The following is a 69,044-nucleotide window of genomic DNA, read 5'->3' on the forward strand; positions in this document are numbered from 1 at the left end:
AAATATACTGTGGGGAGCAATTATGCAACGTCCAGACTGATGGATTGCATAACCTCATAGACCTTTTCCATCTGTAACTTCTCTCATTCTGTGATCTTGTCCTCTTGGTCTTTCACTTCAAATCAAATATGTGATCTGTTTAATATCCTGAACGCTGTCTCCTGGGAGATCTCTTCTCTGGGTGTGTGGGGCTATGAATCAAGTGAGGAAGCAGATCCTTCTTCCCGTTTTTGCTACAGGAATTGGCTGCTCCTCACACCAGGAGCAGTGAGCAGGAAGCCAGCAGATTTTGGTGTGAAAAGGGATGGTCCCTCCTTTATGTGTTTTCTGTGGTAAAGAAGGGAAAGAGAATTAATTTTTAAAATGGAATGGGGGAAGGAGAAGAGGCTACAAAGTCCCTCAGATTTATGGCACCTTGGAATCAGGCATGGACAGCCACACCTTGAGTGACAAATCCTGCAAGTGGCTTCTGCTCATGCAGAAATACTTGATTATATTTTATACCTGCTCTGGGACCAACTTTAGGAGAACACACACTGAGCCTATTTAAAGACTGGAAGCCCCATTTATGAGAAATGAAACTCGGGAATTATTTTAATATGCCCAATTTTCAGTTCCCCTCGTAGGAAACTGGCGTTTGGAGCAAAGCTGCTCTGGGAACCAAACAATTCTTCTGTGAGCCTCTCCCACTGTGGGAGATGGGAAACCTTGCTGGGTTGGGAGAGGTCATTCCTCTGCAGAGGAAGGGGAAGGCATCTCCATCGCCCACACAGGCAGTGTGCTGTTTATTCTGCATCCCGGGCTATTTTCTCCACTTCTCCCCAGTATTCCAGACTGATGTTTATAGCCAGCCCTGAGAGGCTGGGAAAACCAGGAGAAGGAGGAAGATTCCAGGGATGAGTGAAGTGCTGGGTGGCAGTTCTGTGCCTGGCAGCCGCATTTTTGGCTTGTGAAGCAGGTGTGAAACCATTGGCACCGATTCCTTGCAGCTTGTCAGGTCCTTGATGTTTCCGTGGCACCAAAACTCACGCGGATGTGGAGAGGATTGAAGGATGCTCAGCCCCATCCAAAAGCCAGGAATTGGTGTGTTGACTGCACACTCGTTGCTCTGCTGTTGTTTTCACTGTGTGTTTTTATTTTATGCTTTTACTGTATGTTTTTATTATATGTTTTTATTGTACCATGACTTCTCCCCTCTCTATAAACAGATGACGTGCAAAAGCCGTGTGTGGTTACTCATCCAGCCTGCTGGCAATAAGACCCTTTTTCTTGGTATTCATCCCCTGTTACAGCACTGGCCTGATCCCAATTAATTCCAAATTGCCCCTCAGAACTGCTCACCGGGTTCTGAGCTCATTGGAGTTAGTGTCACTTTTGTGCAAAGCATGTTAAGTTTACTAATTTCACTCCCTCAAGCGAAACCAAAATCAAGCTCAATGCGGCTTTTAAACGCTGCAGCTGTACTTGGTCTCACTCCACTCCACCAAAACAGAAATAAGATCAAATGTCAAAGCAAAACTTCGCAAAGAAACAAATTCCCGTTGCATAGAAAAAGCTGGGTTTCCAAAAAAAAGTGTCTGTGATAAAAATATACGTTGTGTATTAAACTAAAACTCACTGGTTTTTTGACCACTAAAAAACTGCTCTTGTGCAGAAAGGGCTTGGACATGGAGAGGTTCTGCATGTGTGAGTAGGAAAGCAATAAAAGCTCTGTTTGCAGGTCCTAAAAGGTGTTTTGGGGGCTGGAAAAGGAGCTGAGAGGTGACAAAACTGGGGGTCACAGCTGGGAGTCCAAGTTAGGAGAAAGGGAAACAGAGGAGCTGAAGACACAGGTTCAATGTGATGAGTGAGAGCATAAATATCTAATTTTGGGGGATAAAACCTTTCCATGGGCCGGGCTGTGGGGACACTGGGGATGCAGGATCCCTCCCTGGGGGAAGGGCTTGGGGGAGATCCATCAAACAAATCCTGGGAGGCAGCACCAACCTCCCACCTCGCCCTGAGCCCAAATCTGCACACCGGGGGTGGAGAGAGGAGCTGAGCTCTCTGCTGGGCTCATTTTCCTCCCCCTGCAGCTTCCTGTGGGTGATGTCACCTCCCAGACCCCAAACAGGGCGGTGATGTCAGTGCCCAGCCTGCAATGGAACCTCCTGGCTCCTGCTGTAGCTGTCCCTAATGCCACACAGGAGTGGCACTGCAGGGCCAGGGAGATTTAACCCTCTCAGCACTCACCCAGCCCTGGGAATTACGGTAGGGACTGAGCAGTGACACCTTCACAACCTTTTACAAGTGTTTCTTCGTTTTCTAACTCAGTGCCAGAACTTTAATTTATGGACTCAATAGATATTCAAACGGCAGCTGTCAGAAATAGGAAGCAAATAAGGGATTTTATTAAATAAAGTCTATTTTGCAAATCTGTTTTTCAAAAATAAAATCTCTTTTTTTATTATTCTTTCTTTTCACATTGGGAAGATCCAGCTCAGCCTATGCAGGGATCTGCCTAAGAGCATCCTTTTATGAGGGGGAAGCTAAATAACAATTCTCACCTTTTGGTGATTTTCTGTCCTTCCCCATGTGAGAACTCTTTGCCTTGAGCTGGAATGAGCAACCCTGGTCCAAATATCAAGGAATTGATGCCAACCTTCCTCTGCAAAAACGGAATCAAAACTCACCTGAAAACCCCACATTTCAATATCCAGGTGCTCATTTAAGAGCAAGCTTTGCTTTTGGGATGGGATGGGATGAAAGAAGGGGAAGAGAAGGAGGAACAATAATTTTGGGAAAGATTTCATCACTTTCAAGGAACAGGTAATTTCCCAGAAGCCTATTTGTAGCCTCTCCCATCTTTTTGTGGCCCATCATGTCAGCACCAGGATATTTGCAGGCCCCATTCCTCCATCCTCCAGCACAAGCCAAGGGGTGTTTCACATCACACCAGCCACACTCCTGAACAAAAATACCTTTATTGGATATAGGTTTGGTTTCATAATGAAAATTGAGAATATAATTTTTTTTTCCAAAAGGGCATTTATCTACTAATATACAAAAAGCCTCTATTTACGGCAAACAAAAATACAAAATATTCCTGATTTCTTGCAATGTGTCAGGATTCTTTCTTCTTTACAAAAAAAAAAAGAAACAAAAACCAAAAACTTTAGAAACATAGCTGATGTCTCTCTTTTTTTTTTTTTCCTGGTATTTGTCCCGGGCTCCACAATCCTGCTTCAGACTTTTTTTTGATCAGAAGATCCCAGTAAGACATGGAAAGCAGACAAATTTCGGTGTTTGCTCATCCATCCCCCTCTTTTTGGCCACATCCGTGAGCAGAAATTTTGTGGGGATACTCCAAAGTACCAGTGCTGGGCAGGAAACCATTTCCACACCATGCTGGATCAAAGCAAGCAGGGAATATTCAGGATGAGCCTGGATTGCTCGGTCTGCCACGAGTCCAGCTCCAGTTACCCACTGGGAGGACTGGGCCAGTGGGGAATATCAGGAATTATTATGTGCCTGTGGCTATTCATGGAGAAATTATGGGCATTATTAATACCTGTGGGTATTGATGGCAAAACAAAACTCAGCCACCTCCCCCCGGGATGGGGCTCGGTTTTCAAAGGACAAATAAAAGAAGAAAACAGAAACCTGAAGGGCTCGAGAGAAACCTGGTCTGAGGAACCTGAGGGTTCAAAGACTAAAGGTGCAGAGCAAACCCCACGGGGCTTGGGGGCCAGCGTGGGCATTCCCCCGGTGCTGCCTGAACCTCCACCGCCCACGGGAAAACAAAACTTTACCTTCCAAAGTCGCTCTGGCAGGGGGCGGGAGGCACCCGCTAAAGAGAGTCCGCAGCAAGACGCGCCTTGAAAATGCCCTGAAATCCTGAGTCACCTTTAAAACATCGCTTTGGGGGTTGTTTTTTTGGGGGGGTTTTTTTAGGTCTTTCCCCGCGTGGTGAGGTCTGAGTCCGATCTCTCCCTCCCCATCGCGCCCCCCGGAGCAGCGCGTTAATTGTGGGGCAACTACTGGAAATTAAACACCGCCTCGGAGAAGTGCAGAGGGAAGCAGGAGAGGAAGGGGATGCCGATGTGGTAAAGCCTCCCGTGCACCTGGGAGTCGAGCATAAGGGACGCGTTGAGGGCCGGCCCGAAGCCGCCGCTGGCTACCAGGGAGCCGCCGAGGCAAGCGGCGGGGCTGTCCCGGGCTACCTTGGGGGCTGCCCCGGGGGGCGGCGGCCGCAGCCCCTGCGCCAGGATGCTCTCGATGCTGAAGCTGCGGCCCCGGGAGCCGCTCTTGAGCGGCGGGGCTGCGGCAGGGGGTGGCCCCCCGGGACAAGCCGCTGTCCCCCCGCCCGGCCGCGCCACCCCCGCGTCCCCCGGCGCTGTGGCCGCGCTGCCCTTGGCTCGCTTGGGCTCGACGGGGCGAGCGGGCGGCCCCGGCTGCTCGCCACCTTTGGCGTCCGGGGGGCCCGCGGCTTTGGGCTTCCTCTTCCTGCGGCGGTAGTTGCCGTTCTCGAACATGTCCAGGCACCGCGGGTCCAGGGTCCAGTAGCTGCCCTTGCCGGGCCGCCCCTTCTCGCGGGGCACTTTGACGAAGCAGTCGTTGAGCGAGAGGTTGTGGCGGATGCTGTTCTGCCAGCCCTGCTTGTTGTCGTGGTAGAAGGGGAAGCGGTCCATGATGAACTGGTAGATGCCACTGAGGGTCACCTTCTGCTCCGGAGCTTCCTTGATGGCCATGGCGATGAGGGCGATGTAGCTGTAGGGGGGTTTCTGCGGGGGGTCCTGCCTGGACATCGCCCCCCCGGGGGCGAAGCCGAGCGCGGCCGGCAGGTAAACCATGGACGGGCTAGCCAGGGGGGAGAGGTGGCTACCGTAGATGTGGCTCATCGCCGGCGGGCTCGCAGCTCCGCGTCTTCCCCCTCGGAGCCGAGCGAAGGGACGGGGCAGGGCAGCAACGTGGGACGAGTCCACCGGGGAGCTGTTTGTGCGAGCTCAGCTCCCAGCCCTGCCTGAAGGAGCTCGCTCTGCCTCTGTCCCCGCTTCATAGCTCTTTAAAAAAAAAAAAAAAAAAAAAAAAAAAGGAAAAAAAAAAGGAGGAAAAAAAAAAGTTAAATAATTGTTGTAAGTTTGCTATTATATGTTGACTTAGCGCTGGAAAATAAATTGTCTCTGATAAACAGTCGTTTGTGTTCTCAGCCCACCCACATTAATTAAAATTTCATTGCTACAAAACTCCGAGCTCTCTCCACGTGTCTCGCTGGTACCAGCCAATGGTCTCCGGGTTATTCCTTCATTTGTTTATAGAATTAGTCTGTTGATAAGTCTGCCCACCCAAGTCGAATCAAGCTGTGTTTATTTGGAAAAATTTCCGGGCACCCAATATATAAACGCACTGATCTGATGTTTGAAATATCACGTCCACCCTTTGACGCTGTAAGCACACACAGCAGAGCAGGATGTACACTGCTGGAGCTGGGGAGCAGCGGGCAGGGATCCCCGCAGCAAAACTGGGGCATTAAATAACACCAAAATTAAAAAAAAAAATAAAAATTGAAGAAAGCAAGAGAAAGGGGTGGGTGAGGGGAGGAGGCAGAGCTGCGATGGCGAGGAAGGAAAAGGGAAGGGGGGCTCAGGTGTGGAGGCGTCCTTTGCACCTCCCGGTGCAGGGACCCGGTTTTCCATCCCGAGGACACCCTTGGGAACGGGGGAAGGGGGACCCCCGGCCCGGCCCCGCTCCCAGCCCGAGCAGGCAGAGCTGCGCCGGGGGAGACTGCAGCAAAAGGGGAATTTGGCAGGCCCGGGGAGGAGGGTCAGTATTTGTGAATGCGGGCCTGTTGCTTTATATTATGTACTTTCCTGTTTATAACAAGGAGGGGGATTATAACAACTTTACAAGTGCACACAGCTGGCCGGTGCTTACATTAGGAATTTGTGATGCTCTTTTTCTGTATAAACGTCCAGGTTTGGGGCTATGTTTTCTGTTGTCGGATTTATTTTGTTTTTTTAATTTACTGACGTAACAGCTTTAATCCGAGGCCCCGAGGGATTCCGAGGCAGTTGGAGGTGTCGCCTGTGTCCCCAGTCCCCCGGCGGGTTTAGACCTGCGGCACCCCCTGTTCTGTGGAGCATCTTTTCTCCGAGGGAGGGAAGAAGAGGCCCGAGGGGGATCCTTTCTCCTTCAAGGAGAACTATTCCAACAGCGCAGCTCCCACGAGCCTGTCGGGATATTTACCTGGCAGGGGAAGAGGTAAAAGCCGAGCTCCGGGGTGTCCCCCAGCACCACTCGGCCCTGGCGATGCCTCCACCTCCCCATCCCCGAATTTCCCTGCAAGTTCCCCTTCACCCCTGGGGTTTTTCGCTTAGTGTGGCTCCCCTGTCGGGAGAAGGATTTTCATCCCCGGGGTAAAACCCAGCGCGATGCTGTGGAGCTCCGGCTGGGTCCTGAAAGCTGCGAACCGCCAGGAGAGCCTGGGAAACGCAGCCGGGGTGCGCAGGGAGGCGGCTTCTCGGGCGGGGGTGTGGGGGTCTCCCCTCTCACTGGCTGGTCCCACGCGTGGGAGGGGATCTCACCCCTCTAACACCGCCCTCGCCCGTAATTCCGCATCCCTCCCGCACCCTGCGCACCCCCGGGAGCTGCAGCACCCGCCCTCCGTGCCATAAGCGCAATAAAACCCCAAATAAATAAAAAGAGAGGTGAAAGGAGGGATTTGGGGGCTTCCCACCTCTCGACACTGGGGAGCAGCGCGCCCAGGCAGCCTCCCCGCCTCTGGAGCATCCTCACCGAGGAGGGATGGAGCAGAGCGCGGCTGCTCTGAGCCGCCCGGCGCATCCTCAGAGCAGCCGGCCGAGGGTCTTCCCCCCCTCACCCTCCTCCTCTCCCCACCTCGGGGAGTCCCCCGCTCCTTGAGACACTCCAGGCACGGATTAGTAAAATAATAAATACTCGCGTGTACGGCAGGAGACGGTCACACGGGCTCCCGCTCTCTCCCTGAGCTCCCTCCCCCAGTAAAATTCTTGCTTCCTCCCTTGTTTTCCCCTCTTGGCGGTGGGAAATCCTTGGAGGCGGGGATGCGGCTTTTCTCTCCGTTCCTTCTCCCCAGCTCATGTGCTGCGTGTTATCCCTGTTATCCCTTTGCTGCCGGCGGCATCGCTGGAGCTCTTTAGCAGCGTTATCCGCACGGGATCAGCCTCCGAGAGGCTCCGACGGCTGCGGGGGGGCCGGGGAAGCGACAGAGGGGGGATTCTTGTTGATGTTCTCGGTACCGTCGCTCTTTCCCTAAACGGGGAAAAAAAACAAAAACAAACAAACAGCGCGGAGCCGGCGATGGAAGCGCTCCTGGATGGGTTTCCCCTCCTCTCCAGCTGACGAGCCCCTTTTAAAGCAGCAGAGAGGAGAGGACCCGCACGGAGACCCCGGCGGGAGCGGGGCGCAAATGAGCTCTCCCCATTCCTCCTGCATCCCGGGGGAAGAAGGGGTGGAAATCTGTGCTCCCCAATCCTGCTGCACCCGAGGATGAAGGGGAGCAGGGTTGTAAATCAGAGATTCCCACTTCTGCTGTATCCCGGGATGGAGGAGAGCGAGACTGTAAATCAGAGCTCCCCATTCCTGCAGCATCCCAGTCTTGGGGGGAAGAAGGGGTGTGAAGCAGAACTCCCCATTCCCGATCCATTCCGGGAAATGGGGAAGGAGGGGTGTAAATCAGTGCTCCCCATTCCTGCTGCATCCCGGGATGGGGAGAGCAGGGCAAAAATCAGAGTTCCCCACTCCTTCTGCATCCCAATCTTGGGAGCAAGAAGGGGTGTGAATCAGAGCTCCCCATTCCTGCTGCATCGAAGGTGTAAATCAGTGATCCCCGCTCCTACCTTAGTCCTGTCCGGGGGAAACAGGGGTGTAAATCAGAGCTCCCCATTCCTGCAGCACCCCGGGATGTGAGGAACGGGGGAAAAACCAGTGCTCCCCATTCCTGCTGCATCCCGGCCTGGTGGGGAGCAGGAATGTGAATCAGAGCTCCCCATTCCTGCAGCACCCCGGGATGTGGGGAACAGGGGAAAAAACAGTGCTCCCCATTCCTGCTGCATCCTGGCCTGGGCTCCCTCAGGAATGATCTCCCGGCCGAGCTGGCCGCCCCTCGCCCCTGGCCGAGCACGGAGCTGCACAGATGCGGTTCCTCGGTACAGCCCCGGGATCAGGGATGTATTTCCTTCTCTCACGGCTTTCCAGAGTCGGGTATGGATTTTCTGCAAAGTTCCTTCCAAAATGACAGAAGAGGTCGTGGCCTTCCCCAAAAATCTCTCGGCTGGCGCCTTCCCACGAGCTCTGAGGAAGGTGGGATTGATCGGGAGGGATGAGACAGCTCGTGATGGGCTGTGCGGAGGCCTGGGGAGATCCTGAAGGGAATCTGTTTCACCCGGAGCACCAGGGAAACGCTCCCTTGACTGGGCTACGAGGACGAGATGGAAAACCGCTGGCTTTTCACCCCAAGACCGAAACTGTCCGGAGTTTTGGACAGGTTTGCAAACCCTGTGATGAATGGCAATGCAAGAAAAAAAAAAAAAAAAAAAAGAAACGCACCCACCATCCTCAACCTCTTCCCTGAGCCCCAGCCCGGGGCCACTGGCCACGCAGCAGCATCAGCCAGTCCCCGGGGCCAAGCCCCGCTGACCTGCGGGGAGAGGGGTTATGGGGGTTTATGCCGCTCCTTCGAGGGGCTGCAGAGCCAAATCTGGTCATGGCTGCCTTCAAAAGTTACCCTGGGCCTTCCTCCTTCCTTCACTTCTTCCTTCCTTCCCCTCTTCTCCGGCTAGACTGGAGTCACCTGTCGCGACAGACTCGGATCGCGGTATCGAGCTCCCTGTCGCAGCTTTTAAAGAGTCCCTAAAGGATCCCCGCGTCCCGCAAGGGGCACTCGCCTCCCCTGCGACACCAGCCCACCCTAAAGGGATCCTCGACGGCACCAGCCCACCCCAAAATGCTCTCCTGCGACACCAGCCCACCCCAAAAAGCTCCCCGTGGGGTGCTGGGGGTGACCGGGGCCAAGGACAGGACGGGACACAGCAGGGGGACGATGCTCGCAGCCCCCGCAGGAGCTCTCCCGAGGGGACGGGAACGGCGCAGAGCGTCCTGCCAGGGCGAGGTGCGGCCAGAAACACCAAAAATGAGTTGGGGGGGGGGGGGGGGGGGGGAAAGGGGATCCCAGGAACTGTCCAGCAGCAGCGAGAGGGGAGGATGCAGAGCCCTGGGGGTGTCCCGAATCCCGGAACCGCATCCCATCCCTGCCTGAGGAAAAGGGTCCCCGGGAGCCCTGCTGGGAAGATGTGGGAGCAGCGGAGATCCCGGGATTTCTCGGCGCGTGTGGGAAAACCCAGAGCAGGCACCTGACTTCAGTCATCTCCCCCCACAGCGGCCCCGGGATCCACGCAGGAACAAAAAATCCCACGGGAAGAAGGCCTGGGCTGGGGAATAATTCTTTCCCAATTCGTATTTCACCCCCCCTCTTTTCCCTCTATTCATTTTCTTTTTCACCATTTTACTCCCTTCATTTCCCTATTTTTTGCTTTTTTAAAACTCTGTATTTTCTCTTATTAAGACTGCACTTTGACTTTTATTTCATGAAAAAAAAAAAACAAGAAAAGAATAAAATATAAAATTAAATTAAAAAGCACCCTCTGAAAGCCAGGAAAAACGGCAGGGAGGTTTTTTGTTTTTTTTTTTCAAGAATGTTCCTTAAAATACAGATCAAGTGAGGCTCAGACATTTTTTTCTCATTTAAATCGAGACTTTCAGTGCTTTTTGCCAGCTTTCAAGCGCAGGCGAAATTTAACCGGTCAAAACCAATTTAGATCATCGATTTCAACAGCCTGACGTGGGTATAACCCCTCCCGAACCCAAAAAAAAAGGGCTTTGAGGAGCACTGGGGGGCTGCGAGAGGTGGGATGGGGGCACGGTTGGGATTTATCCCCTGGAAATGCTGGGTAGATGTGATTTTACAGCTGGGAAAGGAGCCTGGCTCCGGACAGCTGGGTTTGCAAAGTTCCAGAAACCTCCTAAACTCTGCTTTAGGCTTTGCCGGCATTCCCAGGCTTTCAGGATTGTTAAATCCAGCGTCTTGCCCTGGATTAAAGCCGTTTGAACAGGTTAAAAGATGATTTGGGAAAAGCCAGAATATCTGGCAGTGCCCGGCCTTGAGAACAGGAGCTTAAACAGATGAAGGGAAAATTAAAATCAGCCAATTCTTCAAACAAGAGAGGATTCCACAACTGAAATGATTCTCGAGTGAACTTTCCACCTTCCTAAGACTCCGCAGCGAGGCCGGGTTGAAATGATCGCTCTCACTCCCAGGCTATCGGGATCCCTTTCAAGAAAACCAAATAAATAAATAAAATGGATTTTTTTTTTTTGGGGGGGGGGGGGGTTGTTTTTTAGAAAGAGGCGACTCCGGGCGGGGAGACACCGAGCCCCGTGCAAGGGCCGCGCTTGGCCGGGCCGAGAGGAGCAGAAATTCCCCTCCCTGCTCCTCCTGGTATTTTCCCCTCTTTTTCCCCATCAGAGGCCTGGGAAAACTCCTGAAATTTTAGGGATTCGGGATTGAAGGGGCTCAGCCCCGCGGTGTTTTCCTTTCTTCCCCTCCCCAGTTGTACAATTCCAGCTCTTCACGTGAATTTAACTTTTTCTCCAAGAAAGAAACCCTCAGGAAAACCACTTTGTTTTAAAAACAACCTCTGCCACGTTTTGGGCGTGAAGGAAAGGTGAAGGGAGAGAAAAAAAAAAAAAATCTGTAAAAAACCCCCAGATTAGACACAGAGAAGACTTGGAGCAGAAAAAAACCAGCATGGATTTATTTTAAGGTAAGTACAACAATTAGGACCACATAAGACAAACGAACTTTGAAGCAGGTTAAAGCAAATAGTCCTTAGGAATGGTAAAGGTGAAATCTATTATACAAAACATCACACGTCGTAAATAATAATAAAAAAGTATCAGATACTTTGTCTATTTTTTTCCCTTAAAAAAAAAAAAATCCACCAGCAAAAAATAAATTATTTCCTCGTCTTGCGAAAAGAACAGCTCTAAAACGAAAGAAAATCTATTGCATAATTGTACACAGAAGAAGAAGAAATCACTTGTCATTAATTTGGAAGTTAGGAACCGTTGGGCGAGACAAAAATAATCCAGTGAACTCAACTTTAAATATTATATTAATGGCTCTGAAAATCAGCCTGATTAGAAATCCACATATTTTTTACAGCACAACAGAGAACTCAAAAAATACCCAGGACATATATTTATATATATATTTATAAATTTTTTTTTCCTTTTAAAACGTATAAATGGTCGTTGTGATATTGGTCCATAACTTATTTTTCTGAAACCCCCTATACTTTAGCATATAAAATTTGCCACTTTTAGATAGACATATATATATATAATTTTTTTAACCTTTTTATTTTCTTTCTTTTTTTTAAATGCTTTTTTTTTCTTTTTCAAATGAGACATCCCCCTTTTTTCAAGTAAAATATACTTGTCCGGAATTTAAGGAGGCCCATAAAAGGGGTTTTTTAGGCTCTTCAAACTTACGAATTTCGCTTTGAAGTGAAAACTTCCAACTTCAAAATTGTGGCCGCAACGTCCACCACGGGGCAGCTTGGATGTATTTTTATTGGTGTGGGTTTATTTCTCACGATCTTTTTTTTTAATAATTATTACTACTAATAATTTTTTTTTTTTTTTTAACGGGCCTAAACGGGGGGATGGCGGCTACTCAGTACTTAGTGCAGTCGTAGGAGTAGGGGGCGGCGTGGCGATATAGGGAGGGCGCGGATCTGTAGGGGATCTGACAGGCGGAGTTGCTGCTCACCTGGTGCTCGCTCAGCGCCGCGCTCTCCATCCCCAGCCGGTGCGACGTGAACATTTCCCGCACGTTGGGAAAAGTCTGCTGCTGAGAGCCGAAGGTGTGCCCGGGCAGGTGGCTCAGCTCAGCGCCGTGGTTGAGGTACCAAGAAGCCGCCGGCTGTCCCCCCGCCGCCCCTCCGCCACCACCGCCTCCTCCGTGGGGATGCCCGGTGCCCAGCGCTCCGTCCTGCCCGGCGGGCAAGCTCAGCGTGCCCAGGGGCGACGGGGCGCCGGTGGGATGCTCGGCCAGCCCGTCCTCCAGCGGAGCGCACATGTGGGCCGGCCTGTCGCCGCTGTAGAGGCTCATAGCCCGCATGCTGCAGTGGTAGCTCCCACTAGTGTCCAGCGCCTGGCTGCACGCCGCGCTGTAGCCCGACGGCTGCCCCGCGGGGTAGCCCAGCGCTAGCCCGCCGCCCGTCCTGCCCGAGGCGGCGGCACTCACCGGGCTCAGGTCCCCCGCGGGGGAAGTCCGCAGGGTCATGATGCTCTCCACGCTGAAGCCCGGCAGCCCGTTACCGGCGGGGTGATGCTCGGGCAGGGACGCGTCCGGCGAGGCGGCGGCGGGGGGCGAGGCGGCGCTGCGGGGGCTGTCCCGCAGGGCTCCGCCGCTGGCCGGGCTCAGCGTCTCCACCTTGGTGATCACGGGCAGCTCGGGAGACGCCGTCTCGCTCTTGATCACCACCTTCTTCTCGGAGGCCGGCGCCGAGGCGGAGGAAGAGGAAGAGGAGGAGGAGGCTTCCTTGGGGAGGTCGGCGCCGGGCAGCCCGGGGGGCTTGGGCTGCTCCTTCAGCAGCCGTTCCCGGGCCTCCTCTTTCTCCTTGGAGACATCCTTCTTCTTGAAGCGTCTCCGGCGGCGCAGGAAGCTGCCGTTCTCGAACATGTTGTAGGAGTCGGGGTCCAGGGTCCAGTAGCTGCCCTTGCCCGGCTTCTTGTCGTCGCGGGGCACTTTGACGAAGCACTCGTTGAGCGAGAGGTTGTGGCGGATGCTGTTCTGCCAGCCCTGCTTGTTCTCTCGGTAGAAAGGGAAGCGGTCCATGATGAACTGGTAAATCCCATTGAGAGTGATCTTCTTGTCGGGCGCGTTCTGGATGGCCATGGTGATGAGGGCGATGTAGCTGTAAGGTGGCTTCACCAGGTCCTTGGGGGCGGTGGGCTGGTGCGGGTGGTAGGGGCCGTAGGAGCGCCCCATGCCCGCCGCGTACTGCTCGGCGTGGCCCGAATAGACGCTCATGGGGTTGCCCATGCCGCCGTACGTCCCGGCAGCCCGGTAGTAGTTCTGCTCGCTTAAATACGGCACCACTCCCAAAGCGTTGGGGTCCGAGACGGAGTAGCGAGCCTGCATCATGGAGAGGGGCTTCCCGCGGCCGGGGAGGCGAGGAGGAAGAGGAGGACGGTGGAAGGGCCTCACCCCCGTCCGGGACCCCTCCGCGGAGAAGGGAGAGAGGGAGAGAGCGAGAGAGAGAGAGAGAGAGTCTCGGAGCCGAGCTAAATCCCAGCGTGTCCTCTAGCAGCGGCACCGCAGCGGCATCCTCCGGGTCGCCGGGGGCAGGGTGGTCTCTGGCGGCCTCTCCCTCCCTCTGTATGACTGTGATTCTGGTACACACGCCTACGGCCCGCGGCGAACACTGCTGCGGGCAGCCGGGCTGGGATGGGGGGGGCTTTTCTCGCAGGAAAAAGGGAATTAAAAAAAAAAAGGAAAAAAAAAAGCAAACCAAAAACAAAACCGAAGAATTAAAAAAAAAAAAGAAAAAAAAATTAAAAATAAAAAGAAGAAAAAGCAGCCTTGCGGAAAACCCAGTCCTTGTCACAACAACGGCCCGAAACGTTCCGGAGCCCCCGGAGGGGTGCGGGAGCCGCCGAGCTCCCTCCCGGCCGCGCTGCGCAGCTTCAAAACTCGCCCCGCGCCGCCGCCGCGCTTTTACTCCCCGCTGGCCCCGCCCCCCGCCGCGCCCGCCAGCCAATGGCAGCGCTCGGCGCCGCGGCCGCAGCCAATGGGAGCGCGGGACGCGGCGGCGCTGGCGGGCGGTCCCCGCGCGCTCCCGGGCCGGGCCGGGCCGAGCCGAGCCCCGCTCCGGGCACCCCAAGCCCCCTCCGCACGGGATTGGAACCATTCGGCCCCAAAAAGCAGCCCCCAAAAAACAGCCGGGGGGATCTGCCCGCTATCCGCCCCGCGCCTAACAGCCGAGGTTTTGAGCGTATTTTTGCAGGCAGGTTGCTGCCGGGGACGGTGGGAGAGGTGACACCGCGCTGGTGGCGCCGGTGTCAGTGTGCCCGGCAGGTCCTGCGTTGCCGTTTTTAAATATATTTTTAAAATATATTTCAGCGGAATTCCTCGGGAGAGGCCGCTGGGTGCTCGCCCCGCTGGCGGGGATACCGCGCCTCGGCCCCGCTGGCGCCGTCGCTGCGGGTTCAGAGCTCTGCCGCTTTGGGGGAGTTCGGGGATATTTTATTATTATAGAAAAAACCCAGCAGAACCAACAAAAAACAGCGCATTTAAGGGTCTATTTTTTTTTCTTTTCGTTCCGGGCGTTGAGGTGGATTTTCTTGTGCCTGTGAAATCCGCCCCTCTGCCTTCTCCCTAATGAGTTCATTAGAGGCAATCAGAGTGGGACAATTAGAGACGCATGGTGACCAAGTGTAAACTCAAGTGTTGCTGCGAATTGTTCTGTTCCACCCGAGGGAAGCGTGGATGTGCAGGGCGAAGGAGCCGAGGTGGGAAACCAGCGATTTTCCCCGCTCCGCAGGAAAAAAAAAAAAAAAAAAAAGTAAATCAGAATATAATTATAATCAAAAATAGCGCTGCAAAATCGATTCGAGCCCGAAAAGAGCGAGATAAGGTCGAAATGAATTTGCTGTCACTTCGGCCGCGCTCCTTCCCGCCGCCTCCCCCGAGCCTGGCTGCTGCTGCTCCGATTCCTGAGCGGTGATTTTTGGGTTTCTTACACTGTAATTTTGCCTTGCCCTCCTTGCAATTTGTGTGGTTTCGTAAGGCTTTAAACAAAGATATTTTTTTTCCCCCAAAGTCGGGCTGGGATTTTGGCTGGCTGTGGGATCGAGAGTCCCTTTTCCCGCTCGCAGCCGGGGCGGTGAGGACGAGACCGCAGTCGGCTCCGGCCGTGGGAACCCGGCGGGGCTGTTAATTACCGGAGATTTTCTTAATAAGAAAGGAAACGATTTTATGCGATAACTGATGGGAGGGAAAAAAATTAAATTATGAGGCAGCTCCTCTACAAGGAGGGATGGTTAAAATTGATCTGCGATGGAAAAATTCATTTGGAAGTTTCTCCGGGCGCTTCGAAATTGTTATTTGATTTTGACGGAAATAATTTTGAATGTTCGGGGAGGGTTTCGTCCACCAAGTACATGTCCGGGGTTATTTTATTTGGGAAAACAAGTAGTGAATTCAGCTAGATAAGCTGATACTTTTCATGTAAATGTATGACCATAAGAGAAAACTTTTATTTCTTTCTGGAATAATTTGAGAACGACTTTACACTTTTATGTTCGGTTTTCAAATAAATCACATTTCTCGTAACAACTTGGGCAGCGTCTTAGCGTACACAAGCACACGGGATTTCTTTAACGATATAAGTTTATAAAATGCAGAAAAATTTAAATGCAGAGCTTGAGCAAAGCCACTCCTGCGGTGTGCCCGTGCTGTCCCTTCCTAGAAGCCTGGAGAAATATCCATTATGGAATCTTACCTCTCCTCGGCTGAAAACTTTACCGAGCTGAATTTCTACAGAATCCCCAGAAGCAGCAAAAGTTCTTTGCTTGCTGCAGCTGGGCACCGAGCAGAGACTGAACCAGCGGGCTCGGAAAAGCCCAAAATTCGAATGGCTTGAAGAAAAAAAAAGAAAAAAATCAGCATTATGAAAAATACGGGGGGGGGAACTCGGGGATAGGAGCCCCTTCGAGGAGGAGAGCTTGGAAATGCGGGATTCCCCCCGCGGAGCTCCCGTCTCCCGGTTCTCCGGCTAAACCGCCGGCTTTTCTTCTCGCAGCCTTTACCGGAGCGGCAGCGGAGCTTTCGCAGCGCTCGGGGCACCCCGGGGGCCGCTCCCGGGACCGCTCCCGGTGACGCTCCGGGGCCGTTCCCGGTGGCGTTCCCGGGCTGCTCCTGGGGCCGCTCCGTGGCCATTCCCGGGCCGTTCCCGGTGTTATTCCTGGGGCCGTTCCTGAGCCGATCCCTGTGTCGTTATTCCCGGGCCGTTCCCGGTGTCGCTCCCGGGCCATTCCCGGTGTCGCTCCTGGACCGTTCCCGGTGTTATTCCCGGGCTGTTCCCGGTGTCGTTCCCGGTGTTATTCCCGGGCCGTTCCCGGGGCCGCTCCGGTCTCACCTGCCGGCGGGGGCTCCGCGCGGCGTGTGTCGCCCCCCAGGGGACACCGCGGGGACTGCAGCGCTCCCCGGCACCGCCCGGGGACAAGGACACAGGGACAGGGCTGGGGACAGAAGGACAGGGATGGGGATAGAGATGGGGACAACGAGAGACTGAGCAGGAAAAGAGGACAGAGGGAGAAGTGAGGGAGAGAGGATGGAGATGGAAACAAAAGAGAGAGGATGAGTGGAGAAAATAAATGGGCAGAGGGAGAAGGAAGGAAGGAAGGAAGGAAGGAAGGAAGGAAGGAAGGAAGGAAGGAAGGAAGGAAGGAAGGAAGGAAGGAAGGAAGGAAGGAAGGAAGGAAGGAAGGAAGGAAGGAAGGAAGGAAGGAAGGAAGGAAGGAAGGAAGGAAGGAAGGAAGGAAGGAAGGAAGGAAGGAAGGAAGGAAGGAAGGAAGGAAGGAAGGAAGGAAGGAAGGAAGGAAGGAAGGAAGGAAGGAAGGAAGGAAGGAAGGAAGGAAGGAAGGAAGGAAGGAAGGAAGGAAGGAAGGAAGGAAGGAAGGAAGGAAGGAAGGAAGGAAGGAAGAGAAGGAAGGAAGAGAAGGAAGGTCCGTCCAGCCAAGACCCATTGATGCTCATTAATTTCTCCTGGTTTTGCACCTGCACTGGAGAGGAAAGGAACCTCTGGCTGTGGGGAGCTGGTCCATCCCAATTTTCCAGACATTGCTGGGCTCAAACAGGACAGCCCGGGCCAGCCCCACCTGCCTTAAGGTGCCTCCTTCACTGGGTTATTTCATAAACACAAAAATTCACTCACACACTCTTTATTCACACATGGAAATCCACACTCCTTTCATTATTGAAACCATCATTAGAAATGCTTCCCTTTAAAATTTGTAGCCTTTTTAAAGTTTTCACTATTGAACCACAAGCAGAGGATTATGGCTGGATTAAAGCCCCTTTTTGGGTGCATTTTGGTTGATTTTCGTGGCTGCCCAGGCATGTTCAGCCTGCAGTTCCAAGGAATGATTCCTGCAGCACAAGGAGTTGCTTTCTGCATTTTTCCCAGGGTTTGGATTGAACTGATTCATCTGTCCCTCCCTTTATTTAGGTGTTTTCACAAGGGAGAGCTACATTTTGTTTTCTTCAAAATCCCAGATCCTTTTTTAGCCTCTTCCACTGAAATATTTTATTCAGCTTGGTAAAAATGAATTTTAGAGCTAATTCTGGCACATCCAAAGATTGATTTAATTTATAAAGATGTGGTAGCCTTGTCTGCTTCCCAAAGAAAAGAAGTTTTCCTGTGGCATCCCTATGAGCTGCTCCAGGCTGCAGCGACAGAAAAGACCCTGCAAAAGGAATTTGAAGCAGATTTCAGCCCTGTGGAGACAAACCAGAGAATTGAACCATCAGGAAGAGTTGCCACCTATCAGTAAACTCGTAAATTTTTTAAGACAAACTAGCCTGATTTGTAGAAAGCAGCTTGGGCCCTCTTTTCTGGAATCAAATCCTCACAAAGAACAGCTTTGCTGAGTGTGCTTGGAGGGAGATGTAGGTGGTCTAGAAGGATCTCAGCTCTTGATTATTGATGGATTAATTACCAGCACTGCTGTCCCTCCCTCGCTTTCCCTTCCCTGGGGTGGGAGTGAATCCCAGCTGGGGTGGGGACATTGGGTGACAGTGGCCAGGCAGTGCTGGCACTCCCAACCCCAAAAATTGCTCCCTCAAGGCCTGATCCCCAACTCCCTGCAGGGACAGCAGAATCCCCAGGAGTTTTCCAGTTTTCCATGAGTTTTCCATGAGTTTTCCGTGAGTAGGAAGTGCAGGAATGAGCTTCAAACACCTCGGCCCAGCTCCACATGGGTGGTCTGCTGTGCCTGGAAGGATTCCCACTGGTTCCAGCAGCATTCCGAGCCAAGGAAAGGCTCTTCCCAAGCCCCATCGCAGCACCAGAGCTCCAAATTTTATTTTTTTGGATGTCTCCAAGTGAAAAGGTGAAGCCTCATCACAGCATTTATCGTGATTCGATGAGGATATTAATCCAAATTTGGGAATCGCTCAGAGCCGGAGGGGGAACTGAACTCGTCAGAGTCTTGGTCTTTACGGAGAAAAAAACTCCTCAGAAAAAAAGAATTTTCATCTTCCCAGCTCCATCTGCAACTGCTCAGAGAGGAGCATCCCAATTTGTTCTGCTTCTTTAGGTTGGCACAGCCACAGCTCTTGGATCCACAGCATCCAAACCAAGCACAAACTCTGAAGACATTTCCCCCCCTTCCCGCCACACTTTAAAATAAACCTTCGCTGTTTCATTGTTCCCATGACCCCTCCATCCCACTCCGCTCAGGAATGTCGGGATTCTCGATGTCCTCCTTCTTCTTGGGGTGGTTTTAGTAGAATACACTAATTCTATAAATAATAAATCATGCAAAAACAAATCATTTATTATCCAATTAAAGGCGAGCAAGAAGTGAACTTTCGGGAAGCCGGCAGACTGGGGAGCCCACGTAGAGACTGGGTATTGTTTTATTCACCATCAGCCAATTTTTCATGGAAAAGTAATTAATGTGAAGGATTATTTTACAAAAAGCGGGGTGGGTTTTTACCCCAGCCATAAGACGTGATGGAAGGCCCGTGGTATTTGTATAATGCGGGCGGAAATCTCACATTAATGCGCCAGCACCGCTTTTTTTATGCTTAATTCCAGAAGTAAAGCGGGCCCTGAGCGACCATCCCTTACCCCGCTCCCCCCAACTTCGCCTTCGAGGCCTTTTGAGCCCTCAGCGCCGCCGTAGCCGCCGCGCGCGCGCCGGAGGGGGCGCGGCCAACCCTGGGGCACCGCCCCCTCTGTGTGACGTAATAGGGGCGTGGTCTAGTGATTGAGACATCACTACTCGGAGGGGCGGGCATGGGGGGGTGGGCGTGGTGGTGACGTCATGGGCGAGGAGAGAGTGATGGGCGGGGCGGCGGTGACGTCACGGCGCGGCGTAGAGAGAGCGGGAATGCGGGAGGGGATGGCGGTGACGTCACGGCGGGCGGGTTAAGGCGGTGATGGCGGTGACGTCACGGCGGGCGGTGATGGCGGGCCCGGGCCGGCCGCTCCCGTCAGGGGCCTCCTCCAAGTGGGACATCCGGGAGAAGGTGTGGGAGCACCTGGAGGCCTCCGGGCTGGCCGAATTCCCGCGGCCCGTGCGCGGCCGCATCCCCAACTTCAAGGTACGGCGGCTGCCGGCGCTGGGCCGCCTCCTCCTGCTGCTCCTTCCCTCCCCGCCTCGGGCCCGGCCCGGGAGGGACCCCCAGTTGTCCCCAGTTCCCCCCCAGTTATCCCCAGTTTCCCCCCCAGCTCCCTGGGCCAGCGCCTCGCAGCTCTCAAAGGAAAGAAAGCAAAACCACCGTGTCAATTACCCAGACCCAGAATGGTTTGAATTGGAAGGGAACTTAAAGCTCACTAAGCAGGAACACCTTCCATTATCCCAGGTTGATTCAAACGCTGTCCAACCTGGCCATTCCCAGGGATTAACAAAAGATTATCAGCCCCTCAATTAAAAATCTGCGGAAATCAGCCTCTCTGGAGGGTGACAGGTTCTGAATTGCCCATCCGTGCTGTGAGCTCCTGGGTGATCCGCTGATATTTTATGCAAACAGGGCGCCTCCCATGCTGCCACCAGGCTCCTGGGCTTGCAGGCGTTCCAGGCTGCCTGTACAGTAAAAATAAACCCCGATGCTCCCCAGAGGAACGCCCGTTTCCTAACGCTGGAAGTAAGTGCAGATATCTCCTCTTGGCTCCCTCCCTGTGGCAGGGCTCTCTGCAGGCCTGCTGCTCTCTCAGGGGGCTGGATGTGTTCAGCAGAGCGCGGGAGGTGAAGGTGGATCCTGACAAACCTCTGGAAGGTGCCCGGCTGGCGGCTCTGCAGGTAACCTTGGCACCCCCGAGGAGGAGCTGGGAGGGGACGGCAGAGCCTGGCAGCACCTCAGCAACACCTGGCACTGCATCTTCAACAGTTTTTATGTGCAGCTCATTTGGGAGTCAGTAGGTGTCATGGAATGGTTTAGGTTGGAAGGGACTTGATTTTGTCCCATGGGCAGGGACACCTTCCACTGTCCCAGCCTGCTCCAAGCCCCAGTGTCCAGCCTGGCCTTGGGCATTTCCAGGGATCCAGGGGCAGCCACAGCTGCTCTGGGCACCCTGTGCCAGGGCCTGCCCACCCTCACAGGGAGGAATTTCTCACTAATATCCAATCTAACCCTGCTCTCTTTCAGTTTAAAATTATTATCTTTTATAAACCTATCTAGAGACATCATTTTAAAGAAGGGGATGTGCTTAAAGGTATGTCCCCAAATATTTTCAAATGTATGTCTTAGCTTTTCTTTCTTCAATAACCTTTTTTAGGGAATTTTTCTGCAATGGAGGAAATTAATCTTGCAAACACAACACAACAAATTAAATATTTGCCCACGTAGTTTTTACTGTATGACAATAAAAATATTTCTCCAATGTATCATGAACCTTTCTGTGGTTCCCTAGGCAAGGAAGACTTTGCTTGTTCCCACACCACGTCTGAGGACTGGACTGTTCAATAGGATTGTTCCCCCTCCAGGTGCAACCAAGGAGATCCTGAGAAGATGTGCCACGTCTCAGGTGAGAACGAGGGATGAGGGAGGGCTCAGGTAAATTCTGGGACAGTGTGGGGTTAGGATGAACCAGCTAGAAGCTGGAAAACCTGAAATATCTTCCTGTTAGGATGTTATTCCTGGGTTTGTGTACAAAACTGCCATGGATAATATTGAAATCGGGAGAAGATTTAGTCTTAACTGGACAGAATTGATACTTCTGAGTGTTTTTTGGAAAATCATGAGCGACTTGAGGCGAGTTGGATCTTTCTTCACGCTCCTACATTCTGCACTTTTGAGCTGCTGAATCCTCCGGAGAATATTTTAGTGCTCTTAGGTGTTAGCAGATAGAAAAGATGAGGGTTTTTTTTAAATACAACATCCAAAGCACCGTGAATTGTGGCATTTGCGTGCAGTGAGGCCCGGACACGTGGTGAGGTTTGATTTTGCAGCGTGGTCTCTTGCTGCCCTCTCGCGTTACAATCTCACTGTACAGCTGAAAGCTCTGGCCGGAGAACCCTGGCAGGTTTTATATCCCTCTTTATTTGCCTTGAAAACCCAACTGGTACAGCATGAAGAGGTTACTATATGGATTTATTTCCTCCTTTATCTCCTGCTAAAGGCAATAAAGTTGTGCCCAACCCCATAAACAACTGAGGTTGTAAATGGCTGGTAATTAGTAGTGACTTTCTTTGTTGGAAGTTCTATTGGAGTCATTAACTAATTAAGCTGTTCAGGGCTGAAGAGCACTTTTGAAAGAGACCTTTCTCTTGGCCTGCTGTCTGATCTGGGCTCTTACCACCCTGTGTCTGGTTTTTCCCCCAGCCCACTAATGAAGAAATGCTGTTGGCAGTTTGTGTTTACAAAGCACTGTGCAAACAATCCTTACCACACTGCTGGGAAGTGCCTGGTGGGCATTAGTGCTGATAGTCAGCCACAAATTGCTGAATTCTTGGGGTTTGTGCTCCTCACAGAAAATGTTGGGCTCTTTATTGTGATTTTAATATTGTTAATTTATGATTAGCACCGAGTTGAGTTGGTGTTAGGAGCATTTGCAGTGTGCTGTACACATATATTGGCAGTGATTGAATCACAAGATGTATTTTTAATAGTTCTGAGCCTCTGATATTTAAAAACCCAAGTAAACATAATTTCTGCAATCTGGAGAGAATTTTCATTAAGATGAGAACAGATTGAAGAGGAGTGGGTGGGGATGAGCAGGGAGAGAGGGCAAGAAAAAAATAATTGCATCACTTTGTGTAACTTCAGATTTCTTTGTGCTGTAGCAGTCTGTGTCTAAATTAACTTTGTGATTTGTATTTCAGAATTAATTGAAGCATTTGTAGTGCTCTGGTATTCCTCAAGTTTTTAGTAGAGTAGGGAAGTGTAAATAGGAAGTGTCACTTGTCCTCATTTTTGGGACCAGATTTCCAAAAAAGTGTTTCAAAATATCAGGTTTGGATCCTAAATAAATAACCTTGCTTCTAAAAGTGCCCACCTCCCTCAGCTTTCCTTGCAGTGTGCCAAAATTCTTGTCACTGTAGTAGGGAATCTATTCTAGGATTCCCTGGGGGATAACTTCCCAGACATGTACAGCTTGGCTAAACATGGAAGAGACCCTTGGAAACGTGGGGAGTTACTTGGATTTATCAAAATATCCTGGATTTTTGCCTCAGTGCTTGGAAGACTGTGTACTCTGCAAACCTCAAATGCTCCTTTTTTTTTTTTTTTTTTTTTTCCTGCAGGGTGTAAAAGATTACAGCGTGCCTGTGGGGCTGGATGGGAAAGCACAAGTGGATTTGGTTATTGTGGGATCCGTGGCTGTCTCTGAAAAAGGTAAGGAAAAACTTCCAGCAGAAAGGTCCTAATGAATGTCAGGAAGGCCACACCACGTGGCAGAGACAGATTTATCCTTGGAGCTGAGTTGTGGTCTTGGGTTCTGCCTCTGTGTGTGACAAATCCCTGCTCCCTGTCCCAGCAGGAAGCAGCCATGCTCCAGGATGCACTGGGCACACAGCACAGGGCTCAGAGATGGTTTGGCTTTCAGGAAAACTCTTGAGGCAAGCAATTATTTGTGTTTTAAAGGAATCCAAGCAGGCTGCCAGGTCAGAGATCTGCTCTGCTCACACAGGCTGATGTGTTAGACTTGCTGATTCAGTACCTATTTGGGGATCAGATTTTGCATTTTCTAGTGTTTTGGAAATCTGCTGGTGCTGAAAAATTTTCCACTGACTTTATCCCTTGCCTAAAATAACACAGTTTTTGTGTGTGACCCAGACTCCTCTTCACCCACATTAACCTGTGTTGGACATAAATAGAAGGTTCTAAATACAATTGCTAAATAAACTGCTGTGTTGACTGCATTAAATTTGTTTATTCTGAATGGGAAGTTTCTAGGGTCTTTTAGTAGTCATTGAAACTGATGTTTTGTTTCATTTCAGTGCTGATTTCAAGGAAAGTTGCACTCTGTGAGAGATGCTGATCTGATTTTTTCCAGAGTTACAACTTGCAGACTGCTGAGTTAATTACATGATTTTAACAACAACTTTCCACTCTGCTATTTGGTTTTTTTTTTTTCCTGCTTTTCTGTGCTTTAGGCTGGAGAATTGGCAAAGGAGAGGGTTATGCAGACATGGAATATGCAATGATGGTGTCCATGGGTGCAGTGCAGGAGGACACACCTGTGGTTACCATCGTGCACGACTGCCAGGTGAGTTCAGATGTTCAAATATCCCCTCTCCAGCAGAGGGAGAGCTCTGGGACATTTCCTGCTCTGTCTGGAGAGGAGACATGGAATGATGCTGGTTTGGCATCTTTATTCCCATTGTCTTTGATGGATTTTCATGTGACAAGACATCAGGAATGGGGCACAGTTTTAGGAAATTTGTTTTTAGCTATTTAACCAAATCTCTGCCTTGTAGGTGCTGGACATAGCAGAGGAGCTGCTGGATGATCATGATTTAACTGTGGATTTCATCCTCACTCCAACAAGGACTATCCAGACTAATTGCAAACGACCTAAACCTCAGGGAATAATGTGGCACAAGGCAAGTCCCATCTTAATTCAAGTTAAATCTTAAACCTTTGCAGCTGGTGGCTTACTGGTACCAATAACCTGCTGCTAACCCCCCCCCCATTTTTATATATAAACGATTTTTTAAAATTAGAAATACTTGGGAAAAGAGCAGATGTGTTTGTCAGATGAAAAAACAGCAGCATCTGTGTGCAGTGGGGTTTAAGGGGTAATGGTGAGGAGGAGATATTTCCCTACATCTGAGGTGGCTGCCCCATCCCTGGAAGTGTCCAAGGCCAGGCTGGATGGGCTTGGGGCAATCTGGGATAGTGGGAGGTGTCCCAGGGGGTTGGAACTGGTGGGCAGAAGTCTGTGCTGCTCTGGTTGGGAAAGGAAAGCACCAGCTGCTGGTGGAACATTCCTGTTTCTATAGTGGATTCACTTTCCAAGGATAAATTTGCTGCTGGAGCTCGTTTTCAGGTAGAAGAACAGCAACTTCAAACATGAACCTTTATTTATTGGTAGCTCCTCTAATATGGATTTGGCCTTTTCCCCCTGCCCAGTATCTGAAACTTCGTCAGCTTCCCAAATTGTTTCAGAAAAGCCTTGAGTGAATTGTTTTACTGGAGATTCCTGCTGGGAAAACTTTGTCATTGGATTTTCATTTGTAAAATCATCCAGTTAGGGAGCAGACACAATCCTGCATGAGTGAGTCCAGCAGGAATGCTGAAATGAGGAATTGTGCACCCACATCTTGCAGAAACTGAGGAATTTCAAGGGAATACTCCCAGGAAAATCAAAAGTTGTGGTTTAAAATTTGCCAACCAGCAAAAAGAGTTAAATTTCTTTAGGTAATGTATCTACAACAAACAAATTCTAGCCAGGACTATTTTTATTCTAGTGGTGGGGAGAGCATTTTGCCCTGCCTGTGGTTGAGGATTTGAGGTTATAAATAAATAAATAACAGCTCTGTCTGTCCTAGTGCATTTTTTCCATTTAATTATTTTTGAATTGTAATTTTTTTTAGGATATTATTGAATGTAATTGTGTTGAAGGCCTGGCCCTTGTGCTCAATCCATCTTGCCAACATACTTTTGATCAGTTTGTCTGCCTTGGTGTCAGACTTCTCAGTAAGTGGCCTTGCTGACTCTTCTTTATTTCTTTTTCTGTGCCTTTAGCAAAAACTGCATTTTCTGCAGCTTTCACTGAGAATGGAGCGCAGATTGACTCTTTATTTGAATATTTGTGTGCTGATTTAACACCTCAAGAAGTGTGGATTAAATAAGAATATTGGAGAAGACCAGGCAGAGAAGGGAGGATCATCACTTTTCTGTCTTTTATGGAGCAAAACCAAGTGTAGTGTCCATATGAAGAAGAAATTGCCATTATTCCCCGGGGAAATGAGTGACATTTATTTTGTTTGTGCCTGTGGTGGTACCTGGATGTTCAGCTCTTGCAGAGGGGTTTTGGAGGTGGGAGGTCTGGTTAATCACCAGGATGTGAAAATGGCAGCATTTGATAGGGGCTATTTAAGTGTTTGTCCTTTGGATTTTCCTGGCTGCTTCTCCATCATTTTCTCTCCAGCCTTTTCTCCTTCAAATCCTGGCTTTGCTGGTGCATTCCTGTTCCTCAGAGCAAAACTAAATGAACCAAGAGGCAGTGAGTAAATAAATCATCCACTTCTAACCACGGGGTTTTGTCAACAGAGAGTAGCTTAACTTCATTGTGAAGACCTGTGAGGTGGAAAATAGATTGTAAAGAAAAGTTGATCCTTGGGAAGCAGGGCTGGATCAGGCCAGCACAATGTTTAGGAGTTTGAAATCCAGGTGTTTGCAAATATGGGATTACAGCTAAGGATTGCTGGAAGGATGTGCTGCCAGTAATGCCCACTCTGGGTTTGCAGTTGCAGAGGGAAGGAGGTGCTCACAAATCCCTGGCTCCATTTCCATGCTGAAGGAGGTGCTGCGTTTTCCTGGAGTGCTCTTGTGTGTTTTGTGCTGCTTAAAGACTTTCAAAGAAGAGCCACAATATCATCAATACCAAAGAATCATTATCAAGCACTCTAGAAACACTTCTAAATCCACAGTGCTGGGGGGTGTTTGTGGAAGTTTTGTGCCTCTGAGGTCAGAGTTTTGGGACATGAGTTTGAGTTACTGGAGGGCAGCAAGAGCTGCTGAGAGCTGAGCACTCTGGAAAACTTTACTTGGATGTCAGTAGAGAATTATTTGGCTTCATCTGTCTTGAAAATCCAACCCATTGTTTCTGGGAACTCTAAATTCATGAAGCTACTTGCTTTCTTATTTAATATTTTCTATGGGTAACTGTGATCTTTATCTGGAGCACTGGCTATTATATTTGTCCCAATTATCAAGTTATTTGTGCTGTGCTTATTTTGAATTGAAACTGTACAGACAAATTAAAATATTTGGGTTCATGAAGAGGGAAATGAGAGTAGTTGGTGGAAAAATCACTATATTTTAGCAAGCATTTCCTTCTGGTTTTGAAATAATTCTTTTGCTGAGAATTTTGTAGCAGTAGGAAAAGAATTTTCCTGAAATAAATGAGCTGGGGGGGGGGAATCCCAGTGGCAGAGATGGAAACCCTCTGACAACAAACAGCTTTGATTTGGAGCTGTGATACAATATTTGGAAAGCTGAAAAAATGCACCCATCCAAGCTGGCAAACCCTTTAGGAAATTGCAGTGAGTGTAGCCAAGACTTTTTGGGATGTTTTTTGGGCTAGTGGGAACAGGGAATACTTCCACACGTGGTCACACATCTCAACACCTTTGCAAAGTCCCCACTCTGTGCAGAGTCCCCAGACTGCAGCTGGCACGGGTGGATTCCAAGTGTGGCTTCTCCTGAGGGACACCAGCAGGCTCCAGGCACTGCCAGCTCCCAGAAACATGCCCTTGGCTCGTGTGCACATATTTGGACATTTTGTGCAAATGAAAGATAAAATATTCAGCTGTGCTGGCCTTGTCTGTGCCACACATTCCTGTTTGCTCAGAGCTCCTGGACACGAGGACACAGAGTGAAAAGTGGGGTCTGTCCTGGGAATCCTGAACAATCTGGGGTCAGAGCCCTCTGAGGATGGGCAGAGATGAACCTTGCACACATCTTCTGCCCACCTGTTTGGAAGAGCTGGTGGATCAGTCTCCATCTTAAAATCATGGAATGCTTTGGGTTGGAAGGGATTTTAAAGAGAATCTTATTCTGAGCCCCTGCACACCTTCCACTGTCCCAGGTTGCTCCAAGTCTCATCCAGCCTGGCCTTGGGCACTTTCAGGGATCCAGGGGCAGCCACAGCTTCTCTGGGCACCCTGTGCCAGGGCCTCTCCACCCTCACAGGGAAGAATTCCTTCACTATATCTAAACTGAATTTTCCCCTCTTCCATTTTGAGGCCATTTCCCTTGTCCTGTCACCTCTCCAGCTTCCTTGTAGCCCAGTCAGATGCTGGAAGGTGCTGGGATGTCTCCAGGCTGAACAGATCCAGCTTCCTCAGCCTGTCCCCACAGGGGAGGTGTCCCAGTGCTCCTACCAACTTCATGGCCTCCTCTGGATTGATCCAACATTCCATATTTTTTCTGATGCTGGGGACACCAGAGCTGAGTATGGGATTCCAGGTGGGGTGTCACAAGATGCAGGTGTTGCTGTGTCAGTGAGATGAGGAGCTGTGTGAAGCAGAATGAAATAGCAGGATAAGGACAGCTTCCAATCCCATCCCATCCAATCCAATCCCATCTGCCCTTCCCTGTCTCCTCACTCCAGGATTGCTTCCAGGGAATTCTCAGTGCTGTTTGCCTTGGCCTGGGCTGGCTCAGGGGTCAGCATTACTCACTCTGACAGAGGACAAACACATCCTTCATCCTCCCCAGCACAATGTTGAAAGTGGCTCTGCTCAGAGCTGTGTGGGAGCAGGGGCTGAGGAGAGCCCTGGTGTTCCAGCAGGGATGGTGCAGGACTCCATCTGCCACCACATTTCGGGATCAAACCAGGTCTCCTAGCAATGGATGCTGCGGTGAAGTGCTGGGAGATTTGTGTTGGCACTCAGCATCCAGGACTTTTTTCCTCAGGTTTCTGTCAGAAAGGGGCCACGTTTTCCTCCTCAGCTCCTTTCCCAGTAATTGTGTGCCAGAAGAATTTATCCAGCCTGCTGTCCTCTCTCCCCAAGGCTCTCCCAGCCATGGCAGGGAGTAGGCAGGATTATTAAATGATTAATTGCCATTGGTGGAGTTATTTTTAACCCAAATCGCTTCAGAATTTGTGGCAGAGACCCACAAACACTTCTGTTGGCCAACCCCAGAGGGCTGAAGTGTGGAATTGGTCTGGGAATTGGTGCTCAAGGGATAATAGGAAACTTCTTCAGCGTTGGTTTCGCTACCAAAGCTAAATCCCAACACTCAATCCAAAGTTTAAAAACATCAGTAAATGGTTTGGCTTTGGTTTTAGAGCAATGGGGGAAGCTTCCAGTGCTGGGTTTGCTGATGTTCACATAGCTGGGTCAACCAGACTTGGGCTGGAACGTCCCTTAAATTCTGGCTTAGCCTAAAGCAGTCGGTAGGGACAGGGATAAGCAAGGCTGGGGAGGACTGAGCAGCCAGCACAGCACCCAGAAGTGTGCAGCTTGTTTGAAAGAGAGGAGGAATATCTTTGGCCTCTCTCCACATGGAAATAAATCCTTGCAATCCTCCACAGCTCACAGGACAAAAGGAACTTTTTGCATGATTGTAATTAGCAACACATTGTACTACCACAGGGTTCTTTTGTTTGCTCTTTTGCAACAGAGCAGAACAAGCTTTTTCCTCTGCCCTGCCACCCGCTGCCCCCTTTGCCCTTTTAGTTCTCACCCCCAAAAACCCAATGGATTTGTTTGTTGAATTGAAACCCCAAATCAAGTTTCTGCCTTTCTGTGGCATTAAAGTGGGAGAAAATAAGGAAGGGTTTAGGTTTGAGCCAGCTGAAATGTCAACCTAGATCCCAGAAAAAAAAGCCCTTAAGGTGAGTCCTCTGTGCCTCTTGTGACAGGAGAGTGTCAGCTGACAGTGCCAGGACTTGTCTAATGTTTTTTACAAATCTTTGCTAATACAAAAACATACAAGTCCTAAAGCAGCTGTCTTTGTTGCTTTGATACTCTGAAGATTTGTTTCTGTTGTGTCTGCACAGGGCTGGATTTTAAGGGAATTGCAGAATCACTTCATGGTGGTGTTTGATCAGAACTTAAAAGAAAATAGTTCATAGCCCTTACAAAAATCCCAGAATCATTGAGGTTGAAAAAAAACCCCAAATCATCAAGTCTAACCTGTGACTGATCCCAGACCAGGCAACTGAGTGCCATGTCCTGTCTTTCCTTAAACACCTCCGGGGATGAGGATTCCACCACCTCCCTGGGCAGTAATTCCAATGTCTAATCCCCCTTTCTGTGCAGAAATTCCTCCTAAAACATAACTGCTGTTGTCACTGCATCTCCCTGAGCTTACCAGGAGCCTGAAACAGTAGCTCCAAGAGTTGCAGTCTGAGGCCAAAATCTGCTTAGGGAGAGGAGATGCCTGGTGGAAGTCTCTTCAAGATTGTGCTGTTCCCTGGATTATCTGAATCCTGCCCTTGGATCGTCCTTGAAAGCCTGGGAATTCCAGAGTTTATCCTCTCAGTGCCCATCTCTGATTGCCCTAATCTCCAAAACCCTGAGGGTTTGCCCTTGGTAGCATTTCCCTTTCTAACCAAACACCCAAGCCATGCCTTGGCAACTGAGTTTAATTTCAGGATGAAAGGAACTGTTCTTGGGAAGAGGTTGAGGTTGTGCTTTGGGGCCAGGAGTGATTGGTTGCATGAGAGCAGAAAAATGTTTTTCCTGTTTGGTTTAATTAGCATAGAGCTTACATTTCACATCAAAATTTGACAGAGGACAACAAATGTTCTTAATTGTTGGCCAGGACAAACAAAGTGAGATCCTTCAGCCCTTGGTTTGATGTTGTATCTATCACTCGGGGAAGGGGAGTTTGCTGTCAAACACAGCACTTGGAATTCTTGGCTGAGAAAAACAAATCAGCCCCAGAATCCACAGAGTAATAACTTTGTAAAATCTGAAAATGATCTGCACCTTTCTGAGCGTGGAGGCTCCTGGAGCAAGTCCCCAGAGCAAGTCCTTGCTGTTTGATGTTGTGTTAGCAGAACTAGCACAGGCTTTATGGAAGTAGTATTTTTATTTAGTTCTAGCCTGAAATAAAACCTTCTTGCTTGCTCTTCAGAAGATGAGCCCTGGAAGCATTAAGAGAATTCTGTTGAGTGACTTTCCTGTCACCTCATCCTGACATTGCCCCTGCCCTGGCTTGGCTTTTCCTCGAGTCACTTCAGAGCTGGGCTCCTGTCCCCAGAAAGCTGAGCTTGATGTTGTGCAGATCCAGACTGGCTGTGACTGTAACTGTAGGAGCAGGAATTCAGAGGCTCTGGGATGAGTGAGGTCTGAGCTGGGACATCTGCAGGCGTGTGCTGCCTGGGATGTACTGGTGCTGCTCCAGTCCAGCCTGCTGAGTGTGCTGCCCTGCCAGAGTGGCCCACTCACATTCTGGGCTACTAGCCTGGGTCTCTGCTAGCTCAGGCATTGCTTCCCCAGGCTGTTTTGCTCCCTAAATTTCAGCATTGGATCTGGTGTTGATGGATGTTGGACTTGTCCAGCAGCCAAGCAGGAATTCCTCCTCCTTCCAAGCACAGTGTGCAAGCCAAGAGCTCGACCACATTAGCTGGGGAACCACTGCATTTCCTGCCAGTGTCTGAGTGCAGCCTGGGGCATCTCATGCCTCACACGGATGGGGTTCAGCTGTTGAGAGGAAGAGCCCTTCCAGAAAAGCTTTTTGGGAATAGGGCATGGATGGAAGGAAGGATGGATGGAAGGAGTAACAGGCTCACAGTGTGAAGTGCAGTGTCCGAGCTCTTCTGTTCCCTGCCCCAGCCCAGCAGATCCGTGTGGCATCTGAGGAGCTGTGGGTGGTGTGGGAGGTCAGATGGCACAGAGGGGATGTGCCCCAAGCAGGGGATGTGCCCCAAGCAGGGGATGTGCCTCCAGCTGGGCCCACATCCATAGGAGCCCTGCTCCAAGGCACGCTCCCACTGCAGCTTCCACCATTGTGTGACCCAGCCCACGGGATATCCTGTTCTGGGGGAAAAGAGCACCAGGAGCTCTGCAGAATGGAAGTGTCTGGTGGATTGGGATGGATTGTGCCAGGGCAGGGGATTGGGATGGGTTCTGCCAGGGCAGGAGCAGTCAAAGCAAGCACAGAGGTCAAGGAAAACGCAAATCTGAAAGCACTGAGATAAATAAAAGTCACATTGGAATAGTCCTGACTTTGGTTGGGATTTGCCTGCTGGATCCACGTTGTGCTGCTCACTTCAAGAGTCACTAATGTTTATTTTTGTCCTGCAGTGTGTATTTAGGGAGAGACTTCCCAATCAGGCCAGCAATTAAGAACATTTGGAATGCTCTGGCACTCTGCGTGGCAGCAGGATAATAAGGTTCCTCTCTTTTTATGGCACAGATGAGCACTGATGCTCATCATCTTTTTCTGGAAGGCAAGGAATCCTTTTATAATTCTATCCATCTTCCTCCTTTTTAGGTCAGCTCTGAGATGCTGGGAAAAATCCCCATCCTAAAGACACTTCGAAGCAGGGAGAAGCAGGCTGGCAAGGATGTCACCCTCCAAGATGAACATCCAGCCTTGGCAAACACCAACAGAGCAGCAATTTCAAACAAGAAGGTGATGGCTGCAAATACCCAACCATGGGCTGCTCCAGTGGGACAACCCCATGTGGAAAGTGATCCTGTAAATCCCAAATTGGAGGGATGTGACACAATTACCACTGTGTATGTGGGGAACCTTCCTGGCAGCCTGAGAGTGAGCGAGCTGAAAAGTGCTCTGAGGGAATTGCAGGTGACTCCCGTTCGACTGAGCTGGCAGGGAGCACAGCACAGAGCTTTCCTGGATTACAGGGATCCAGAAACTGCAGACAGAGCTGTGTCCTCATTGCAGGGCCTGAGCCTTGGGGGCAATGCTCTGAGAGCAGAGCTGGCCAAGAACCAGAGGAACAAAAGGCAAGGAGAAATCAGTAGTCACAAATGAGTATGGAGGAGGAAAAAAAAAAAAAAACAACAACAAAAAAAGGTGTTTTCATTGTTTTGTGAGAAGTCAACCTGAAGTTTTAAGCTTTTTAGTAACCCTCAGGTTTAACAAAACCAAATTTCTACACAAACTTTCCTGACTCCTGCACTTGGACATGCAAAGGTTTGTCCCCACAGGTGACAGAGGAGCCATTTCTCTAGAAACAATTGTCCACAAAGTACCCACACTGGTTTTGGTGCTATTTGGTGTTTTTGTTAAGCCTGGCTTAAAACCCTGCTCCTTGGCACCTGCAGCAAGGTGGTTCCAGTCAGTCATTTAAGGTTAGACCTGCCTCTTTATACCTGTGAGGGTAAAAGCCAACAGCAGGAAATCTGTCCTAGGGGAAACAATTTTGTTTATTAAAAAATGCTTTTTGTCTGTTGGGAGTTTTAAATTAATTTTTTATTAAAATGGCCAGAGAGAGAGAGAGATTGTCTGTTTTGTGCCTTGAAGAATGGCTGTGGAAACACTGCCTTAGTTCTAGTAAGAGCTGGAAACATCAGGTGGGAAAGATGGGAACCCTTTTCTGAGCTTTTTGCTAAACCAGCCCTTGGTAAACCTTAAATTTCTTTTTTTTCAGAGGAAAGCAAATCCCAATTTTCTCTTTTCCCCCAGAACTGCCTTTCTGATGGATCAGATAATTATAAAATAGCTGCTTTTCCTGATTGTGTCTTATAATGGGATATGATTCCTTTGCCTCTGTGAAATAACATTATTGTTATTACTATTATTACTATTTTATTATTATTGTTGTTGTGGAAAGCAGGCACACCATGGTCAGAACTTGTTGGTGCTTAGTCTGGCATGGAGTTCTTTGGGAATTTGCTGGAGATTGTGCAAAGCCTCTGTGCCTTTGTCCCCATCCCTGATGGTGTAATGGCCAATAATGACTTATCTGCTATGGCTCTTATTCCCTTTTTTTTTCCCCCTTGGGTTTCCTATTCCTGAAAAACAAGTTGAATTTTGACCCAGCCATCCTTTCTAAACAGAAGCACTTTTGCCAGTGATGCTGGGCACATAGTCAAAATAAGCATCTAAATGGATTTTTTTTTTTTTTAAAAGTAAGAGTTGGAAACTTTTTTTTTTTAGCCAGGGAGTACTGTTAGGTATATTTTAAGCAGATTATTATGCCTGGAGGGTCAGACATTTATTCAGTATTGTATAAAAAGTTCTCATCATGTGGCTATGTAGGGAAGGGCTCAAGGAAAGCTTTGGAGCTGCATCCAGCCCTGGGATCCCAGCACAGGAAGGACATGGAGCTGTTGGGCAGAGTCCAGAGGAGGCACCAGGAGGAGCAGAGGGATGGAGCAGCTCTGCTGGGAGAGAGAATTGGGATTGTTCAGCCTGGAGGAAGGAAGGCTTAGGGCTGAGCCCATTGTGGCTTTCCAAATGGAAGTGACTCCTCCTCTCGATGGAGAGAGACATTGGACAGGGGGGAATGGCTTCAGAGATGGGATATTAGGGAGAAATCCTTCCCTGGGAGGGTGCTGAGGCCCTGGCACAGGGTGCCCAGAGCAGCTGTGGCTGTCCCTGGATCTCTGGAAGTGTCCCAAGGCCAGGCTGGACAGAGTTTGGAGCAGCCTGGGACAGTGGAAGGTGTCCTTGTTCACAGCACAGGGGTTGGAACAAGATGATCTTTGCAATCCCTTCCAACCCAAACCATTCTGTCATTCTGTGAACTTCTTGTTAAGTCAGCAAAGGATCTGGAAAAAATCAGTGGTTCCATTCCTTGTACAGCTCCAAATGATTTCCAGTATCACTGAGTCCAAATTCAGACAAGCACTGCACAACCCTCTGGGTCTCATTTCAGGGCTTGTGCATTCAAGGCTGAGAGTCAGGGTTGTGTTACTACCCAAACACACTCCCTGCATCATCAGCTTCCAAAGCAGAGGAAAGAAAAGCAAAAAAATAATTATCCAACCCTGCCTGCCTCTTCCAAATGATGGCAAATTGAGTAATGGGATCATTTGCTGTTCTTTTGACTCTGGGATATTTCTTTTTCAGCTGAAGATGTCCAGGTGACCTTAGCAATTAAAAGCCAGTGACTCTGCCAATGAAAACTTCCATCATCTCAAACTTCCCCTGTTGCATTTCAGGTGGAACCACCCTTTTCTGGTCATATTTGTGGGAATCACACCCTCTACCTTCTTTCCTTTCTTCCCATCTGAAGTTTCAGTGCAGATGTGTTTATGTGTTCTGTAAATGTGGTAACTTTGCTTGCTTTCCTGTCAGTCCAGCCTGCAGCCAGGGGCCAGTTTTGTTTGGACAAACATCTGGATGTTTTTCTGTTTGCAATTGAGGTTCTGGGTGAAGCCCACAGGTGAGCAGTGTCCAAAATCTTGGCTCTTTCCAACCTGTCACTTCTTTCTGTCATGTGTTTCAAGGCCACATTTCACTTGATTTACCCAATATCCAGAGTTAAACTCTAAACCATGCTGTGAGGAGATGCTAACCAGGGGTATGCAAATATGAAATCAGGAGGAATTTCTTTATGCAAAGGGTTGTCAGGAATTGGAAGGGGAGTGCCCAGGGAGGTGGTGGAGGTGTCCCAGGAAAAACTGGACATGGCACTCAGTGCTCTGGGCTGCTGGCAAGGTAAAGATGGGTCACAGATTGGATTTGATGATCCTGGAGCTCTTTTTTAACTTTTATGATTCTATCAACTGCAGTTAAGAAGAAAAATAATTACTGTAAGCTTAAGCTTATTGGCATTTTGAATGGACTGGAAAAATGCTGCAGTGATCCTTGTATTTTTGATCCAGATTATTAATAAATGTCAAGGTCTTTGAGGTCCTGCTATCTCAATGAATAAATCCCTCTCTGAAATCAGTGCAGTTCTACCTTGGAGAGTCTGGGAAGCAGGGGCAGGGATGGGGCTCTTGGGGCTGCTCCTCTCCAGCTAAAAGACATTTCAGTGCCAAACTACTGCTGAATTAAATTAAATTAATTAAACACTGGAGTGGCCAAGGCACAGCCCTGCGTGGCCTTCTGGTGTCTCCAGCTGTATGATGTGGATTTTCTCTTGTGGGATGACCCTAAAGGAAACAGCAGATTGTGTAGAAAAAGTGAATGGGGCAGGGCTATTGTTCCAGGCTCTCTGCATGCTCAGGAAGGCATCACTTAGAGCAAAGTCAGGAGGGATTTCTGTAAGTCCACAAAACTCTGAAATGCAAGAGATTTTATTGAATCCTTGGGTTCTGATCTCATAAGAAATCTCAAGGAGTTGAAGCCTGCTTATATTTTATATTGGCCCAGACCAAGGCTATGCAAGATACCAACAATCAAACCATAAAATCCATACCCTGAAATATTCTCTGACTGAATTAACAGCTTTGAAGGAGCACAATACTTGCTCAAGTCATAATTCCTCCTTCTGTACCTGCTGTAGCTGTGACCTGTGCACAAAGATACAAAATGTGCCTCATCTCAGGTGGGTCCTGGCCCGGTTTTACTGCTTAAGACTCCTCAGAAAATCATCAACAGTGTCAAAGCAGTGCAGAAAAGTCTGAAATGCTGCTGATAAATCTCTACTCTGCTTTGAATAGGGAGTGAAGTGATCCCTAGCACAGCCCTGGGTGCAGCAGCAGAGCTGTGTGATGAGAAGGAACGTTCAGCAGTACAATGGGAAATGCTTTCCTGAGCCAACTTTGTTCCCAGTAATTCAGACTGAGGGCTCTCTATTCTCTGCACAGCCCGATGTCCTCGCCTGTCATGTGGTTGGGCACATTCTTTCCAGCTCCTTTCATGGCACAGACATTTGGGATGCTGTTGTTGAGCTGTTGTTGCTGCTCTCCCCTCTTTTTGGGGAGTCTGGAATGAACCCCTGCAGCTGGGAGGGTTTGGGATCAGCAGTGACCACCAAGGTGTCCCATGAGGGACGTGACCTTCCCAGGACCATCCTCCCTTTCTCCCTACCCTCATTTGTGAGAGAAATGCAGAAGGAAAATCAGCATGGGATGGATGCAGCCTCCACCAGCTCCACCATGGAGAACAAGGTGATTTTTGGAGGGGTTTTTTTTGGAGGCCATCGGTGCCAGCGTGGTGTGTGGCACAGAGCAGCGAGGCAAGGCTGGAATCTGCTAACAATGAGGGCGAGGTGGCTCCGTGCCACCCCCAAAACTGCACAGGCATGAGGGTTTTCCTTCAGCCAGCCGTGTCCATGCATTTCCTGGAACAGGGACAAGGCCACACAGCTTCAAGCCACCAAAGACAACAGTAAACAAGCTGGGTTGCTGGGTAAGCTCTGAGTTACAAGAGTCAGAGACTGTTTGTTTCCAGGGAAGGAAAAAGGAGAGAAAAAAAATCTCTCACCATCAAGACTTTTTTTCCTGGATCTCACATCCAGGTCCACATCCAGCCCTCCAGCATCTCCCTGATTCCCTCCCAGCAAGCAGCCTGCAAGGACAGAGGCTTTATCCCATTATCCCAATAAAAAAAAGGCAGGAAAGGGATGGTTAAACGCTGTCTCCAAGTCATGCCTCTTTTTTTTTCTGTATGCTTTTTTTTTAATTTCATCATCTTCTACTGCTCCAAAGGGAGAAACGAACGGCTTTTAGGGGAATGTTTCCATTGAAAAATCCAGCGCTGGGGCTGTGTTTTTTCTCCACGGGGATGAGGAGGGGGAGGAAAAGCGTGTGCAGGGATTTCTCTCGTTCCGGTTCCTCCGAAGGAACAGCCCCTCACAGCACTTCTGGCTCTGGAGGAAACATCTGTGGCCGTGGCCACGTTCCTTGGGCAAACCCCCCTGCTTGGGAGGCTGTTGTGTACCAAATACTTTGATTTCCTGGTTGCCATCTCTTAAAGATTATCTCCCTCCCAGAAAAGGGCAGCATTTCCCATGTTTCCATGTGCAATGTCCGTGATGGCTGCTATAAACATCATGGAACGTTTCCCTGCCCCTCCTCTGACATAGGTAGCAAAGTCCCTGCTTTTCATCTTTCAAAGCCCTGAAGAAATGTTTAGGGTCGTGTATCCTGCCATTGTTCTGGGCTGGGCATCCCACTGAAGTGCCTGGGAGAAATGAGTTCAGGATATGGATCTATCTCTGGTCCATCTCTGCCGTGGCCCCAGGAACATCCACATTTTACAGATGGGAAGGCAGAGATGGCTCCTGATAGACTGGAGGCTACTGGTGATTCCCACCCCTTTGGAAAACAACAGCAGGACAGGCCAAAAACTCAGCAAAAGCTCTTAAAAAAACCCAGCCAAGCCACTGTTGGGCTCTTCTGTGTGACAGAGCTGATGTTCCCAAGGGGCATTTTTTGGTACCTGGAGCATCGAGGTGGCTCTGAGAGCCTTTAATCCCACTGGTCCTCCTGCTCCAGAACTTTCCATCAAGGCACTCAGCACCTCCCAGGGGCAAACCACAGCTCCTGCTCTGGGAGACAAGGCACAAAAGAGAATTTTTTCACAGAATTTTCACAGAATTTTGCCCCAGGAACATGCACATTTTACAGAAGGGAAGGCAGAGATGGCTCCTGAGAAACTGGAGGCAACTGGGGATTCCCACCCCTTTGGAAAACAACAGGAGAGGCCAAAAATTCAGCAAAAGCTCTCAAAAAACCCCAGCCAAGCCTCTGTTGGGCTTTTCTGTGTGACAGAGCTGATGTTCCCAATGGGCATTTTGTCTCCCAGGGAATACCTGGAGCCTTTAATCCCACTGGTCCTCCTGCTCCAGAACTTTCCAGCACATGCCAGGAACAAACCACAGCTCCTGCTCTAGGAGACAAGACATGAAACTGAAATTTTTCCCCAAATGTGCCACCTCCAGAGGTCTCCAAGTCACACAAATGCGTTATCCTCCACCCATCCCACACTTTGAGCCAAGCCAGGTTTACCTTTCCTTAAAGAAAAAAGCAAACACACGGGGCAGTTAGATGGGATCAAAAAGAGGGCAGGGGAAGAAGGGAAACATTCATGTGGTGAAAGCTGCCACATTTCTAAGCATTAACATATCCATGGCTACCACTCCTTCAGATTTCAGAGTGAATAATTGTTCAGACAAGAGTCATGCTTGTGTTTTTCCAGAGGGATCTTGTGTTTTCCGAGTGTTTCCAGGCACCTGCACTGCTCAGGCTCTGGAGCTGCTGCTCTGCAGTGACTTTTTTTTTTCACCCCCCACACAATTGCTGCAGCAAGTTCTGCTCCAAGTGAACTCCTGGTACCTCAAAGTCCCTGCAAAACTTTCCAGGCTGTGTCATCCTGCTTTCCCAGGTGTGTTTGCTTATTTTTGCAGTAATTAGCCCGAAGCTGAGCTGAGCCACAGAGCTGCACTTTCTGTGCCATTCCAGGGGTTTTGAGAGTTGCTGCTTTAAATAAAGGAAGGTCTGTGCTCAGGTTTGTGTTCTCACTGCTGGAGCCAAGTGGCACTGCCAGTGTCCCCACATCCCTTTCCATGATTAAACCAAGGTGGTTTGACCTCTAGAATTGCCATTTACTGTCTGGTGCTCATTCCAAAGATCCTGGGGATCTCTGAGGTGACCTGGAGAAGTGTCTGAGGAAAGGAAATGAATATTGATGGCACAGTCACTCCCTCAGTGAAATTTTCCAAAGGATCTGCAGCTCCTCTGCGTAGATTTAGTTCATTTTAAGACTGGATTTGGAATATTTATCACAAGTTGGGTGAATCAGAGTAACCTGAGATCACAGTCATGGAATGGTTTGGGTTGGAAGGGACCTCAAAGCTCACCTCATCCCACCCCTGCCATGGCAGGGACACCTTCCACTGTCCCAGGCTGCTCCAAGCCCTGTCCAACCTGGCCTTGGGCATTCCAGGGATCCAGGGGCAGCCACAGCTTCTCTGGGCACCCTGTGATAATGGGAATTAGGATATTGAGCCAGGAGATCAATAAAATTTATTGCTTCTGTTGTCTTTTATTAATAATAAACCCACAGGATCATTTAGATTGGAAAAGACCCCCTGGATCATGCAGTCCCACCACTGATATTAATATTCTGGTTGGAATTTCTTACTGGATTCTGACAGGGAAAGTTACTTAACAAAACAAGGGAGCCCTGTGACTTTCCTCACTTGTGGAGCCAATCTGAGAATTTCTAGGAATAACATCAGCTTCCAGCTGCAGAGCTGCTGCTGGCACTGGGGGCATCTCCTGCTCCTCAGGGGTCTCTTTTCATCCACCTGTTGGATCCCTGAGAATGATCCTTGTGGCAAAGATTCCTTGGCAGGGAAAAAGCCCCCAGGAGCATCCCAGCTGCCTTTTCCTGCAGAGCATCAGGCAGGAAAGGGAACAGATGTTCAGGTGTGGCCTCCCAAAAGCATTGCAGAAATCAAACTCCCTTTCCAAAAGTGACAAGAGCTGTTGTTTGGATCCCCTGTAGTCCATAGATCCCAATTTTTTTTTTTTTTGTTTTGAGGGAGAAATCAGGCACCCATTGATTCTTATGGATCTCAGCCTTTACTCCTGCTAAGAATTTAGTGCCAAACTCATCCCCTGGTATTCCAAATACCCATTTTAGATCCCAGATGTTTTTTCCCCTGGTTAAGTCTCCAAGGTTTTCTGCAAATCTGGGTAATCAACCCCATCTGAGAGCATCCTGTGTCAGGAGCCTGTATCCATGGATTACTCCATGCTTTTCCATACCAAGTATTCCCATCTGTGCCACCTGGGCACGGAAAAGGTTTGATCCAGATGTGCTCCATAGAGGAGTTTCAACTGGTGTGAGGATGGAATAAAGGGATGCCAGAAGGGAAAAATAAAAACAAAATAAATACAATTTAAAAGAGATTTTTAAAAATTAATTAATTAAGAGAAAGAGGGGAAAAAATCCACCTGGTGGGGAAAGGGTCCAAACCGGCCCGAACTGGACGGGTTTTGGTTTTAAGCCAAATTTTGGGAAAGCCGCGGGCCGGCGGTCCCTGCTCGTCGCCGCCAGGTGGCGCTGCCGCCAAGGGAACGGCACCGCCCTCCCCCCGGCCCCGAATCCCGGGATCATCCAAACCGGGATCATCTAAACCGGGATCATCTAAATGGGATAATCTAAACTGGGATCATCTAAACCGGGATCATCTAAATGGGATCATCCAAACCGGGATCATCCCAACCGGGATCATCTAAATGGGATCATCCCAACCGGGATCATCCAAACAGGGATCATCCAAACAGGGATCATCCCAACTGGGATCATCTAAACCGGGATCATCTAAACCAGGATCATCTAAACTGGGATCATCCCAACCGAGATCATCTAAATGGGATCATCTAAACTGAGATCATCTGAATGGGATCATCCCAACCGGGATCATCTAAACCGGGATCATTCAAACAGGGATCATCCAAACTGGGATCATCTAAACTGGGATCATCTGAATGGGATCATCTAAACCAGGATCATCTAAACTGAGATCATCTGAATGGGATCATCCAAACCGGGATCATCTAAACTGAGATCATCCAAACCGGGATCATCCCAGCCAGGATCATCCAATACCCCCAGAATCATCCAGACCAGGATCACCCAATACCTCGGGATCGTCCAACCCCCCCTGGGATCATCCAAACCGGGATCATCCAACACCCCAGGATCATCCAAACGGGGATCTTCCAAAACCCCAGGGTCATCCGTATCCCACCAGGATCATCCAACACCCTCGGGATCATCCAAACCAGGATTATCCAAATCCCATCAGGATCATCCAAACCCACTGGGATCTTCCAAACCCTCAAGGATCCCTCAAACTCACCTGGGATTGTCCAAAAGCTCCCAGGATCATTCAGCCCCCCAGGATCCCTCAGCCCCTCAGGATCCCTCCAATTCTCCCACAGGATGCTCCAGTCCTCTGGGATCATCCAATGTCCCCAGGACCCTCCAAAACCCCTCCAGCCACCCAGGATCCCTGAGAGACCCCTCGCCACCATCCCCAACCCGATGCTGCCTCCCAAAAAAGGCTGCAGGTCATCCTGATGGAGCCTCCCAAAAACGTGTCCCCTCTCACAGGGGACCCAGCCCCACATCCCCTCTTCTGGGGCTTCATTGGGATCTCTCCACTATCCCGTGCTCCCTCCAGCTCTGCCCCACGTGGGGCTGTATATCCCTGGGGACACGAGCCCACGAGCAGGGGACAGTGACAAACACAGCTCCAGCTCCCTGGTGGCCTTGTAAGGATCGGGAGAAACATCCTGGGAGGAGCAGAGGGAAGTGCTTTGCCACTAGAATCCCTGCACAAGGCCTGGGGACACCAGTGTCCCCTCATCCAGAGGGGACAACCTGGCTGGAGATACCAGGCCCTGTTTCTCATCATGCTCCAAAATTTCATCCCTGTAGTAAATTCCTGGGCAATTTCATCCCTGTAGAAAATTCCTGGGCCTGCACAGGGCATCAGCAATGAGAAGCTGTTTCCTGAAGTAGAAATGCCAAAACCCCAAAAGAAAATGAGTTGTATTCCCTAAGGATTGGGATGTGAGGGATGAGGAGCAGGGAGCAGCTCACTGATACTGAGCACAGCCACATCTGAGCCTTTCCATCAGCAAATCCCACATTTCTGAGCAAGCTCTGCCTCACTCCTCTCCCAGGGCTCCCACAGCATTTCTGGGCAAGTTTATTCCTCCTCAGCTCCTCTCAGAGCTGAGACCACTCCTGGGACAGCAGCTCGGGGTTTGCCATGCCCTGGGACTAAAAATACTGAGAAAAATCCTGATGGGCTTTTGCAGATGGAGAGTTGGGGGCAGGAGCTGGGGGGTTTCAGCCTCTCCTGGAGGGCTGTGCGATGGAGAGCTCCTGTTTAGACTGCGCTCACTGGCTTGAGGAATATGTGGCGTCCACGGAATGCAGCGGCTCTGTTTTTCCAGGTTTGGAAAGCGACGGGAGGGAGGAGGATGAATCACACCAGGCTTTGTTGGGGAGCAGATATGGAACCCCTGCGAGCTGGCCACGAGCCTCACAAGGTGCTGCCTGCCCATCCCAGCCTCCAGCAGCACCAAATGCCAACGAGGACCCAAAATCAATCCAAAGGGGTGAAAACAAACCTTGGGAGTGACGGTGGGATTTCAAGGAGCTGAACTCCTAACCCTGGACCATTAGCTCAGCCATACCTAGCACGGATTTTTGCTTCAGGAGTAAAAACCCCTGTGTTTTCAGCTTGTACCTAAAAGGATGGAGACAACACACTCGCCTCCATCAGGGATGGGCAGGGATGTGGGAAAGATCAGCCCAGAAAAACATAAAACCGGGAAAAACCAATAATGCTGCAGGTGGATTGCTGCTGGCTTAAAAAGATCTGAACAGAGATTTTTAAAACCCCAAAACATTAACAAAAATTTTTAAAAACACCCACAACGCTCCTCAAAAAAAACCCCTGCGAAACAACAATAAAAAACCTCACTCGGAAAAGGCCTCCCCCAAGTCTGACAAAGCCTTGCCTTAATTAAAATACTATTACAAATTTGTCCCTTGTTGTTATAGCGAACTTGGCTTTTAATTAGGCTGATTCCACAGAGTTGGGCTAATTAGTGTGCAGTGATTAAATTTCCCTCTATAAAGGCAGAAATCCACATCCACGAAATCAGATTAATTCGCCTGCATCTCTTTTTTATGGGCGTTGATATTGAAAATTTATGGAGACAGATTAGCCCACAAATTAAAGCAAAAATTCCTGGATACTGGAGAATCCTGAATTAGCCCAAATCCTCCCAAATTTCGCAGAGAAATAACGATATTTAAATGCAGATTTATCACTGCCCCGCGCACGACAGAGAAGGTGCAGTTAATTATTATTCCTGTTTACTAATTTCTAATAATTTGAGTTAATTTGGGTAAATTTCCTTCAATTTTATGAATTTTTATTTCTTTTTCACGCGGGGAAAAGCCTGCGGGAAGTTCCTTGCTGGTGGATGAGCGGCTCGGAAAATTCCCGGGATGGAGGAGGAGGAAAAAAGGAGCCGGAAAATTCCCGGGATGGAGGAAGAGGAGAAAAAAAGGAGCCGCGGGCTCCATCCCGGCAGCCTCATGCCTGGAATTCTAGGGAGAGGCAAAGAGCTGTCAAACAGCGCCTTTCGCCTTGGGAAAAAAAAAAAAGAAAACGGAATAATCCTAATAATAAAAAGCTAAAAATAAAAAGCACCGCCGCTCTTCCTCCTTCTGCATTTCAATATCCTCAATTAAAATATTTCCCGGCGGAGAAATTGGCAACTAGGACTCCGCGAAGGTGAAAAAACCCTAAAAATTGGGGTTTGAGTCTGCGCAGGGACGGGGAATTATTGCCCGAGGGTTTGCAGGGCCGGGCCGGGGCTCCGCGCTCGCGGAGGCCACGGACTCCCCATTAATTAAGCTTAATTACACCGCATGCTCGTTTATTTGCTGCTCATACAATCGTGAAGCCCATGTACAAATAACATACAGGTTTTATTTCGGGATTTTTTTTTTTTTTCTTTAGGGACAAAACGTACACAAATAAAAAGGCGAAAAAAACCGAAAAAAACAAACCCACATAATTACAATTTTATACAGTGCAGAAAGAATTAAAATAGGTGTCACCAAACTGTACAACGTCAGGGCGAAAAAAAAAATAGAGAGGGGAGGGAGGGGAATAATCCTTCATTATATATATATTTCTATAAAAACATACGGATGATTGTCTTTACACAGAGACCACGGTCGCTTGCAAATTTACAAAGGTTAACTAAAAAAACCCAAATCTATATGGCAAATATTGCCAACAGATATTCCCCGATTTAATACTGATCAACTGAGACTATTCGTGTCTCGATTATTAGCAACAACAACAACAAAAAGAAATGTAGAATAAATAACAGGATGAGCATGGCTGTCTCTTTCCAAAGTGCCTTGTTCTCTCTGCATAGGGTCTGATCCTGCAGTCTTTATGCAGGCAAAAAAAAAATTTATAGTTCCAAAAAATCCCTCTGAGAGATTTTTTTGCCCGCTGGGTGTTGGCTGGCAAAAAAGGGGGGGAAAAATTTTTAAAAAAGAGGAAAAAAAAAAATGTAAAAAGTATTTTTCCGGGCTTGAAGCGAGACGGCACCGCGGGGATTTGAGTTCGGGGTCTTTTCCAGCCCCCTCAGCCCCAGCCGGCTCTGCTCCTCCCAGCCGAGCCGGTGGCATCGCTCACCGCCAACTCCCAAACTGAGTTTGCAAATTTATTTTTTTTTAAAAAAAAAAGAGGCATCAAAACCTCATTTGGCAAAGCCTCACCCCAAACTCGCAGTCGGGGCTTTCGGGACGGACGGGGGGGCTGCTTTTGCTTTCTTCTGCAGCCCTCCCCGAGTAGAAGAAGGCACAGACGCTGCGGGCTCGCACTCCCGGCCGATGCTCAGCTCATTCCCGGGAGCGCAATCCGCTCTCCCGCCGCTTCCCGGAGCTCCAGTCCGTTCCTGCTGCCCAAAGCCAGGCTGCGACACCCCCGTGTCACCCCAGAGCGTCCTGGGGGATGCTCAGTGCCCGGCTCCGGCCTGGCCGGGCCCAGGACCGGGGTTTTTCCGCCCCGGCTCACATAACGCACGGCTTGATGTCCTGGTATGTCACTTGTTGGTGGTAATAGGAGCCGCTGCCCGCTGAATGCATGGAGGAGGAGGCCATGGCGTTGAAAGAGAAGACGAATTCCTTTCTGTCGCACATGCTCGGAGACTGTGAGTGATACCGCGGGATGCCTGCGGGACGGGGGGAGAGATGGTCAGCAGCGAGAAGGGATTTAGGAGGGGAGGGTGAGCGCGGGGCAAGGAGAAAAACTCTGCATGGGGTTGAAAAAAAAATCCCAACAACCCAATCCGCCCGCACACCCCGTTCCGAGCGCGGATTTGGGGATATTTTGGCACACACGGGCACGGCGGGGGCTCCGCAGGTGCGGCGGAGAAACCCCCGCGGCCCCGGGACTGCTCTTCCCTTCCCTGCCCGGCCCAAGGGCACCGCAAGAGAAGGCATTTGAGTTGGGTTTAGGGGGTTTTTCTGTCAGCACTTCGATTTATTTCCTATCGCCCCGGCTGCTTTTCCCATCGCCTCGGCCCGTGCGGAAAATCCGCCGGGTGCGGAGCGGGGCAGCTCCCGTTCGTGCCGGTGGGCACCGGGAGGAGGCCGGGGGCGAGAGCACCGGGAGCGGGGCTGTTCCAGCGCTCCTTCCGCCGCCTCGGGATGGAAAAGCGCCCCGGGAATTGGGGCTGCCCTGGGGATGGGGTGTCCTGCCCGGGAGCGCTCCCGCCGCTCCTTTGGGTGATAATCAGAGCGTTTCGGTGAAGGCCGCGCATGGGCCCGGTGGCTCCTCGGGGCCGATTCCCAGCTCCGTTTTCCAGAGGCCCAGGATGAGCTGAGCTCCAGGAACTGCCCCGGGGCCGGAGGGTGCCCATGGTGGGCACTGCCAGCCCGGCCCGCCCGAGATTTGAGCTCTGCCCGGGTTCTGCAGCTCCGGCCCGGCCCGGCTGATGCTTTTTCCCTGCTTCATTTTGTGTTTTTGGCCCATTTGCTCTCCGCTTCACAGCCGTTCCTGTCAGGCACATCCCTCTGTCTGGAAGGCCCGGGGTTATGGGCAGGGACCCCCAAATCTGCCCCATCACCCGCCCATTGCTCCGGGGCTCCCCCGTGCCACGGGAGTCCCACACCCAGCGCACCCCGAGGGGAATTCGGGCAGCAAAACGAAACCCAGCGCTGGACTCGTCCCTTCCGAGGCCTCTTCCCGGCCAAACACCATCTCCATTCCAAGACTCTGGGCAAATGCAGCCCCGACAGCTCCAGGGACGAGACCGAGCCGGTCTCTAGGGTCGAGACCTCTGCCGCTGCTCGGGTTTTGGGGCACGGGAGGATTTGGGGGGTCCGGGCCTCCGGTTCGGCATTGGCGACGGATGGAGGGAAGTGATGGGCCTGGAAAAGGCGGCCCTGAGATGTGTGAAAAACACAGCTGATGGTGGGGAAGGGGCCGGGATGGGACGGGGAGGGGATGGCGCGGGTGGCGGACCACCCGATGGGGAATTCCTCCCTCTTCCCTCTGCGGAATCCTCCAAGTCCCGATGGAGCTGGGAGAGCCCAAGGGTGCATTCCCGGCCCTCCTTCCTGCAGCCTGAGCCCACCGGCCTTAGGCCCGGGGCAGCCCTGGAGGTGAAGCAGCACCGGGAAGAGCCGAGCCCCGGCCCCGCAGCGCGGAGAGCCCCGACGGGCGCCCGGCTGCCCTTGGGAAAGAAGGCGAGGAGTCAGGGCAAGACAGCTTCCCCTCGGGAACAGCTTTAAAACCCCCATGAAGCGGGATCTCGGCTCTCAGCGGTATCGCCGGGATCCACGCGGGGCCCGCAGCCCCCGGCCGAGCCCCGTGGCCGCGGTCGCGGATGCGCCCCACGCGTGGCCGCCCTTACCTTGGAGGTCGGCGGTGTTGTGGCTGTTCTGGTGCAGGTAGGGCTGGTCCAGGGAATGCGTGGAGAGGCTGGAGGAGAGCGGGTTGGCCGTGGGGTTGCAGGGCGAGAGGGGCTGCTGCTTGATGTAGGACGCGCCGGTGTTGAGAGCCGCCGAGGCGCTGGGCGCCCACGCCGAGGCCGAGCTGGAGTAAACCGAGTGCGGCTCCATCACGCCGCCGGCGGGGAGCAACGGGGATGCGGGCACGGAGCTGTCGTGGTGCGGGTATTCCCCGGCCGAGGAGCCGGTGCAGCCGCCCATGTAGGTGTGCCCACCGTTGGCGGGCAGGTGGGGCACGGAGTGTCCTGCCAGGCCCATCCCCTCCACGTTGCTGGACAAATGCCCGTTCATCATCCCCAAGCCCCCTTCGAGGGAGAGGCTGTTGGGGGGGCAGGAGAGCCCGCCGGCCGAGCCCTGGAAGCCGTAGCTGTCGGGGAGGTGGTTGAAGCTGAGCCCGTTCATCATGCTGTACATGGGCTTCAGCGCCTGGCATTTCCTCCGGAACCCGCGGGGCCGGCGGCGGAACGAGCCCTCCTCGAACATGAACTCGCTGGCCGGGTCGATGGTCCAGTAGTGGCCCTTGCCCGGGCGTCCCAAGCCCTTGGGCAGCTTGATGAAGCACTCGTTGAGCGAGAGGTTGTGGCGCACCGAGTTTTTCCAGCCCTGGTAGGAGCCTCGGAAGAAAGGGAAGCGGCTCTGCAAGAACTGGTAGATCTCGCTGAGGGTCAGGCGTTTGGAAGGAGAGCTCTGGATAGCCATGACGATGAGGGCGATGTAGGAATAAGGCGGTTTCTCCGGCCGCCGGATCCCCGCGTTCGTCTTCTTCGCCTTGGGGCCGGCGCTACCCGGGGCCCCGCCGCTGCCCGGGGCGCTGCCGGCCGCGCCGCCGGTCCCCGCGGAGGCGGCGTCCATGGCCGAGCTCTGCGGCTGCTTCTCAGCCACCGAGGACATGGGGCCGTAGCTGCTCTGCACCGGAGGAGGAGGGGGCTGAGAGGACAGAGCCTGCTGCGCTTCTGCAGTCATCTACGGCCAGGTCCGCGGCGGCCAGCCCCAGCCCCGGCCCTCCTCCGCCGCCCCCCCAGCGCCCCCCCAAAAGGCCACGCTTTCGGGGGCTCGCCGCCACTCACCCACCACCCTCCCTCCGGCGTCCTCCCGGCCCCCCGGCGGGCTCGCTTTCCACCGGGAGACTTCACCCCTCCGTGGATAAACAAATGGAAGCGACGACACCCCCCAGCCCCCCTTTGCCTCCTCCTCCCACTTTATCCCTAAATCCGAGCGCGGCTGCAGAAGGCGAGCGAGAGGCGGAGGGTCGGGGGGGCCGCAGGGAGGCGGGATGGGGGGGCGGGTTGGGAGCGAGCTGAGCTCGGCTGCTGCGAGAGAGGAGCCGGGGCCGCCGCCTGCGCCTGCCCCGCTGCCCCTCGCCGGGCCGGGCTCCCGGGGCCGCCGCCGTCCCCTCCGGAGGCTTTAGCTGGGCTGGCGCTGCCGCTGCTGCGGGGAGCTGCTTCCCATCGCGGTGGCTGTCGAGTCTGCCCCCGGCCCCGCCGCTCGCCTTCTACTTTATCTCTCGCAGCGGCGTCTGCCGCTCCTTGACAGACGTAAGCGCGGAGCGGAGATCCCCGCCCCGAGCCGCTCCCCCCCCGCCCTCCCGGGCGGCCCCTCCGCCGCCCCGTGCCGGCCCCCTCCGCCGCCGCTCCCCGCTGGTGGGCAGCTTTTAAAGAGCCCTTTCCACGCCGCCCTGCCCCACCCGGGGGGGGCTGCACGCCGCACCCCTGCCCGCCGCGGACAGCACCGCGCGTGTATCTCTGTGTGTGTCCGTGTGTGGTTTATGCCACGCGTGACCGCGACGCGCCGTGGGGCTCCTCCACGCCTTCCCTGCCCCTCTTCCCAGCCCTGCAAACCACGGGAAGGGCCCAGGCGGGCCAGGGAAGGGGTCGGGGAGCGCTGCGGAGGTTCCGCGCGTGGCGTGGGGCAGCAGCGGTGCGCTGCCCGGCCCCGGCTCCGCGCTGCGCGCAGCTTCACCCACTTCGAAGCCCCTGTTCGTGCGCTCTTTTTAAGCTCGGCGGGCCCGGGCAGGATGTTTATACTGCGCAATGTAAACACGGGCTCGGGGGTGCTTTAATAAAAAGAAATCGGCGAAAACTCCCGCTGCCTCGCGAAATGCCCTTTTCTGCCTCCGCCGCCGCTCCGGGGCCGGGAACGGGCTTCGGACCCCTCGCCTGCTCCGAGGCTGCTTTAGGGATGAGGGTGGGTTAGTTTGCTTTGGGTTGTTCGGGGTGTTTTTTGAGGGGGGTGTGTATAAATCTGTGCTGGAGCTTCGCGGCTCCGTGCCCGGAGTTTGACGCTCAGCTCCTGCGGTGCCACGGGCACACGCGGCGGGTGGGGGGAGAAGGAGAATAGACAGCCAGAGGGGTAGAGACCCCCTTTTCTCCCTCCCCTCTGCCCCAAAAACCACCTCTTTGAGCACCGTGTCACCGGCAGAGCTGTCACTCGAGGTAAGTCACTTGGAACCTTTGTCACCTTTACGCGGAAAGCTGCGCGGTGCGGGGGGATGGGATTGCGGCTGGGTACGGGGGAAGGAGCCTGGGCTCTCAGGGCTGCCGATGTGCTGCCTGCTCCCTCCCGACATTGGGGAAAGGAAAAGAGAAAGGAAAAGGGGGGGAAAAAATCCACCCCGTCCCCCCGCGTCCCATTACAGGCCTCGCCGCAGGGCTGTGGGTGCATCCCTGTGCAAAGAGAGAAAGAGGGGACACTCCCATCCCCAAGACCCCCATCTTCCAGCTTGGCTTTTCAAGTTTTTAATGATAATTTAATACCTTTTAAAGGAAAGATAGGCACCGATCGGGTTTCCAAACTCCCTCCGCGTTATTGGCGAGCAGTTGTGAGCAGCCTCCGGGGCGCCTGTCACATCTGTGGTACTACCAAGAGGGATTTCACATCAGGGTTTTCTTTTTTTTTTTTTTCCCCTTTCTTTTTTTTTTTTTTCCCTCTCTATCCTCCCCCCTCTTCTCTTTTTCCCCGTCTTCGGAAGAAAAAAAAAAAAAAGGGCATCCTGCAGACAGCATCGGCCCTCCCGTTCCCGGTGCAAACGGGCCCGGGACCGGCACAGGAGAGCTCTGGGCAAGCCCCAGGCCGGGGGCAGGTAGCCAGGGATGGGTGGGAGGAGGTTGGGACAGTTATTCCTGGAGCTTTTCCCCGGAGGAGGAGGAGAACGAGCAGCTCCGGCTGCCCGGAGAGGCGGCGGCCGCTGCTCCTTCGGCACGGAGCAGAACGTGGCTGCTCGGGAAGGGGGGAAACCACCCCAAAAATCGCTTTTTTGGGAAAAAATCACCTTCCCCGAGGCTTACATCCCCGAGGAGGCTGGTGCAGAATATTCCCTCTGCTTTTTGCTGCATTTATTTTTATTTTTGCTGTGGGAGCGCATCTCTGACCCTGAGCTTTGCTCCGCATCGAATGTTCCCCTCCGGCTGGCGAAAAGGGTGGGTTTCTTTGCTTTATATCATTCTGCGGCCGAATCTCCCCGATCTGCCCCCAAAACACTCGGGAATGGTGCTCGAAACACTGCACAAAGCACCAGTGGAAAAATCACGTTCAAACCGTTCGCCACCGGCTGTGTTTCCACGAGGAAATAAAATATCTCCGAGTTAAAAAACCCCAAAACTCTCAGTGGAAATCAAACTATTTCCCCTCAGAGAAAATCAGCTCCTTCACGAATGCTCTTTCCCCCTCCCGCAATATCTTTTAGGAGTGCGGAAATTTGTTTTCCGATGCATTTATTACAGCTAGCAAAAGTTAAAAATGGGAATATATCTCTCCGGGTCCTATAGGCCTCGTCGTGGGAATCGCAGAAATGTTGGAGGGTTTTAATCCGAGCCCACGAGTTGGGGAAAGGAGAGTTTTGGTGAGGAAAAGCGTGGTGTACGAGGAGGAGGATGGTGTGGGGGAAAACGGGACTCGCTTTTGCTGTTGTCTGCTCGTGGTTTGGGTGGGTTAATCAGCTCCTCCCCAACCCCCGACGAGCAGAGATGAAAAGAAGGGCGAAAAAGAAGAAATGACAAAAATTATATTATCATCTGGCGCAATTAGTGTCTCCCATCCCGTTCGGAGCCCTCTTTACCGGCCCCGCTGCGCTTCCCACCCGGCTCCTTCCCAAACCCGCTCCCCTTCCCTCCCCCTGCCCCAAACTCGGGCCGTGTTTTGTGTAAAAATAGACAAATCCGAGCTTTCTTCCTTTTCCTGCGCCGAAGGTATTTTTACTAGCTAATTGCTTAAGTGAAGTCAACTCGGCGAGCAGGCCGGGTGTAACCCGAGGATGGAAATGAATATAGGTGGCATTGTTAGAGGCGGGCTGGGTGCTGCTCCGAGAGGGGCCGGGGTGTTCCTGCGAGCCCGGACCACCCAGGGCGAGGGGAGTGACCGCCCCGTGTCCCCCTCCCCTCTGTCCTGCTTTGCATTAACACCACCCGCGGGACCCCCTCCTTGTTCCCCAGCACCAGCCTTTCCCCCTCGGCTGCCTTGGGGTTTTTTTTGGTGGCTTTTTTTTTTTTTTTTTTTTCAGCCGCCGCCATCCCCGTGGCCGCTGGCCCCAAATCCGCGGCGAATTGATCCCTAAATGTTTATTTAAAGGTGAGGGGTGCGTTCGAGCGAGGGGGTCGAGGATGGACAGAGGAGAGCTGGGGGAAGGTGGAAGCGCCGAGGGAGAGATGTTTTTAGGGAGACGCACGCACACCCCAAATATTTTTTGCGGGTCTATCACACGGCAATGCTTTGCCCCACGCGTGGGACCTTTCCCAGTCCCAGCCTTGGCCTCTCTCATTCCTTCAGGCAAAGCCCGGTCTCCAGGGCCGAACGGGACCTGGAGAAGATTTTGGGAGGGCAGAAGGCGAAACTGGGAACGCAGCAGAGTTGCCCGAGTATCTGAGGCGGCTGCGGGCTGGCTGTCACCGCCGTGCCTCAGGCAGAAGTTCAGGCTTTGGTCAGAAAAAAAAAAAAAAAATCTTAATCTCCCCCTTTTGTCTCCCCTTTCCCCCCTCTGCCCGTCCCGAGTCTCCCCCCCCCCGCCCTTCAAGCCCAGATTTTCCATGACGTCCTTCGATGAAATATTACAGCGCAGGAATTTACAGCCTTCTTCAGCTCGGGATTTTTTTCTGTGGAGTTTTCTGGCAGAAGCCGGTCCCTGCAATACAAATCGGTTCCAGCGATAAAAAGCTCCGAGCGCTACCACTCAAACACAATCGCTTCCCACAGAGATCTTCCAAATATCTCCGGGTATTTATTTATATCCCCGCTCAGGGACGGATAGCTAGAATGCTTTCCCGGGAGGATGCTTTTGGACTGGCTAGGATTCAGACCCGAAGAATTGGGTACCAAGAGAAACAGCGGGGTTGAGTCGGAGCAGAGCTCGAACCAGGCGAGTGATGCTCCCACATCCCACAAATTCGCCCCTAAAGGCAGCTCGAGTTGTAAATCCAGGTGTAAATCCAGAAGTAAATCCGTTCCTGAGACATTCAGGCTTTCTTGGACGAGGTTTCTTCCCTGGGGGCCTGGGGTTAGGGATGCTCCCAAAGCAAACAGAACCCTTGGGAAGGGATATCCCTTCTCCCAGCAATTTGGCATAGCAGTGGCATCCAAACAAAATTCACAGCCACTTCCAGCTTTCCCAGCACCAAATCCCGTCAGGATAGAGATAAAATTGTGCTGAAGAAACCTTTCAATCTGCTGCTGAGCTTTTTGGCATGAGGAACCACCTCCAGCCCCGGCAACTCCCGATGCCAAAAGTCTGGCTGGGCCAAACCGGGCCGGGGGTCCCAACCAAACCAGGAGGACGAGGGAATTCCACGGCATTCAGCTTTATTTCTAGTCTTATGGAACCTTTTTTGTTGTTGTTTTTGTTGGGCTTTTTTTTTTTTTTTCCCTCCCCAAGTTTAAATCAAAACCCTTTCGAAATCCCATCAATGTGCCGGTGCTGGAGGAAGGGGGAATTTTAGCGTTGGGCAGGCGACGGTCACCAGCCCCATTTTGGGGTGTCACACAAAATCCGTCCGCACAGAGAGGTAGGAGAAATAAAAACGGAATATCCCACATAAAGAAAGAACAGGTTATATTCTTCCACGGCTGCCAAAAGCCACAGGGATCGTCCATTATCGGGATAAATAACGGGCAAGGTGGAGGCGTGGATTGCTCCTAAATAACGCTGGGAGGATGCGGGAAACAAACACGGCGGGTTTGGGGCAGGATCCGACCTCCCTTTTCCAGGGGACAGCACCCTGGGGGTGAGGACAGCGCGATCTCTAAGAGGAAAACCCCGAGGGAAGGCGGGGGGACCCACGCGAGCCCCGGGGTGCAGATCCAGGTGGGCTCTTTGGAGGAAGAAAGGATTTTGTCCAACACGGTCTGATCAGCCAGCACGGGGGGGAGAGGAGGTGGCAGCACCTGGGCACTGTCCTGGGCAGGTGTCTGGGTCCCCAGCAGCCCTTGTGCCTTGTCACCTGCCGAGCGGGCAGGACACGGCGGTGCCCGTGGGGAGGGATGCGGCAGGAACAGAGAGGGATGCTGAGGACAGCGATGTCCCCGCAGGTACCGCCCTGCCCGGGGGAGCAAAAACCCCGTGCGAGAAGGTCCCTGGTGCTACAGAACCCTCCTGTCCCTGCCCACGGTGCCCAGGGACAGAGCGTTGCAAAAGCAGATTTTACTGAGCTCGGAGTATTCCAGTGGAGAAAGAAAAACCGCACAGGAGCGGGGCTGGGCTGCACACCGGCCTGCTAGCCTGCGGTTTTGAACCATATTTCTACAGTAAATCCCGCAAAGAAACTCCGTGTTCCCCCTTTTCTCAGTCCAAAGCGGGGGTTCGGGACCCGCGCTCACAAACACCGCCAGAAGTTCCCGCTGCAAAGAACCGCAGCTGTGCTCTCACTGATTCTTTCTTTGCAAAGACCTGGGGATGGTTTTCCTTGGAAACCTTCCCGACAAAAACTGTTTTCCATGCTAGAATTCCCGAGTGATGATGTTGTGCATCAGCGGGTTCTGGGTGGTGCAGGTTCGTGGACCCTTCTACTTTGCAGCTACCAGAGCAGAGAGTTAAAATACACCAAAAATTGTTTTATCATCTTTCCCACCTCCTGATAGCAGAGCAGCTCCTCGTAAATCGATCCCTTTTGCACAACCAGCCCCCACTTAAATATTAAAAGCGATCTGGAGGGGCTTTAAAAAATGTTCTGCAGGGAATAAAAAGCTCGGCTACTATTCCCGCGAAAGATGTTCTGTGGATAAGTGAAATGCCCGAGCCGAGGGGGAAAACTTTCCCCAGCACGGGTTGTTGTGCCCCGAAGTTAAACGATTTCTGCAGCACAGGGATTGGTTTTTATTTCGGGGAGAATCATCCTGGGAGAGGGAAGGGAACGGCTGCATCCAAGCGTTCATCTTCCCATTGTGAATATTTTGGGGCTTTTGGTGTAGATGTGCGTGTGAGGAAGCCAGAGGGGAATTGGAAGGAGTTCTGTAAAAACACCCCCAAGCCCCAAAAAACCGAAAGAACGATCCGCCGAAAACAACAGCAAAACACCCCCACCTAAAACGAAGGAAAACCGCATCAAAACTGAGCACCAAAACTGGCCCAGAACTCACTAAAAATTCGAATAATGAACCTAGAAATGGTTTTGCTTTTCCCGTTCTCAGAATTGCACGGAAAATTGCAAAACTCCCAGCGCATTTTGCGCAGCACCCTCAGCTCCTCTCTCTTAATCTCCCTCAAATTCAAGTTGCTAAAACACACCAACTAATTTCGCATGAACCCTCTTTAAAATCGGGGAATGAAGGAATTTCCTCGGATCCCTTTCTCCCGCAGATTTTGCGGGATACCTGCGGGCAGAGATGCTGCCCGAGGGCTGAGGTTGCTGCGTAAGAATTTTCCTTCCAGGATAATTTCGTTTCTCCTTTGGGAACGATCGAATTTGACCACTTGGCTCAAAGATCAGCGGGCTGAAGGAGTTTTCCCCCATTCGAAACCCCGAGGTGTCCCCAGTGTCCCCCAGCCCCACTCGTGAGGACATTCAGGAGTGCGCCTGAGCCCGAAAAGGATCAAAATCTGCCCGAGTGGGAGCGGGTCCCGTTCAGAGCCCTCCCGGCTGAGCTTGAGCGGCTGCGATTGAGCCAAACACAACCGGGCTGGGAAATCCGCGCTGGCACAGCAGGAAAGGGATTTTTCTGCCCATCGGGAAGAGGGTTTGGAGCTGAGCTGGAGCACAGCCCTGGTTCTGGTTTGCCCCGCAGCCCCAGGAAAGGAAAACAGAAATGTTTCCAAATACTGCAATAAAAAAATGGATACGGATAGACTGTGCTGGAGGGGAGAGAGGAGAGAGGATAAAAGAGTAAGAGAGAAACAGAGAACAGAGGGAACGGGCAGAAGGAAGGAAAGAACGAAAGGAGAAGGAAAGAGAGAGAAAGAGAGAGAGAAAAAGAAAGTGAGAAAGCAAGAAAGAAAGAAAGAAAGAAAGAAAAAGAAAGAGAGAAAGAAAGAAAGAAAGAGAAATAGAAAAATTATATAAAGAACGAGAACTAGAAAGAAAGAGAACATGAGAGAGAAGCTAAAAGAAATGAGAGAGAAAAAGAAATTAAGACAAATGAAGAGCAAGAGAGTGAGTAACAGAGAAAGGGTGAAAGGAAACGGAGAAATGGAGAAGCAAAAAAGGAATCAAAGAATAAGGAAGAAATGAGGAGGAAGGAAAAATAGAGGGATAGAGGAAAAGCTGAAAAGAAAGGAAGAAAGAAAGGAAAAGAAAAGAAAGAAAGGAGCAAAGAAAGAGAAAGGGAGAAAGGAAGGAAAAATGAAAGAAAAAAAGATTTAAAGAGAACGATTAAAAGAACAAGAGAAAAGACAAAAAGAAAGAAGTACGCAAAAGACAGCAAAGTGGCAGAAAGAGAGAGAAAACCCAAAAGCAAAAACCCCAAAGAAAACAACACAGCAAGCACGGAAAGGGGAAATATTTTCCTACAAAACCAATAATAGGACGTAGACAATTTAATTTTTTCCCCTGCAAAGCGGGGCTGAGAGGAAGGGGAAGGGCAGCGCGGCGGGGCCCGGGCCCGGCTCTGCCCCGCTCTCCGTGCGGGGCCCCGCGGGATGGAGGCAGAACACACCGGCACCGGCTCCGGCCAGGGGGACATCGCTTTTAGCCATTCCTTCTTGCCCTGCTCTTTGTTCCACGAGCGAGAACAGCGGCCCGGCCGCGATTTCCCCGTGGGTTTTCCACGCGGGGCTGCGTAAAGCTCGGCTTAACCCCCGCGGGGAGAGCGGCGCGCCCGGCCCCGCGCTCGCTCCGTAGGTGGCCGTGTATATTTGGGTTGGAGCCGTGTTTATGTTAATGAAAAAGGCTGAGATTACAAACAGACCACTGAATGCCCGCCGTGTTGCTGCCGGATTGGTGGAAGATGTGTACTTTCAACCTAATCGCTTTTTGGGGCAGCAAATCTGATTAAAAATGATGGAAAAATTATTATTTTAAGCGGTAAGGAATTAGAGATCTCCGGGGTTGCCCCTTTCCGTGTGGTTTCCAAATAGAGAAGGCGAGGATGGAGAAGGGTTGCAGGGAAAAATCACCAAAATTTAGCCATAAATCCAACAAAAAACGAGCCCCGGAGGAGAGCAGGGAAAAGGGGGATTCATCTCGCCCTTCCTGAATCCACCTCGGCCCCGCTGAAGGGGTCCAAGTGGCAAATGGAATTTGTCCCCCAAAACTTCGGCTGCTGGGGACATTGTGCTCAGGGGTTTGTCCTTGCCGGGTGGAGATTGGAGGAACCTGAAATTCACTCCAAAAACCCCGTTAATTCACCCATTTAGGATGGGATATATGTGCTTGTATATATAAAATAACTCCAGTCCTTATAAATGCAACAAAGAAAAAAATAAATGCATTGATTTACATAAAAATTAAAATAAAAGGAGTTTTAACATTAACATTAATGTGGGGGGGGGAGGTTGGAACAGCAATCATCATTCTGAAACTTTGCTTTCAGAGTTTGGTTTTGGGGTCAGTCTCTTCCTAATTTTCTTCATAAAACCTCTCTCCAAAATGATTGTTGATCCCTCAGCTGCTTCTATCCCCATTGGCATTTGCAAGTTTGAACAGCTGATAGTTAAAAAAATCAGATTTTTACTTTTTTTTCCCTCCCCTCACACTCGATAAATTCCCAGCACGGAGAGATCCACTTTAGGTTCCAGGGAGAGGATTTTTTTTCCTCCCCCCCTCCCCAGGAGCTCTGGGAGCGAACGTGCGCTCAGCCTTTGGCATCTCCCTCCTTTTCAACACTTTCCTTTTGTGGGCAAAAGCTCTCGGCGAGGAGCCCGTGCGGCAGAGCCCGGCAGACCTGGAGGATTTGGACATTCAGATATTTTATTTCTGTTCGAATCCCTCATTGACTGAGGAACAAAGAAAACCCATCCAATTTCGCCGTTGGAAAGGGATGCGAACAGAATTCGAGGCGAGGGAGATTTTAGCGGGGAAGGTGTTCGAAAAAACAAGGGGAAAAGGGAAAATGAAAAAAAATCCCTAAAATTCCCAAAAGTTTTCCCCGTGCAGCGGCTGTGCTGCACTAGGGACGCAGGGGAGAATTCCCCGTGGGTTTTGGAGGCAGAGCAGTGCTTTAAAAACAGCTTTTTATGCCTTAAAATATCTTCAGGGTGTCAAACCATGTCCCTGAGACAGCAAAGACTCGAAGCGTTGGGCTTAGAGCGACAGCAGAGTTTCTTTGTTCTCTCCTCGCACCTGGAATTAACCTCTATTCCCTGATGTTTTTTCCCCTCTTTCCTTTTTTATTATTTTTTTTTCTTTGAGAGGGCGAGAATTGCATTTTCTCGGTGACATTAAACGATTCTGTAGGAGGGACAGAAAAACAAAACAAAACAAAAAAAACCCCCAAACAAACCCATCAGAGCAATGTCGCCAAAAATAACCCCGTGCCGTGAGAGGCAGGTAGGCCCTGCAGAGATGCCAAGGCTGGGGGACACCGAGGGTGCCCCAAACGCGCTGCCAGGTCCTTGTGTGAGCACCGGGACACCCAGAGCTGTCCCCTGCCCTGCCACACACCCGGGGACACCCCCGCGCTGTGACCCCCGCATCCGACGGCGCTGCTCTGTCGGAGCCCCGAGGATGCCGCGAGGGGCGAGGCAAGAGCAGATGAAAGTGATGTCACATTAATGTCAGCTCACAGCTCGAGCCCACACAGCCTTGATTGCTCTTATTAATCTTGCCAATTTGTCTGTCAGCACTCGGCTAATCCCTAAATAGCCTCCCAACAGGTGCTTTATGCTTCCGCCACATCCCTGCTCGCCCGCAGCCCCCGGGAGCGCCGCTCGCCCTCCCCGGTGACACCGGCTCTGCTCCCCCGGCAGGGCTGCAGGGGACACAGGCGACCTCGCAGATGTTGTTTAGTCTGTCCGAAAAAGAGGGGACGGAGTTTTGGGCTTCCCAGAAGGAAGTGATGAGCAGGGTGGGGGGAGATGCTGGAGGTGAATTACCTGATTTGGGGTGAGCAAACCCTCCACGGGATTTGGATTAGGAAACGCATTTACGGCCCAACTATCTGAGAGCAGGGAACTGTGGTGCTCTTATTTGTGGTGGATTTGGTGGTTTTGTGGACAGAGAAGAGGATTAGAACAAAAAGTCCGAGCTGAAGCTGCAGTGGAAAAGCCACTTTAAGCCTTAAGCAGTTTTATCATAAACTCGTGGAATGGTTTGGGTTGGAAGGGATCTTAAAACTATTTTTTTTCCAGTTCCCTGCCATGGGTTCCAACGCCCTCCACTAGCCCAGGTTGCTGTTTATCCTGCACTTAAGCTGAGGGTTGATTATTTTCTTTACTGCTCTATCAGAAAATCCGCTGGCTTGTTCTTGTGTGGGTTCAGCCACATCAGTTCTTTAGCAAAAGACTAAAATTATTGTGTTGTGAAGCTTAATCTTCCTAAAGTCGTTACTTAGCACAGCGGTCTAAATCACTAAACACAGATTTTGTGCTTAGAATTCTTAATTGCTAAACTCAATTAGCTGCTAAACCCTTTTAACTGCAAAAGGAGAGTTCAGGTTGTTTTCCTCTCTCATCTTTAAGAGAAAAAGTAGTTTATTTCTGTTAGGCAATTCTGCTGCATGAAACGTTTTGCACACAGTTTACAAACCAGTGATTCTTGCTGTGATTCACCTGGAAGAGGCTCTGCTCTGGAGGAAGAGCCACCAAAGCTGGCTTCATGCAGCAGGTTCCTATTTTATATCCGAAGCTGTTGGGGTTCTATCCAAAGCTATTCCCAACCCAGCAGGAAAGAAGAGCTTTCAGGAGCATCTTCAACAATTCCTCCAAGACATGAAGTGGTCTGAGTCCACTAAAGGAGCTCAGAGCTGTTCATTGTTAACCCTTGGGTGCTCCAGATCAGATCCTAAAAGCTCCTAAAAACACCATTCCCTACTGAAAGCTCTTTCACTCCATCCTGCCTTGGATTTATTATCAGGAGACAGATTTTTTTTTCCCCCCTTTTCTTTCTCCCTGAGCCATTTATTTCATCCATCACAGCGAGCTGGAACCGACCCGGGATCCAAGGATATTCTTAGCCGTGCAGTGTGTCAGGAAACGGGCAGCAGCCCCGTGTGATGCAAATATTTGGACGAGCAAGAGGTAGGAAGGATTGTCCAAATGTTTACTGCAGGCTGTTGATAGCCCCAGGATTTATAACTGGTGGATAACGCCTGCCCCCACACAGCTCCTCCAGCAGGTGCATCCAGTTTCCACATGACACGTGGGATGTGTGTGCTCTGGGAGAGGGGATGCAGGACAGATCCAGTTCCCTGGGATTCAGCTCCTTTTTCCCAGCTGCTTCACTGGTTTGGAGCCCATGGAGCAGCAAGACAGGAGCTCAGGATCCACTCCAATGATTCGTGTCCCTGAGAGCAATTCCAACCTTTGGAAAAACAAAACACGACCAGTTGGAATTTCTTAAGTGAAACCAATGCTCGGAACAGTTCAGGCCCATCAAAATATTCCCTGTCACTCTCCTTCAGCACTGCAGCAGAGGAAATTCATGGCATTGTTGTGCTTATTGTTCTTGGCATTTCACTTCCTCGCTTCCAGCGCTGGGATTGGAGCTCTCCTGTCTCCCAGCCAGCCCTGACTGCTGCTGGGGGCACAGCAGAAGTGCTGGCAGAGCAGTTTGAGCCATTGCTGGTGCTCAAATAGCTCCAGCTTTTCAGAGCCCACTGGAAATGTCCCATAGCTGCTGCCAGATGGCCTCTTCCAGCCAAAAGAGGAGAGTACATCCAATAAAAATCAGGCTGATGCACTAGAAATGGGAATATAGTCAAGGGAAAGCTCTGCTGCCTTGATACCCTCTCGTGTAACCTCCTCAGGAGGTCTCTGCATGATCCAGAGGCACCTCAGAGGGCTCCAGCCCAAATTTCTGCTGCAGGCAGGTCTGTCGGCAGCTCTAGGCAGGGTCAGCCACGGCTTTGTTCAGCTGAGCCTTGAAAACCTCCAAGGACAGGGTCCAACAACCAGGACAATGGAGAGGAGCCGTCGGTGCCCTCGTGTCCATCCAGCCAGGTTGGGAGGCTCTGCTATCACAGCAGAAACTCTGTAATTTTGGCTGGAATCTCCTCCACCGTGTAATTGAGGAACAATATCCCACGAAACCGGAGAGATCAGCATGGAGTGGAGTCACTCAGCTCTGGCCATCTCCTTCCCCCGCACTATTTTGTGAGTTCTGGTGATGCTGGGAACGTGAACTCATGGATTTAACGTGCAGCAGACACCCAGACAGATTTTCTTAGCAGCAAACAGCAACGGCATCAGCTGCAGAAAAGCCTTTAATTCATCACAGCCCTGCAGGAGCAGTTTCCCGACTGCTCCGATGGGGAATACAATGGCCCTGTTGTTTTTCCAAGGGGAGATTCCTTCATTTCAGGCTGTTGCATAAACTGTGTGTTTTCTATTTGTCACCTGACTCATTGCAGTGACCTCCCTGAGATGGGATTGAGATCATTGGAAGTGATGAAAGGAGCCCTTGCAGGCTGAGGACCAGATTGTCAGAGTCACCTCTTCTGCTTTGCTTTGCGATCTGGGAGGAGAACTTGGTGTTCTTCTGGGGGGGGGGAAGGAGTTGTGTAATAAAATATACGGGAAAAAAAAAAGAGACTAAAGCTCAAATTCCAAACTCATCTGTTGTGCTCCATGAAATTCTTCCATGCATTGAAAGAATTCAATCCTGTGTTTGATGTCCCGTTCTCAGGGTGACCTGAGATGGGGAGTCCTAACTCAGACTCCTCTCACCTTGAACATATTTTGCAACAGTTTCCAGTGTTGGCAACTCTTGGTAACATTCCCTGGAAATGCTTTTCAGGCAAGAATCCGGAGCCATCCTCATGAGATACAAGGGAGAACCAGTCCCTGGTGAAGTGGGACCAGCATGGCAGGCGTGGGAAGATCTGAAGGTTTCATGGTTTCGGTATCTTCAGGTTTCCTTAGCTGTGAGCCTCGGGGTTATATTTGGGCTCCAAAGGGGATGTGCAGGGGGCTGGAAGAGCTTTCCTGCAGGTTTCCCTCCATGGAGAATGGCCAGAGGGATCCACGTGGATGGAGCTGGCTCTTCCCAGTGTGTGCAGCGTGGTGGGAATGTGAGAGAGAAGGAAAAGGCAGGGTGTGTTAATGGGGACATGAACATGATCCTTCCACCAAACTTCTCAGTGAAATCCCCCCTGGAGAAAGAATTTTACTTTGTGTTATCTTTCCATACTGCTGGACCTCTGCGTTGGGAGTTCAATCTCTCTTTTCCAGCCAGGTGAGGGAGAGCAATCCCTTTTTCAGCTCTGACCCTGCCAAGCCCTGAAATTCCAGCATCTCCCATGGGTTTTCTCACCTGGAAACGCTGCTGCTCTATGCCTCACTTTGCTACTGAAATCCAACCAGGGGAAATGTTGCAAACCCAGGAGGATTTGGGCCAGGGTGAAGGAAGCAAAGCAGGAATAAATGAGCTCAGCACATCCTGGTCCATCCCTGTGTGTTTGGGCTTGCAGGGAGTGAGCCTTGGCTTGTGGTCCAGCCCAGCCTGGTGCTTTTAGCTGTAAAAATTAGAGTTTTTTTTTCCAAAGCAAGCCATTACTGACAGATTGAAAGGGGTTTATCCTGTGGAATTTTCCCTGCCTCATCTGCCAGGGAACATGCAGGACTCAACTCCTCTTCCTTGGAGTAAATCACAGTGTGGGGCTGCCTTATCTCACCAGAGCCCCTGAGCAGGAATGTTGCACTGTCCAGCCCTTGGGCCACCCAGCCCTAATCCCAGGAATCAGCATCTGCTCCAGGCCCACACTCTGACCCTCCAGGGCCGTATTTTTGCAAGGTCAGGAGGTTGGGTGGTAAAAGGGGAGTGGGGAATATCAGGGAGAGATTCAAGGCTGGCTCTGCACAGAGATTTCAAGGAAATGTTTACATTGGCCATGGAGTGGAGACTTGAGCCTGTTCCCCTCTCCAGATTTGCTGGAAATTTGCATCAGGTATGGACACAGTTCCAGCTTCCAAGGGTCCTGGATGAGGGTGCCTTCACACCCTTTTCCTTGGTTGCTTTAATGGATCCAGGTGGACTGAGGAAGGGTTGGATGTGGATGTGCCCTGTTAGGCATCATTTCATCCCTGGTTCCTTCCTAGGACAACGAGGCTGCTTTAGCTCGTGGTGTAGCCAGAGGGAAGGGTAAATAAGCAGAAAAATCAGATGGCAGCAGGGCACATTGGAGAAAGGGAGAAAGCTCTGTCAGATGGAAGTGAGTGGATGCAGAAACAGCGCCGTGCATTTCCTTCATCCACCACAGAATATTTTGTGTTGTGTTGAGGAGATTCAGCATCTGCCAGCTTGTCAGCAGGAAGGATGACAGAAAGGACAGCAGTGGGCAGAGAGAGTCCACTCTGTACTCGTGGAGGAACCATTCCCTCCTGTGTGGAAATGTTCTTTGGGATCAGGTCAAAAAATGATTTCACATCAAGTTTCTCCGTGAAATCTCTGTTGCTGGAAGGGCCAACAAAGGGGCTTCATCCAAGAAATAGCTGTGCAAAGAGTCACTGAGTGTGGTCTGACTGTCCATCAGGGACAGGGAAAGGCTGTGTATGACATTCCCAGGACATATTTCAATCAAGAGAATGAAAAGGGGTAGAAATCAGCAAAACTGATTTTTCTCAAGTTGCTAGACTGAAATCAGGTTACTATTTCTCGAATGCAGGGGAAAACCTCATTTCCTTCTCTCTGAGAGCTGGTATCAACAAAGGATGTGATCCACTCCCAGTGAAGTAAGAATTCAGGGTCCAATATTGAGGGTTGCACGGTGAATTCTTCCTTAACTACTCATTAAAAAGAGCCGCTCCAACTCCTCCTGAGCCTTTTGAGTGACTCATTTGCAGAAGTGAAGCCCGGGAAGTCACTCTTGCCCAGCACCCAGCCCAGCTACCCCTCCCTCCCATCCTGTCCCTGTCCCACTTGAGCCACCCAGGCATCATCCCTGAATTCCATTCCCATTTCAGCTCTGGCTTTGCTCCGTGGCAGAGCACGGGAGTCTCCCTCCCTCCCTCTCTCCCTCCCTCTCTCCCCTGCAGCTGCTCAGCTCTGCGAGGGAAAGGCTCCCAGATGTGCTGGGGAGGGAGTGGGCAGAGCCCTGAATTCCACTCCGTGCCGCGTGGACTCTTTGTATATTTTGTTTGAAGGGGGAAATATGTGGAGTCCTTGGAGGAAGGCTGGGGACCAGGCACGGCCCTGGCAGCTCCAGCACCACGGGGCTACGAGGTCCTGCAGGTCCCCTGCCCTTGGTTGGCCTCGGCCCACAGGATGGACCAGCTGAAACCCCTCAGCATCACCCAACAGGTCCCCAAAGCCTCTCCTGGAGATGGCTCGAGGTGACCAGACCCTTTGAGAAAACACGGCTTGGCTCAAAGCTGGTAACACCTAAACACCCACAGCTGGAATTTTCGGTATTTTTGGCTCACGGGTGATGTGCTGTATCAGATCAATAAATATTCACACGCTCCAGAGCGTTTTGTGGGGTTGGTTTCATTGCATTTTAAGTGCATTTAGCTGTGGCACTTGGTAGCTACTTGATTATTGCGTGAGACAATACGTTTATGAAGTGTTGGCCTTCATTTAGTTAAACACTTCATTGATGTCTAAGACCAAAACGGCATGAAACTAATTGTTGTGGAAACAGGAACCCAGAGAATGATTTCATATCACAGCTTGGCAGCAGAAAAAGAAGAAACCTCTGTAATTGTTCCCATTAACCCAGCGCTGGGGATTCATGCTCAATCTCTACCGCGCTCTGCTCCGCTTCTGCTGTGAATTAGGGGACAAAAAAAATCAGCACAGAACCACATTTAAAAGCCCTGAAACAAGCTGTGCTTTATGGAGCATTTGTAGTTCTGCCACCAAAACCATTTCTCTCCTGCTTTGCAGGTTCCTGGCCAGCAGCACCGAGGACTGTCACCTTCATTTGGAGATGTTGGGTTTTAACCGTGTGCTGCAGGAGGAGCAGGGACATCCCTGGCCACGCAGTGTGCTGGAGACACGACAGCCCTCACCTCGAGGGTGAGTGCCGAGAAAGTGCAGGAAAAACCAAATCTGCAGTGAAAAACTGGGGAGAGTGGGAGAGGAGCCATGCAGAGCAGTCTGTGTGGGCAGGAAATATCCTGAACCTCCTGGCTGAGGATTTCCCTCCTCTCCTACGGGATGTGCTGATGACTGGGGCGTCTCCAGGGCTTTGCTGCTGTAGAAAATCCCTGTTATCCCTGTACCAGAGGAACTCACATCTCCCAGCTCTCCACGTTTCCCATCAAACGGAGAAATCCCCGCCCCAGTGAGGAGCTGCAGCCCCTCCCAAGCCCCTACCATGGACAATCCCTTGAAAGATCAGTTTGGGGGAAGCCCAGTGGTTCTGCAATCCCTGTGGAAGGGGGAGCCTCCCACTCCCACTCTCTGCCCACATGGAATCCTCTCCACCTCTTCCCATTTTTAGGCTTTGCCCCTAAACCCAGCCCCACCAATTTTCCCAGCAGGAAAATGGAACCAACAGCACAAAAACCATCCTGGCTACCAGCCCAATGGCCACGCAGCCCCACAGCTCCTCTGGAGGGACCAGGAGACACAGACCTGCTCCATCCCAGCACAGAGCAGGTTTCTCACTCTGCTAATTACTGCTAATTGAGGCACTTGACTATCGGGGAGCCTTGCCCTGGCCAGGCTGATAGAGTATCAGGGAGATAAAGAGCACTCAGCACAGGTAACGGGGAAGTGTTGTCAGACCTGTGCTGGGACCTTCTGGAGGGGTTATCTCTCCTCCCCACAGCCCAGGGCACCAAATTCCTAAGGGAAGCTTGTGATCCTGAGGGTCTGTGGAGAGCCCAAGATTTTTAGGAGGTGCCCTGTGGGATTTAAGACTCAGGAGCTCAGCAAAGCAAGCTGGCACTCATTTCAGAATAATTCTCTTAAATTTCCTTAACAAGCATTTTATTCCTTTGGCTGGATTTTGCTGTTGTTAATTTAACACCATGGAAATGAAACTTTAAACATTTTTTCCCCTTTTTTCTTTCCTACAGAGAAATAAATTTTTTTCTTTTAACAAATACTGTCTCTCTCAGAACTTTTGTTATTTTTCACCATCTCCACTGACCTACACAGAGCAATCCAGCTCCTACACAATCCTGAACACCAGGTAGGGGTTACTAACACCCACTTACTAAAGTGGAAACTTGGATGGGGTGACATTGTTGTTCTGCAGTTGTTGTTTTTGTTTGTTTTTTTTTTAATTACTCACAATTGTAACTAGGAAATCAAAATTACTGGATATTTTTCAGCCAGCTCTGAGAAAAATCTTGTGTGTGGATGCAGTTCCTGGCTGTACCCACATTCACAATCCCTGCCCACAGCAGTGCCTGTGTTTTGTCTCAGGGATGTAAAAACTAAGAAAACATCACCACTTCACTCCTGGAGGAGCCAACAGAGCGTGTCCATGGCTATCAAATCCATGAGAGGGCAACCACACACCTGAGAAGCTGCTGGCTCCTCTAAGCCAAAGTTTAGGATGTTTCCATGTCAAGTTTCCCCATTTTCTTCCCTGAGGTACCTCAATCATCTGCTCCTCCTCTTACCCCTGTGCACTTCCAGTCTGGTTTAAGTTCCCAAAGTTTCTCAGCTTGTTACACAAAGCTCATAACAAAGTCTGTGGCCAGCTCTCTCTTTGATAATTCCTTCCCCCCATTTGTTTATCTCAAGTCCTGAGCTTTGTTCCAGGCCCAAAACCAAAAGCCTTTCTACCCTGTTCTCCTCTTGACTTGTTGCAGATGTAACGAAATAAATCTTTAGAAAGAACAAACCTTCACTTCCTCTCTCCCGTCTGATTCGGTCACAAACCCCAGGAAAGAAAAATAAATCACAACCTGAGCTCGCCTGGTCTCCAAGGATCCCACGTCTGGTCCTGAAAGCCACCATCAAACTGGATGTGCCCATTCCTCTGAGAAATCCGTGAACACAGCGACCAAAAGGGATCTGATAACCATGAAATCCTAATTTTGAGCACGGCCAAGGTCACAAAACTTGTCACCAGCCCAAATTAAGGTTGATGTGGTGGTTGATGAGCACGGCCAAGCTGGTGGTGCCTTCCTAGAGCTCGTCCTTGGCACTGAAGGGTGAGGGGTCCCTGGCTTGTGTCTCAGCCCCTCGTGTGGCTCTGCCCCTCTTTTCTCCCCCCCCCCACCCCAAGGAATTTTATATCACAATGAGAAAATTAATCTCTTTGGTTTTTCTGAACTGGCCACAGCAGAGATGGACATTTCCTCCAAACAGAGTTTGTCCTTCTTCTGAGAGCTTTTTCCATGTAAAATGGAGCATGGAGAGCTCTGCTGCTCTTCCTTCAGCCATTAACAGGTGCCCAGGCACGGGGTCTGACCAAGTCACTGTTTTTAACTGGTGTGCTGGAGATCCCATGGATGTTCTCCTGCCCTGCCCCTGCTCTGGGATCAAACACATCAGCCCAAAGCCCTTTCCAGAGCCCACCTCACCTGGCAGCACCCTGGACTAGGAATGGACAGCTGGGCTCAGCATCCCCTCCACAAGAATTTCAGGGCAGTGCAGTGCAGGGCAGTGGAGAATAACTCTTTAAAAATGGGGCTGCCTGTTTTTGCCTAACAAAGTCTTCACTTGGGTCTAAGTTAAAGCCAGGCTCAGCTTTAAGCTGGGAAATACTGGAGCTGTATAAACGGGATGGTTTGATTCATCAGGTATGATCTGCCCGGTGGGTTTTGCTCTTCCAAGGGTACTTGGGGGAAGATGTGCAGAACCACAGCAGCTGTCAGAAGAGTTTTGGGTTGTGTCCCAACTTTCACTGATGAACTGAGGGTTTGCTCTGCGTGTGTGTTTTGTTTTAAATTTAAACAAGAGGTCTTTGCACACTCGACACAATCCGTCCACTTAGCACTGAAGAGACTGTAATTAGACACTTGGAGAACTGGAAGAAATTAACTCCGACCACAGCCCGTCACTCAGACTATTACTTAATAATATTTCCCAAATGTGCAAAGCACTTAGTTCTAGAATAACAGGAAAGAAGTGCAACTTCTCACCCCGAGCAAAGGCTTTGCCTCAGGACGCGTGAGTGAAAAACTCACCCGCCAGGAGATGTTTGGCCACCTCCCATCACCTGAGGGCTACCAGGGCACGTGAAGGATGCAATTCATGGTCCCCAATCCCATGGCACTGAAAGGCTGGAACGGTGTCAAGGGGAGTGACCAGCCCGAGGTGCTCAGAGCTTCCAACACGCCACGGAAACCGCGGAGAAATTGCTGTTTTCCTTCTTCTGCAGCTCCTTGCCTCACCCCACGCTGCAGAAGCCTGGCTAGAAAGAGATGATTGTGATTCCTGCCCGTTTCTTTGCTCACGACAAAAGGCCCCATTCATCTGGGCTAATTTGGAGGGGAGAGCAAGGGGTATCAGTAGCATGAACTGGATCTGAGCGTCTCGACCACATTTGAGCGAGCCCCGCTCGTTGGCCAGTCCAAGCCAGGGAAACAGATATTTCTCACTTGCAGCTTTGGAGGGGAGCATTTCTCTGATTTTAAACAGAAGTATCTTTGCTGGCCCTGACAAGTTTTTAAAAAGTCCTGACGAAGCAGGGCCGGGCCATTTTCCCCAGCAAAAACAAGAGGCCATTCAAAAAGTGGTGGGGGGGAAATTTTATTCCGGTGTGTTTCTGCTTCAGGAACCAACACAGCCAGCTTCACCTACCTAAATTACCCCTCACATATTCAATAAGGCCATGTCCAGAACAGTGAATCTCTTGCCTTGTTGCAAAACACTGTGAAAAATGGATTTTTTAAATAAAAACATCCATGATGCTTTAAATGCTTAAGTCATTGTGAAGCTCCCAGGACTTCCCCGTGTGTGGGAAGAGCTACAATGTAATTGCTTTCAGCAGAATATCACTGCAGTCTATAATTAAAATATATGAGATTGCCAGTTTCAAAGCATTTAAGTGATTTCATCTGTATTAAGGTGAATGTGTCTCTCTGAGCAGCTCATTTAAAATGATATTTCTATTTTCAGCACATAAAATGAGTTCTGGGTAAAAGAAATGGATAATTTTGTTGTCTTCTTCTTTGTCTGAGGAAGCACCTGGGGAAAGGTTGGAGACACAGAGCTGAGACTTCAACAGAATATTCCAGCCCTGGGGAAATCCGTGGTGAAAGCTGAAGTAACATTGCAGAGATGGAGTGGGAGGTGTCACAAAATAAAATAAAAATATAAAAAATCAATACCAGGAAAATCTGGCACCTCCTAAATCTCAGTGACAATTTCAGAAGGGCGTTTAGGAAAAATAAATGGCTTTTGAGGCCACCATGGATGGGTCCTGCAGAGTAACCAACGTGGCTTTGGAGTGTCCTGAAACTTTCACAACCCATCCTGAAGCCCCAGAGCTGGAGACCAGCTCTGATCCACCCCTGCTCCTTCCCCAGTTTGCAGCCACACCTTCCCTGAGCTCAGGGATGTGAAAACACCTCAGCTGCATCTGAAAAAAAGCAGGAAAAAAAGCAGGGGAACATCCTGACTCCAGCATAAGGAGAATAACTCAGAGCACATCATTACCCACAAAGTGTCCCAGGCCACCACGGGTGGCCTTTTCCTCATCTCCTTATCCCTTTCTGCCATTTCTGGGGTTTCTCAGAGGTAAATTCTGTAAATTTAGGAAGACAAGAATTTTAGGTAAATTTAGGAAGAGATCCCTGCCCCAGGAGCTGGATGGCTCCTCACAGTGGCACAGTCAGAGGGCATGGACAGTTTTGATGGGGTTAATCCCCCCAAAAATCCAAAATTCCCTGCAGGAGGGAGTGAGTCCCATCCTTGTCCTACAAGGCTGAGTGAGGGATCTTCACTCAGAGGATGAAAAGAAGTAACACAAGAAGGCAAAGATGATAATGCTGCTGTTGTAGCAGTAATGAGACACAAATGCTATTTTGATGGTTTTCTCTGAAAGAAATACACAAAGCCCAATGATGTAATTAAAGATCTCCCAGGCTTTGCAATCAGAATGGCCACAGATGAAGAGAAATCTACTTTTATGTGGCAGAACATGAGGGGTTTTCCCATTAAAGTAAAAAGAAAGATGAGAGAAAAACATTTTAAAGATTTTTTTTTTTTTTTGGTAAGGACATGACACAAAGGTTCTACATTGT

The 69,044-nt window shown here is 50.7% G+C and overlaps 4 protein-coding genes across 6 annotated transcripts; 1 reads left to right on the forward strand and 3 right to left on the reverse strand.

The window, feature by feature from the left end:
* Positions 1 to 2,951: 2,951 nt before the first annotated feature.
* Positions 2,952 to 4,880, reverse strand: FOXL1 (forkhead box L1). Its single transcript, XM_014874441.2, has one exon. It carries the CDS (start codon positions 4,878 to 4,880, stop codon positions 4,017 to 4,019), a length of 864 nt encoding a protein of 287 aa, XP_014729927.1. The 3' UTR covers positions 2,952 to 4,016.
* Positions 4,881 to 10,801: 5,921 nt separating this feature from the next.
* FOXC2 (forkhead box C2) lies at positions 10,802 to 13,753 on the reverse strand. The gene has a single exon (XM_014874440.2). It carries the CDS (start codon positions 13,226 to 13,228, stop codon positions 11,753 to 11,755), a length of 1,476 nt encoding a protein of 491 aa, XP_014729926.1. The 5' UTR covers positions 13,229 to 13,753; the 3' UTR covers positions 10,802 to 11,752.
* A 5,499-nt stretch (positions 13,754 to 19,252) lies between these two features.
* On the forward strand, positions 19,253 to 34,767 carry MTHFSD (methenyltetrahydrofolate synthetase domain containing). 3 transcript variants are annotated; one of them, XM_014874530.2, is made up of 7 exons: positions 19,253 to 19,417; positions 19,847 to 19,960; positions 20,727 to 20,840; positions 22,558 to 22,648; positions 23,410 to 23,522; positions 23,734 to 23,859; positions 31,436 to 34,767. In XM_014874530.2, exons 1-7 carry the CDS (start codon positions 19,253 to 19,255, stop codon positions 31,937 to 31,939), a joined length of 1,227 nt encoding a protein of 408 aa, XP_014730016.2. In that variant the 3' UTR covers positions 31,940 to 34,767. The 3 variants fall into 3 exon arrangements, with proteins under 3 accessions (XP_014730016.2, XP_014730015.2, XP_088028214.1); XM_014874529.2 differs by lacking the exon at positions 19,847 to 19,960 and adding an exon at positions 20,002 to 20,115; XM_088172088.1 differs by lacking the exon at positions 19,847 to 19,960 and having other exon boundaries at positions 19,266 to 19,417.
* A 9,524-nt stretch (positions 34,768 to 44,291) lies between these two features.
* On the reverse strand, positions 44,292 to 47,344 carry FOXF1 (forkhead box F1). The gene is made up of 2 exons (XM_014874412.2): positions 46,285 to 47,344; positions 44,292 to 44,598 (listed from the first exon to the last, which is right to left on the reverse strand). Exons 1-2 carry the CDS (start codon positions 47,342 to 47,344, stop codon positions 44,438 to 44,440), a joined length of 1,221 nt encoding a protein of 406 aa, XP_014729898.1. The 3' UTR covers positions 44,292 to 44,437.
* Positions 47,345 to 69,044: the final 21,700 nt, after the last annotated feature.

This window comes from Sturnus vulgaris, chromosome 12 (genome assembly GCF_052056855.1).
Source record: "Sturnus vulgaris isolate bStuVul1 chromosome 12, bStuVul1.hap1, whole genome shotgun sequence".
NCBI classification, from domain to species: Eukaryota; Metazoa; Chordata; class Aves; order Passeriformes; family Sturnidae; genus Sturnus; species Sturnus vulgaris.

Coding starts and splice junctions, on each gene's coding strand:
- FOXL1 (XM_014874441.2), bottom strand. CDS start 4,880: ATGAGCCACATCTACGGTAGCCACCTCTCCCCCCTGGCTAGCCCGTCC.
- FOXC2 (XM_014874440.2), bottom strand. CDS start 13,228: ATGATGCAGGCTCGCTACTCCGTCTCGGACCCCAACGCTTTGGGAGTG.
- MTHFSD (XM_014874530.2), top strand. CDS start 19,253: ATGGCGGTGACGTCACGGCGGGCGGTGATGGCGGGCCCGGGCCGGCCG. Junction 19,418..19,846: donor GCCGCATCCCCAACTTCAAG/GTACGGCGGCTG, acceptor TTATGCAAACAG/GGCGCCTCCCATGCTGCCAC. Junction 22,649..23,409: donor CGTGGCTGTCTCTGAAAAAG/GTAAGGAAAAAC, acceptor TCTGTGCTTTAG/GCTGGAGAATTGGCAAAGGA.
- FOXF1 (XM_014874412.2), bottom strand. CDS start 47,344: ATGACTGCAGAAGCGCAGCAGGCTCTGTCCTCTCAGCCCCCTCCTCCT. Junction 44,599..46,284: donor CAACACCGCCGACCTCCAAG/GTAAGGGCGGCC, acceptor CCCGTCCCGCAG/GCATCCCGCGGTATCACTCA.